The 71,468-nt window shown below is 43.9% G+C and overlaps 1 protein-coding gene across 1 annotated transcript; it reads right to left on the bottom strand.

The window, feature by feature from the left end:
* Positions 1-10,837: 10,837 nt before the first annotated feature.
* On the bottom strand, positions 10,838-45,753 carry LOC121876612. The gene is made up of 6 exons (XM_042381883.1): positions 45,213-45,753; positions 17,486-17,617; positions 17,060-17,205; positions 15,538-15,641; positions 13,047-14,102; positions 10,838-11,590 (listed from the first exon to the last, which is right to left on the bottom strand). Exons 1-5 carry the CDS (start codon positions 45,375-45,377, stop codon positions 13,891-13,893), a joined length of 759 nt encoding a protein of 252 aa, XP_042237817.1. The 5' UTR covers positions 45,378-45,753; the 3' UTR covers positions 10,838-11,590; positions 13,047-13,890.
* Between the last annotated feature and the right edge of the window lie 25,715 nt (positions 45,754-71,468).

Below are 71,468 nucleotides of genomic sequence, written 5' to 3'. Positions count from 1 at the left end.
AGGAGGAAATCCCACAAGCTCTTAAAGATGCCTCCAGCGTTAATATTTATAAGAACAAGGGGAACCGGTCAGACTGCTGTCTGTAGCTGGCAAGATTATCGCCCGAGCCCTCCTTAACAGACTTCTTCCTGAGGCCAACTTCCTCAGGAATCTTAATGTGGCTTTAAACCATCACGTGGCACCACTGACAAGATCTTTGCTGTCCGCCAGATATAGGAAAGGTGCAGAGAACTGCGTCGTGACCTGTACATGGCTTTCATCGACCTAACCAAGGCCGTTTTGGCTGCCCACCAAAATTCATCGCCATTGTAGGCACCTCCACAATGGCATGAACAGTCAGTCTACACAAGGCACAGTTTGAGTTCTTTCACTAGGGGTTAAACAAGGGTGTTTGCTTGCACCAACTCTCTTTTCCATTTTCTTGGCTGCCTTCCGTGCCAGTGCCAATTTAGCCGGCGGGGTTGGACATCGAGTACCGGATGAAGGGTCTTTTCAACATAATACGACTCAAGCAAGAACAAAGGTATCGGCAACTTCCATTACTGAATTTCAGTATGCAAATGACCTCACCCTTGTTGCTCACAATCACCCCCTCACCTGGGAGACGATTACTCCGCATCTTAACGCTTGGAGGAACATCACACAACAAGGTGTTAATACTTTCGAGTTATCCCGACTGCAAACCGAGGCAGACAAATGCCAACGCCAGACGTACCGCCCTTCCCGCACTCGATGTAGCCCTCCACATGTTCAACATCTGTGAACGACTCTGCCGGTGCCGTATCGACCTCTTTAGTCACCTCAAAACTCACCAATGAAGGTGACATCCCTATAACTCATATCATTGTATCATAGCTGGGTGATCTTCATACTCAATTCCGATTGCCAGCAAAATAGTAGTGTGTGTGTGTGTGTGTGTGTGTGTTGTGTGGGTGGAACAGAGAGATAATGGTCGATTTCTGTTTTCAATAAGCTTTACTATCTAAACTAGAGAGAGAGAGCGAGAGATGATTTGGACAAAATTCTCAATTTCTTGTGATTTTCGACCTATTGAACAACATAAATTGAAAGAGAAAGAGATAAGAGTAAAAGGCGAGAGAGAGATAAAGAGAGAGAGAGAGAGAGAGAGAGAGCTCCCATAACATGAATTAATTATCTATCTCTAGTGGACATCGCCCTTCGGACAAGTATAATTTTATTAACCCAGGTCCGTGCAGTGTTATGACCCCAATTCATTTTAATATTGTGATTTTTGTCCATGGTTAACGAGGACCTGTTCATCATGGATTTATTCACTAAAGCGAACAGTTCCAAACTACCAATTGTATGTTATAGAACGAAATGTTGTTCCTATGTATTTTATCCACTTTTACGAATAATTGTTATCTACAAATCGTATCCGCTATAACGAGCACAAACTTACTGCGAATTGTATCCACTATAACGAACAGCTGCTAACTACGAATCTTATCCATTATAACGAACACAAATTTATTACGAATTCCATCCAGTATAACGAACAAGTTTACTAGAAATATTATCCACTAGAAAAAGCAGATATTCACCGTGGATATTATGCTCAGAAAAGCTAAACAAAACTATCTGATTTAACTACACTGGTATTGTTTCGTAGTCTGGGTCGTGTAATGCCTCTAGCGTGAGTCTCAGGCGCTAACTGTGCGACGCTTTAGCAAGATATACTGTGCAAGGAGCAGTAATATCGGCAGCAACAGTAGTAACAGAACTATTACCAGCAGATGTAGTAGTGACAGAGTTAGAATCAGCAGAAGTAACAGTAACAGACTAAAATCGGCAGAAGTAACAGTAACAGACACAATCGGCAGAAGTAGCAGTAACGGAACTTGAATTAACAGAGGTAACAGTAACATCTAGAATCAACAGAAGTAGCAGTAACAACTAGAATCAGCTGAAGTAGCAGCAACAAACTAAGAACCAGTAGAAGTAGCAGGAACAGAATCTAGAACCAGTAGAAGTAGCAGTCGTAGTAACAGAACTAGCAAAAGTAGAGCAAAATTAGCAGTAACAGTGGTAGCAATAGTAGCAGGAAGATGGACAGCACCCCAAAACTGTGTTGAGGGCACCCCAAACTGTGTTGAGGCACACCCCAAAACTGTGTTGAGGCAATTCTCAAAACTGTGTTGAGGCAGCACTCCCAAAACTGTGGAGGCAGCACCTCAAAAACTGTGTAGAGGTGCAGCACTCCAAAACTGTGTTGAGGCAGCACTCCAAACTGCGAGGTGCAGCACTCAAAACAGGAGGGCAGCACCCAAAACTGTGTTGAGGGCAGCACTCCCAAAACTGTGTTGAGGGGCACTCAAACTGTGTTGAGGGGCAGCACCTCAAAACTGTGTTGAGGGCAGCACTCCTAAAAACTGTGTTGAGGGGCAGCACCCTCAAAATGGTGGTGAGGGCAGCACCCCTAAAACTGTGTTGAGGGGCAGCACCCTAAAACTGTGTAGAGGGCACACTCCAAAACAGGAGGTGCAGCACCCCTAAAACTGTGTTGAGGGCAGCACTCAAAACTGTGTTGAGGTGCAGCACTCCCTAAACTGTGTAGAGGGGCAGCACTCCCTAAAACTGTGTTGAGGGCAGCACCTAAAACTGTGTTGAGGGCAGCACTCCCTAAAACTGTGTTGAGGCAGCACTTTAAACTGTGTTGAGGCAGCACCCTCAAGACTGTGTTGAGGGCAGCACTCAAAACTGCAAGGAGGCACCCCCAAACTGTGTAGAGGGCAGCACTCCCAAAACTGTGTAGAGGGCAGCACTCCCTAAAACTGTGTTGAGGGGCAGCACTCAAACTGTGTTGAGGGGCAGCACCCCTAAGACTGTGTAGAGGGCAGCACCCCTAAAACTGTGTTGAGGGCAGCACTCCCTAAAAACTGTGTTGAGGCACTCCCAAACTGTAGAGGTGCAGCACTCCCAAACTGTGTAGAGGGGCAGCACTCCCTGTGTTGAGGGCAGCACCTCAAAACTGTGTTGAGGCAGCACTCCGAAAATCTGTGGAGGGCAGCACTCCCAAAATCTGTGAGGGCAGCACTCCCTAAGACTGTGTAGAGGGCAGCACTTAAACTGTGTTGAGGGCAGCACTCCTAAAATCAAAAGGGGCAGCACTAAAACTGTTAAGAGGGCAGCACTCCAAAAACTGTGTTGAGGGCAGCACTCCCTAAAACTGTGTTGAGGGGCAGCACTCCTGAAAACTGTGTTGAGGGCAGCACCCTAAGACTGTAGGGCAGCACTTCAAAACTGTGTTGAGGGCAGCACTCCCAAAACTGTGTTGAGGGGCAGCACCTTAAGACTGTTAGAGGGCAGCACTCCCTAAAACTGTGTTGAGGGCAGCACCCCTAAAACTGTGTTGAGGGGCACACTCCTAAAACTGTGAGCAGCACCCTAAAACTGTGTGAGGCAGCACTCAAGACTGTTAAGAGGCAGCACCCCTAAAACTGTGTGGAGGCAGCACTCTCAAAACTGTGTTGAGGGCAGCACTCCCAAACTGTGTAGAGGCAGCACTTCTCAAAACTGTTGAGGGCAGCACTCCCTAAGACTGTTAAGAGGGGCAGCACTCTCAAAACTGTGTTGAGGGGCAGCACCTAAAACTGTGTTGAGGGGCAGCACTCCTTAAAACTGTGTAGAGGGCAGCACCCCAAAACCTGGTGTTGAGGCAGCACCCCAAAACTGTTAAGAGGGCAGCACCCCTAAAACTTGTTGAGGGGCAGCACTTCAAAACTGTGTTGAGGGGCAGCACCTAAAACTGTGTAGAGGGCAGCACTCCCAAACTGTGTTGAGGGGCAGCACCCCTAAAACTGTGTTGAGGGCAGCACTCCTAAAACTGTGTGAGGGCAGCACCCCAAGACTGTAGAGGGCAGCACCCCAAAACTGTGTTGAGGGGCAGCACCAAAAACTGTGTGTAGAGGGGGCACCCCCAAAACTGTGTTGAGGCAGCACTTAAGACTGTTAAGAGGCAGCCTCCCCAAACCGTGTTGAGGCAGCACCCCAAAACTGTAGAGGGGCAGCACTCTCAAAACTGTGTTGAGGGCAGCACTTAAAACTGTTAAGAGGTGCAGCACTCCTAAACTGTGTTGAGGGGCAGCACTCCCCTAAAACTGTGTTGAGGGCAGCACTCCTTAAGACTGTTGAAGAGGGCAGCACTCCCCAAACTGTGTTGAGGGCAGCACTCCTTAAAACTGTGTAGAGGGCAGCACCCCTAAAACTGTGTTGAGGGGCAGCACTCCCAAAACTGTTTAGAGGCAGCACCCTAAACTGTGTTGAGGCAGCACTCCTAAAACTGTGTTGAGGGCAGCACCTCAAAACTGTGTTGAGGGGCAGCACTCAAACTGTGTTGAGGCAGCACTCCCAAAACTGTGTTGAGGCACCTAAAACTGTGTTGAGGGGCAGCACCTCAAATCTGTGTTGAGGGCAGCACTCCCAAAACTGTGTTGAGGCACTAAAACTGTGTTGAGGGCAGCACCCTAAGACTGTGTAGAGGCAGCACTCCCAAAACTGTGTTGAGGGCAGCACTCAAACTGTGTAGAGAGGGCAGCACTCCTAAAACTGTGTAGAGGGGAAGGCACTCAAACTGTGTAGAGGGGCAGCACTCCCTAAAACTGTGTTGAGGGGCAGCACTCCCTAAAACTGTGTAGAGGGGCAGCCTCCCTAAAACTGTGTTGAGGGCAGCCCCTAAAACTGTGCAGAGGGGCAGCACTCCCTAAAATCAAAGTTGAGGGGCAGCACTCCTAAAACTGTGCAGAGGCACTCAAAAACTGTGTAGAGGCACCCTAAACTGTGCAGAGGGCAGCACCCCAAACTGTGTAGAGGGGCAGCACTCCCTAAACTGTGTTGAGGGGCAGCACTCCCTAAACTGTGTTGAGGGGCAGCACTCCCAAAACTGTGCAGAGGGGCAGCACTCCCTCAAAACTGCACTTAAAACTGTGTTGAGGGGCAGCACCCCTAAACTGTAGAGGCAGCACTTCAAACTGTGTTGAGGCAGCACCTCAAAACTGTGCAGAGGGCAGCACTCAAACTGTGTTGAGGGCACTCCCAAAGGAGGGCAGCACTATCAGAGGGCAGCACTCCCAAAACTGTGCAGAGGGCAGCACTCCCTAAAACTGTGTTGAGGGGCAGCACTCAAAACTGTGTTGAGGGGCAGCACTCCAAACTGTGTAGAGGGCAGCACTTAAAACTGTGTGTAGAGGGGCAGCACTCCCTAAAACTGTGTTGAGGCAGCACTCTAAAACTGTGTTGGAGGGCAGCACTCCCTAAAAACTGTGTAGAGGGCAGCACTCTAAAAACTGTAGGAGGGGCAGCACTCCCCAAACTGTGCAGAGGGCAGCACTCTAAAACTGTGTTGAGGGGCAGCACTCCCAAAACTGTGAGGGCAGCACTTCAAACTGTGTTGAGGGGCACCCCAAAACTGTAGAGGGCAGCACTCTAAAACTGTGTTGAGGGGCAGCACCCCAAACTGTGTAGGGCAGCACCCCTAAAATGTGTAGAGGGGCAGCACTCCTAAACTGTGAGAGGCAGCACTCCCTAAAACTGTGCAGGGGCAGCACTCCCTAAAACTGTGTTGAGGGGCAGCACTCAAACTGTAGAGGGGCAGCACTCAAAACTGTGTAGAGGCAGCACTCCCTAAAACTGCAGAGGGGCAGCACTCTAAACTGTGTTGAGGGCAGCACTCCCAAACTGTGTTGAGGGGCAGCACTCCCTAAACTGTGTTGAGGGGCAGCACTCCTAAAACTGTGCAGAGGGCAGCACTCCCAAACTGTGTTGAGGGCAGCACTCCTAAAACTGTGTTGAGGGCAGCACCTTCAAACTGTGTAGAGGCAGCACTCCCTAAAACTGTGTTGAGGGGCAGCATCTAAAACTGTGTTGAGGGGCAGCACTTAAAACTGTGTTGAGGGCAGCACCCCTAAACTGTGTTGAGGGGCAGCACTCCAACCTGTGCTGAGGGCACTCAACTGTGCAGAGGGCAGCACTCCCTAAAATCTGTGTTGAGGCAGCACTCCCTAAAACCGTGTTGAGGGGCAGCACTCCCAAAACTGTGTAGAGGGGCAGCACTCCCTAAAACTGTGAGAGGGCAGCACTCCTAAAACTGTGCAGAGGGCAGCACTCCTTAAAACTGTGTTGAGGGGCAGCACTCCCTAAAACTGTGTTGAGGGCAGCACTCCCTAAACTGTGTTGAGGGGCAGCACTCCCTAAAACTGTGCAGAGGGGCAGCACTCTAAAACTGTGTTGGAGGGGCAGCACCCCTCAAAATGCATAGAGGGCAGCACCCCTAAAAGTGTGTTGAGGGGCAGCACTCCCAAAACTGTGCAGAGGGCAGCACTCAAACTGGTTGAGGCACCCTTAAAATCTGTGTTGAGGGCAGCACTCCTAAAACTGTGTTGGAGGGCAGCACTCTCAAAACTGTGTTGAGGGCAGCACTCCCTAAAACTGTGTAGAGGCAGCACTCCTCAAAATCTGGAGGGCAGCCCCCTAAAACTGTGTTGAGGGGCAGCACCCCTAAAACTGTGTTGAGGGCAGCACTCTCTAAAACTGTGTTGAGGGCAGCACTCCCCTAAAACTGTGTTGAGGGCAGCACTCAAAAACTGTGTAGAGGGCAGCACTCCCTAAAACTGAGTTGAGGGGCAGCACTCCCCAAACTGTGTTGAGGGCAGCACTCTCAAAAACTGTGCAGAGGGCAGCACTCCCTAAAATCAAGTGAGGCAGCACCCCTAAACTGTAGAGGCAGCACTCCCTAAACTGTGTTGAGGGGCAGCACTCCCCAAACTGTGCAGAGGGCACCCTAAAAGCTGAGGGGGCACTCCTTAAAACTGAAGTGAGGGCAGCACTCCCCAAACTGTGTTGAGGCAGCACCCCTAAACTGCAGAGGGGCAGCACTTAAAACTGTGGTGAGGGGCAGCACTCTCAAACCAAGCTGTGTGCACTCCCAAACTGTGTAGAGGGGCAGCACTCCCTAAACTGTGTAGAGGCAGCACTTCAAACTGTGTTGAGGGCAGCACCCTCACAAAGGAGGGGCAGCACTCCCTAAAACTGTGAGAGAGGGCAGCACTCTCAAAATCAGGTTGCTGAGGGGCAGCACTCTCAAACTGTGTTGAGGGCAGCACCCCTAAACAAAGTTGAGGGCAGCACCCCAAAACTGTGTAGAGGGCAGCACTTAAGACTGTGTAGAGGGCAGCACTCCCCTAAAACTGTGTTGAGGGCAGCACTCCCAAAACTGTAGAGGTGCAGCACTCCCTAAAACTGTGTAGAGGGGCAGCACTCAAACTGTGTAGATGGGCAGCCTCAAACTGTAGGCAGCACTCCCTAAAACTCGGTAGAGGCAGCACCCTAAAACTGTGTTGAGGGGCAGCACTTAAACTGTAGAGGCAGCACTCCTAAACTGTGTAGAGGTGCAGCACTCCCTAAACTGTAGAGGTGCAGCACTCTAAAACTGTGTAGAGGTGCAGCACTCCCAAAACTGTGTAGAGGGCAGCACTCTAAAACTGTGTTGAGGGGCAGCATGAGACAGCAGGACACCACAAAACACTGACACGTGCGAGAGCAACAATTATTAGTGGGTGTTGGGCGTCATCTGCCCACTCCTCGACACCACCCCGAGGCGGCTCATCAATCATCCTCCCTCCTCCCCAGTCTCAGGTGGGGGACGTGGATAGGCTGGCAGAAGAAGAGAGAGAGAGAGAGAGAGAGAGAGAGAGAGAGAGAGTATGTTGAAAGGCTAAGAGAGAGAGTGAGAAGGAAAGGTAGAGAGAGAGAGAGATGTGAAGACAGAAACAGAGCGAGAAAGAGATAAAAGAGAGGAATCGATGTGAGAGTAGAGACAGAGAAAAAGAGAAATTGGAGAAAATGGAGGTGAGACAGAAGAGTAAAGTTGGAGATGGTAGGAAGGGGAATGAAGACGAGAAAAGGAATAATAGACTAAGAAAAAAAACAAGGTGGAGTAGCATAAAGAATAATGAAACAAGAGATGAAGAAAGAAGAAATTTAGAACAAGACAGGGGGGGAGGGAGAGAGGACAGGGAAGACGGGGGAGATAACAGAGAGGGAGAGGAGACGACAGGAGAGAGGGGAAATGAGAAGAGAGAACACGGGGATGAGAGTGAACAGGAAGAGGGAGGGGAGAAGGATAGGGGATGACAGGGCAGAGACACATAAAAATTAATTGAATGAAATCAGACAGAGTAATGCAGTTAGAGGAGACTGAAGAGATGAAAGGGAAAGGGGGCAGAGGAACAGAGACAGATAGGGAAGAGAGTGAGAGGGGGGTAAAGAGAGGGAAGAAAGTGAGAGAGAGAATACGAGAGAGGGAGAGGAGAGAGTAAAAGAGAGAAGGAATTTAGAGAGAGTGGAGAGTATGAGAGAAAAGGAAATGGAGAGCTGAAGAAGTCAGAGGAGAGAGAGAGAAGAGGAATAGACTGGAAATATAAATGGAAATACTAATAAAGGAGATAAGGAGACATGAGAAAATGAAGGGATGACGGTAATAATGTAAGGAGGAATTACAAAGAAGGAATAGAAGGACAGAGGCTGATAAAGAGCGAAGACGTAAAAAAGAGAAGGAGTGAATCTTGGTGCGTGTTGAGGTGTTTTGTGGTGACAGGACAGAGTAAAAGGTGAGATATTGTTCCTACACTCTTGAGGTGACGTCCATCTTGCTATTTGAGTCGTGTTTATACATAGTGAACAAGGAAAATTATTTTAGGCCATGTGATTTTACTCTTTGTGCATGGGAGTTATCCTGAGGAAAAAGTAAAGAAAATTGATTTACTCTTTTATCGTTCATTTGTCTTTGGGAAAAATAAAGAATTTTTTTTTGAAGATGAGAGTTCATTTGTGATTAATTTTAGTATTTAAAGGAGAATTTAAAGTAAGAGCATTGATTTTACTCAAGCTGGTGGAAGTCATTCTCGTGCACTAAGTTTCATGCTGGGAGTCATCTTGTGATTAAAGTAACTCCTGTACTTAAAGTCGAAAAAACTGGGGAATTTTACTCATTGTGGTGTGATCCATCTTATATAAGTAATTCTGCTACTTAAAGCTGAAGAAAAATAGAATTAGTTTTTACTCTCTAAGTTCACATCTATCAACTTAATTAAGTTATAGCATCGGAACAGTGATACGTGTATAGGCCTTGGGGGACCACAGGGAAGGTGTCGATAGTGTTGAAAAGGAGATTATTCTGGCGGCTTTATCATCCTTAACGCTGACACACACACACTCTCTCTCTCTCTCTCTCTCTCTCTCTCTCTTTTTTTCTCTCTCTCTCTCTCTCACTCTCAAAAACTTTATCATGACACATCGACGGACCTATGATTCTTGGATAGTTGGACCTGGCTGAAACACACACACACACACACACACACACACACACACACACACACAGACACACACAGACACACACACACACACACACACACACACACATACACACTGTCTATATATATCTCTATCTATCTTTTAATCCACACTCTTTCGTCAGTTACACTAAATGGAGGGGGGGGTGGAGGCTGATAAAAGTATTGGAGGAGAGGTGGGGGGTGGGGGGGGTTGTAAGAAGATGGGGGAGGTCGTTATGAGATCACTTGGGTAGTCTTAAACACACCTTGGACTCTACCTCTTCTTTCTGCTTGTTGACGAAATTAGAATTCTTTGTTCTTGGAAACATAAGCAAGACATCAAGACTTAAGATACTCGTATGTTATTTGGTAACTTTCTTAGACATTTGTTTTATCCTGAAGCTAAAGTTGGTCTCATAAATTTCCAGTCTTGGTTTAACCTCTTCACTACAGGGACGTCACTTTATTTGGCTAACGGCAGACGATTTTATTTAGTACAGAGAGCCTCCGTACACAAGGGGTTAACAATATGAAAAAGCCTTTAATTCCCCTTAACTATTGCTGCTAAGTAACGTCGTTCTAAGAGTTATTAAGTTAAAATACGTCATATTAGAGTTATCAGACTTACCCAGGAATGCTAGTTCCTTCAAACAGCAGCCTTTAACGGCCTTATTCACTCTTGACACTTGACCCACAAACGTTATTACAAGCTGCTAATTCACCCAAAAAGAAATTACCCTGAAATATCACTTCCCTGAAAAGTTAGACTGACAGTACCCAGATGACCCACCGGCCAGCAGGGACCACCACATTCCCTCCACAACAGTACAAACTCTCGCCAATCAACCAAAAATTAACTTACCTCAACCGCAACATAACCTCTCCAGATATGTGGCCTCGAACTAACCAATTGACTTGATACTCGTCCTGAACTATATCACCTCCCTGAAACGTTAGGCTGAAACTACCTACCTGGCACACACACACACACACACACACACACCACACCTACAATCCCTCCCAAAACGTGACCAAGAACTGCCCAATCCAGGTAAAAATCGGCCCCGGGAACAACCCACTTGAAGAGCAGGAGGAAGACGGTGGACGGTAATGAAGAGGAGGGCGGTGAGGGTCTGTGGTGCACCGAGTCTTGTTATTGCTGCTGCTGGTGTTGGTTGGGGGCTCTCATGGCCTCCCAGGACCTCTAACTCCTACGCTCACACACAGTCTCTTTTCTTTCTTTCTTTTACCTTTTCTTTCTTCCTCCTTTTTTATTTTATTTCTGTGCTTCCATATTTTGTTGTTGTTGTTGGCTTGTTGTGGTATTGGTGTTGTGATAGTTATTGTTATTTTTGTTGTAGTTGTTCTTATCACTGACGTCGATGTTTTTAATCAGTGTTCTTCAGTGTACAACACACAACAGTATTTAGTAACAATGGGGAACTTGCAAAATGAAAATACATCCATAAGTAATTAAAAAATGGCCATTTAACATATACAAATCAGACCTTAACTCAGGACTAAAGGTAAATGCTTACATCATCTCAAGAGAGAATCTGACTTAACTAACAGCTACAACAACAGTGTTAGTAGTCACAGTAACAACAAACACCTCATTCCGATTCTACATTCTACAGTTCTTTTGTATTTACAGTCGTTGGATCCTTAACCTATATAACAAGGGCAGATTATTGTGTACAACAAAGCAATTTATAAAATAGTTTTTCCTTTATAACTTACGTTTTTTATGGTACTATTGATGACGTCACTCTTAGAGAATATTATTTCATTTATAGATAAGTGTGACGGTGCTGAGATTATTATGGCGTCACTTGTAAATTAGATTGACGTCATTGTCAGGCCTATATGACATTAATAGTATATTTATATGATGTCATTGTTGACCAGTATAACGTCATTTGCAGACCACATGACTTCAATTGAAAACAAGTATTAGGTTAATTGGAAAACAATTTGACATCACTCGGAGTTGAATATGAAGTCGACTACGGATTTAGGATTGAGAAAACATGTAAATAAACAAGAAATAACATAAAATAACCAAGATGAAGACGATGGGGCCTCTATCCTGGAGGAGGCGGAGGATAACGTCACTCCTAGACCAAGATTAGGACGAAGGGAGACGGCTTATTCGAGGAGGAGGAGGCGAGGGTGAGGGCCCGTTGAAGGAGGAGCAAACGCTCGATGGACTCATGACTGTTGAGGCTGGACAGCGGCACCTGCAAAGTCCTCACCATTAGTAAATAAGTCTGGTACTGTTAACAATGATCAACAGATGCAAAAGATATATGAACAATGGACATTGGGGATACAGTGTTATGTTAACCAAAAGGTAAATAGTGGTAACATATGAGTGTGGTAACGCCAAGCAAAATACAGAACAACACTTGGAATATGATGAAAGTGGGTCCCACAGGTCCCAAGGGCAGTAGAGTACAGCACGGTGTACACTAAGCCGCTCTAGAAACAAGGAATCAGTGTAGGCACTACACACGACCACTTACACCTCCCCAAATGTTTAGTTATGTACCCATTCACAGCTGGGTGGACTGTGGTTCTTTATGTGCGAAACAGCGACCTTTAGGGCAGGAGGTCATGCTGTATCCACTTGACTGACTCAGTCCTCGGTACGGTAACATTAAGCAAATTAAAATGTTCAAATATCATCCTAAATAAATAGACATTGAAGGAAATAATATATTAGAGGCAGTCGTTGGTACTGTTCCAGAAGCAGTTGACTGAGTGTCGGCCAGTGTGGTCAGCAAATATAAAGCTGGAATATAGAACAAACTTGTAAAAGATCTGTAATACAGACGCCAAGGACATAATAGGAGTAACACTTAGTACCTGAACCTGAAGTGTCGTACTGTCGGGTGGTACGAACTATGGTCATCAACTATTTTAATTGGAATTGGTCATGCGAGATAAAATCTAGTGTGACTCAATAACAAGACAGAGGCAGCATTTAATCCAAAGTACAATTACGATACTATGGTAGACAGCAACGTGAAGCATTATGTAAATATGCAGAACTGAAATAGGGAGACTGTATGATGTAAAGTTCATGAGCTTAAAGTGAATGTATATGAATTTTATGACAACATTCAGGATACGGTTAACAGTGTAATTTACGGCAGTGACTAGTTGTATTAGAAGCGGTGGTCGTACATCACACTGAAACATATTGCTGGTGAATTTTAAGTATAGAATCTTAAAATAAAGTAAGAAGTACGAAGGCAACATTTCCTGCAATATAACTTGGAATAAGATACAGAAAGACTCTCCTGAAAGGATGATTTAAGCATTACATGTTAATTGCAGCACTCAATAAAATACAAAATTCATAAACGGATTACAGACTTACATAAAACACTAATCAATGCATATTTTGGTTACCAGTTCTCTATAATCCTCTTTATACAGGATTGGGTGAACTATGAAGGTCATTAAGAATTAATTGTGTAAAACACAGAAACAACAGTGATAGAATTGGAAGCTTTTGTTGACTGTATAATGACTACCATTATATATGTTGTAAGTAGTGTTAGGGGGAGGTTATGAAGCTTGGTGATCATTTTACACACCATGTTTAGGAATGGATTATGGTTGATAGGAAATCAGAATACAGAGGAGTGCACTAGGGAGGAGGTGTAATAAAAAGGTATATCAACAGACCTGCAAGGCTAAAGGTGGACTTCCAGAAGACTCGTCGCCTTGCAATAGTGCTGGAAGGTTCTGCAACACTTGCATCGTCACAGGAGCAATGCCTTGTAGTGGTACCGGTTGACCCCGTTGTGACGAGAGCGCCGCCTTCTCGCACCCCATTACTGTCTCCTGAATCTGTTCTCTCTGCCGTTTTCGCTAGAGGTCTGTAACTTGGCGGCTGGTCTGAGTGGACTGAGTGGATTCTCCCCGGCGTAATAATTGACCGTTGACTGGGGGACTGAGGGTGAGGAAGTACCAAGGGAGGACCCAAGGGGCTTGGTGTGACCCTGTCGTATGAGTTGATGACCACAGGCTGGTTGTTGTCATCATTAATAAGAGACAGGAAGGGAGTAGGGGCAGATAGCTGACTACTTCGGTCGTCTCTTTCAAACTGTATAGCTCTCCTGAAGTCATCAGATGACACATATTTCTTTTGTGATGAGCTTGGGAGGGCGTTTTGTCTCTCGTTGAAGTACTGGGGATCCCTGAAGGTGGGACCGTCGAGAGAGAAGGTTTCTTTAGGTAGAGGGACGCCCGAGGACAGTTGTTGGTCGTTGTTGTCGTGAATCTTTGACTTGATGTCGTCGACGAAGGTGATAGAAGGTTTAGATGTTGGGTCGGTGTCTCTGTGGAAGGTCAAGAACTGGTTTACGACTGGTCCACTCACTGAGAGGGGGGCGTCACTTCGTTCCTTCCATTGAAATCACGATTGAAATTATCCTCGAAGTTAGTGAGGTGATCCGGCTCGCCCTGGACAAGACCTTCCTCATCGTCAGTAGTGTCGAAGGGGTCAACAAATCCACTATTGTCAAGATTAAACTGATCGTCGTAAGGATTCCCGTCGTGTTCCTCGGTGTCTTGAGCTGCAGGAACTTGGAGAGGTCTGACTCTTTGGTGAGGTTGGCGAACTGGAAGTAGGTGGGGTCGTTGTGATCGTAGACGGCGATGTCGGAGCACCCGCGGAACACTTTCTGGGGCCACACCCGGGCTTGTTGCTGCCGTCCTTACAGAACCCCCAGTTATTGCCTGAAACACGTGGATATAATCAGCTTCAGAAGTGACCTGAGGAAGTGCATTTTGCCACTCCTTTTTCTTTTCCTTATTCCCTATAGTACAGTGTCACACATTCTTGAATTATTTTAGTAATCCATTGTCTCTTAGTCATACAGCTTAGTCACACAGCTTTTTTATGCAGACATGTACGCATGCACAAACACTCATGTAACATACAATTACATAGAAGCACACACACACATACAGACAATAACATTAGCATCAGTATGTACTAAACTAATGTACCTACATTTGGCTCACGTACTTATCTGACGTATAGTGCCACATGTGTCGTGTAGTGCCACTGGATGACACACTCATCTGTCGTGTAGTGTTACTGGACGACACACTCATCTGTCGTGTAGTGTTACTGGACGACACACTCATCTGTCGTGTAGTGTTACTGGACGACACACTCATCTGTCGTGTAGTGTCTGACGACATACTCATCTGTCGGTACTTGACGACACACTCATCTGTCGTAGTGTTACTGGACGACACACTCATCTGTCGTAGTGCCACTGGACGACACACTCATCTGTCGTGGTGCCACTGGACGACATACTCATCTGTCGTGTAGGTTACTGGACGACACACTCATCTGTCGTGAGTTACTGACGACACACTCATCTGTCGTGTAGTGCCACTGATGACACACCTCATCTGTCGTGTAGTGTTCCTGGACGACACACTCATCTGTCGTAGTGTTCCTGGACGACATACTCATCTGTCGTGTAGTGTTACTGACACACTCATCTGTCGTGTAGTGTTCCTGGACGACACACTCATCTGTCGTGTAGTGTTCTGACGACACACTCATCTGTCGTGTAGTGTTCTGGACGACACACTCATCTGTCGTGGTGTTCCTGGACGACACACTCATCTGTCGTTCCTGGACGACATACATCTGTCGTGTGGACGACACCATCTGTCGTGAGTGTCGGACGAACCATCTGTCGTGTAGTTCTGGACCACATCTGTCGTGTGTTCCTGGACACACTCATCGGTCGTGTAGTGTTACTGGACGACACACTCATCTGTCGTGTAGTGTTCCTGGACGACATACTCATCTGTCGTGTAGTGTTACTGGACGACACACTCATCTGTCGTGTAGTGTTCCTGGACGACACACTCATCTGTCGTGTAGTGTTCCTGGACGACACACTCATCTGTCGTGTAGTGTTCCTGGACGACACACTCATGTGTCGTGTAGTGCCCAACTGCCATAAAGACGTTCTGTCATGTGTCGTATTATGTCACTACCACACTTACCTGTCTTGTAGAGGAATGGACTCATCTGTCGTGTCGTGACACATACTCTCCTATTGTGTAGTGCCTCTGGACGCCATCAGCCAACTGTCGTGTAGTAGCACGCACTAGCTTGTCGTACAGTGCCACAGCCACTCACCTGTCGTGTAGTGCCACTGGACGACACACTGGGTGCAGGTGAGGCCGGGTGGCAGCTGGAGACGGATACGGAAGAGCCCGGTCTGGGAGTGCTTCAGGTGGTACCTGTCGACGAGACGATGTGAGTGGCACTCCAGACGCAGAGTTAATGGTCCAAGTGGCACTCAAGATGCCGGTTAGGAAGATAAGGAGATACTCGAGCCGGCGTTTAGAGCAGCCAGACGCAATACTGGATTCTGATTTTTACGAGAGAATTAAGCTGGAAATGGTTCACGATTTAAAAATGTGTGATCTTGTGATGTTGATGGTGTAGATAATGAGGACTTGTGTGTCTAGGGTTGAGATAATGACAACTTCACATGCTAACAGTTTATATAATCAGTACTTCAGATTTTAAAGTTTTACATAATTAGAGGCTTCAGAAGCTGAGGGAGGTACTGTTAAAAAGAATTATTATATGTTTAGAAACCCATAGCTATTTCTTTTAGACACAATGATAACTTTATCATGTTAGGTGAGCCACATCCTGCCAACCTGACTTCTTCATCATTACTTCTTACTTATCCTTTCCTTATTCCTGTATATTTTGTATCTTGCATCAATCCTCAAACTCTATTGTTATTCTCTGTCGATCTTTCTCATTCTAATATTTATCTCCAACCTATTAATCCTTACCATCTGTTTCCCTTATTTGGGTTTTTCTCTTCTCCTCCCACACACTTACCTCCCCCTCTCCCCCCTACTCGGTGTCTTCCTCTCCCTTTTATCTAATTTCTTTCCCCTCTAATGAAATAATTTATTCTTGTCTATGTCTGACTTCATCTTCTTCTCCCCTCTCCACATGTCTCCCTCGTCTCGCTCTAAGTGTCATCTCTTCATCTCTTCCCCATGTCCACTGTGTTTTATCCATTCTCTATTGGTTCTCTTCTCATTCTCCCCTTTCATGTTCATTCATTTCCTCTCCCTTCTCTCTAGTTCCTTTGTCTCCCCCCCTCCTCGACACGCACCCCTCCCCACCTCCTCCTGTATGTATATTCCTCCTTCCTCTCTTCCTTCCCCCATATGTATCCCCTCCTTCCTCTCCTTCCTCTCCTTCCTCCTCCTTTCTCTGTATGCATCTCTCCCATTCTCCTTTATATTCATCCCTTAATTCCTCTTCTCCCCCCCTCTCTCTCCCTCCCAACTCCCCACGTGCCCTCTCTCCCCTAATCCATGGGGTACAGTCACTCCTCCTTCCTCCTAACGCCTTCCAACACTGACCTGATGTCCGGGTAGTGCCAGTCGGAGCTACGTCTTGTGTTGTTGGACTTGTACCTCTTTCCTCCCTCCTCACCTCCTCACACTGCCCCGCCGCTCACCCTCCTTACACTTCTTCTCTCACACTCCTCACTCTCACACTCCTCCTGTTTCGCCTCACCATCTTTACACTTCTCCCCTCCCTCCTCACACTTCGCCCCTCCCTACTCACCCTCCTCACACTTCTTCCCTACATCCTCACACTTCGCCCTCCTCACCCCACTCACCTGGTGCCGGGGTAGTCCAGTAAGCGGAGGACGTGTTTATTAAGGCAGCTCTGCTTCACGTACTGGGTCGGGTCATTGTTGGGACACAGACGGAACTCGAACCAGCCCATGTGATTCGCCGTCAGGTGAACCGTCACCGTCAGTACCTGCCGAGAAACACTGTCTTGATCAGGTGGTAAGGCAGGTTTGAGAGTTGAGGCTTCAGGTCTCATAGTTATACCGCCATTGTTTCAGACTCATGACCTAACTCGTCTTCTGACCTTACTTACGATTCACAAAACTGTTTCAAACATCATAACTTCAGTCTTGGCTTCATCACCTCACGATTTCAGTGTAGTGGATTCTGCTCTTTTATTTTTGAAGTTTATGAGTTTCCGGGTATACGTAATACACTCACCTGGCTCTCCTAGTAACCAGTATACTCACCTCGCCCTCCCGGTACACCCTGGAGATGATCCCGGTGCTCCACATGCCCCCAGCTTCGTTTGGTCGGGGTCGAGGCAGGTCCCAGGGGTCCCCACACTCCCCACATCGTCCGCGGTTTTGCACCCACTGACGCTGTTCACAAAGAGGAGCGTTAATTTTTTTTTTTATTTATTTTTTTTACGGGAATTAGCCCACCCAGGCACAGGTCACTGACCCACATCGGGGCCTGGGGGACGAAATAATAATAATAATAATAATAATAATAATAAAGAACCACAAAAAAATACAAAATGAAAAACAAATTCAAAAGTGAGGAACAATATATGTATGTTGTGTTGTCAATAGTAAGAGAAACAATTGAGACCCTGCAATTGTGTGTAAATGAGGCAGAAAGCCAGATGAGCAACCTGGGACTTGGTCACAATAGTCGTGATGCCATATGGCAGCAGGGTCTACCATTAGACAACACATTATGCTTCCAATATCTTCCCAGGCGGTAGTACCTCCATGTTTGGTAGCTGCCTAATACCTACTACCTACAAGGTGTTACAGGTGTTAACATTTATATCAGGGGTGTATAGGTATATATTACAGGTGTGTATATGCATTGTAAGTGTGTTCGTGTTACAGATGTATGTGTGCGTATTAAAGTATTGTATATATTAGAGATATACACATGTATATTGTAGATACAAGTTTCGGGATACATTTAAGTAGTAGATGTACAGTATGTGTATTCCAGGAGCCATTTGTGTACTACAGGTGTATAAATGAGTTTTACAGGTATACTGTACACGTTTGTATTACGGGTATACACGAATACAGTATATCAAGAAGCAGTGTTCAATAAGCAATACATGTCCAGAGTTAATTGCCCGAAACATAATCAACATGACCATCAAGCAGTATCATTAGGCCCCGTTTATGCCTGACCCACATTTAGTGCTAATTATTGTACCTGGTATTTACAATGGTTTGGTTAGTTCCTGTTTACTGCCATCACTCTCGGGACGCCAGAGGAGGGACAGTAATCGTGGCCTATTTTTGGATTACTCTTCATACTCGATGTGTGTCTGTCATAGGGTGTTTTTCTTGTTTGTCTGTCCGTACGTCCCTCTGAACTAACTCCTATAAGTAAATTTAAACCTTACTATTGTACTTCAAGCACTATTGGTTTTCCTTTCAAGAGATGAAAGTTGTAGATGGATGGAGAAACACGTAAAGCAGGAAATTGTAAATATATGAAATTGAAGGAGTGAAGGAGGTATAAATTGATGAAGTTCAGCTAAGTGTCTTAGTGTAATGATGGCTTAAAGAATAAAATGTGTTGTGACTCAAACTGAATTTACTATAGCGGAAGTATGTAACTGATTATTGATGAGACATTTAGCTTTCATACTATTTTTGTCTTGTGGTGATAAGTTTGACCATGGAGCAAACACAGCACCGATTGTTTTGCCCATGTTCCCTCTCACTCAAGGGGAGTGATGGAGGCTTATCACTGTCCACACACACGACAACAGCCCAATGTTCCACCCTGCCTTTGTCTGTGGTGGTAATACATGAGTGTTGTCTTGTTCCCTGTATTGTGAGGCGATATCTTAGGAATTACACTAACGGACGACCTGCACCGTTAGGATCCTTTAACGGGGTAATAACAGAGATCCTTCTTTTAGTAGGATAATAAAAAGAAAATACCGGGATATTCTATGAAATCTTCTCTATGATTATTTCTGCTCAGACCATCCTTGTAACTCAACACGTGTCTGTCTGTCTCTCTGTCTGTCTGTCTCTCTGTCTGTCTGTCTGTCCGTCTGTCTATTTTGGTTAAGGTGCTTCATATGTCACCATTATTTATATCCTGTTATAATATCACAATCCTCAATATGATACATAAAAACTCACCTCTTAGCTTATAATAACAAAAGAATATCACGAAAAGAACACACACAAAATATAAACGCCAAGTAAAAAATTTTGAACCCTTATTTTTTTTATTCTGGATGATAATAGCATCAACGTTTTCCAGAGTCTAATGCTAAAACGTTGACATAACTCCCCAGCATGAGCAGTCTGAGGCCAGAACGTTTTAAGCGAGACTTGAAGAAAGCAACATTTGCACTGAAACGAGATTGTCTTGACTTTGTCTCTCAGAAAACACAATTTTATTTTTTGGGCTTCAACTAAAGGAACCAAATTTTTTTTATTCTTTCTTTTTTTTGTTGATTTTTTTGCTGTGTAAAGTCAAAGTAATAATCTAATACAGTGGTAAATATTCATGTGGATTTACAGTAGATGTGTTGTCTATCCACATGTGGAGTTTATCCACACGTTGTCTATCCACATTTGTAGTTTATCCACATTTGTAGTTTATCCACATTTGTAGTTTATCCACGCGTGTTGTCTATCCTCATGTGTAGTTTATCCACACGTGTTGTCTATCCACATTTGTAGTTTATCCACACGTGTTGTCTATCCACATTTGTAGTTTATCCACGCGTGTTGTCTATCCTCATGTGTAATATATCCACGTGTGTAGTTTATTCACACGTGTTGTCTATGCACATGTGTAGTTTATCCACATCCGTAGTTTATCCACATTGTAGTTTATCCACATGAAGGTAAAAGGTGAGGGGAGGAGGGGGGACGGTGTGGCTGTAACAACACGGTGTACAGTAAGTGTTCCGGCCTGACCTTTGTCCAGTCAACACGGAAAACTCTTCTGTAGCTGGACGATAAAACCTGCAATAACCTCCTCCCCTTCCTTTCCTTTCCTTTCCATTCCCTTCTTATTACTCTTCCTACTTTTCCTTCCCTTCCCTTCCTTTTTTTATTATCCTTCACTTTCTTCTTCCCTTTTTCATTTCTCTCCCCTTTTCCATTCTCTTTGTTTCTTTTTACCCTTCTTCCCTTCCTTCCTACCTATTACACTTCCTTCCTTATCTTTCAATTTCCTTTCCATTTTCTCTTCCCATTTTTCCTCTCCTTTCTCTCTCACTCTTCCCTTTCGTCTCTTCTTCTGCTCAGTTCCTATACTCCCCACATGCACCTTCTTCAATCCTTCCATTTTCCTTCGTTTACTTCTATCACTTTCTAATTCTTCGTGTCTTCCTACCTTTCCTTCTCCCTTCCTCCTTCCTCCCGTTCCCCTCTTTTTCTCATCCCCTTTCTGTTTTATTTCCTCCCCTTTCTCCCTCCCCTATCTTTCCTTCCCTCCCTCTCCCTCCTTTCTTCTCTTTCCCTTTATTTCGTCTCACGTCTCCTAACCTTTTCTTCTTCTTTCCCTGTTCACCATCCATAATCCTTCCCCCTTCCACCTCCCCTTCACCTCCCTCCCTCCCTCTTATTCCTCCGCTTTCCTGCTGCTCTCTCTTTCTTATTGCCCCTCCCTTCCTCCCTGTCTTCCCTCCCCTCCACTTCCCCCTCCCCTCTCCTCCCTCTTCCACCCTCTCTATTTCCTCTCCTCTGTATTCTTTCTCTCTCTTTTCCTCATCTCTCCCCCTTTCTCCCCCATATTTCTTCACACTCTCTCTTTCCTTCTCCCTCCACCTTTCTCCCACCCTCCCCATCTTTCTCCCACCCTTCCCTCCCTCCCTCTCTCTCATAATCTAACCTTACCCTCTCTTTCCCCACCCTCCTACCCCCCTCCTTTCCCCTATTCACCCCTACTGAGAGAGACCAAGCTCTAACATGTTGAAGTAATCTACGAGTTAAAAGGCCGGATCCTCCACAACCCTTCACATCCTCCAGCCTACGAGGAAGAGTGATGTTATCTCACTCTCTCTCTCTCTAAAATGCCAGGACGATTTATTTTATCCTTTCTCGTAAGATCAAGTCTATAATTTCTCTGTTTTTTTTGTTGTTGCTTGTTTTTTTTTACTTTTTTATGGAAGTGTTTTTTGTGTGGTACAATTTATGTGTTTTGTTCCGAGTGGCTTCGTCTGTGTGACATTTCTGGCTGAGTATACACACTGTGTGTGTGTGTGTGTGTGTCCCTAATCCCTACCACACATCACTCCCCTAAGCCCAGGCACCACCGTTACACTACACTCCCTTGAATTCAACCATTTTAACGCGCCAGCTTAACCAGCTACCCCCTGCCACTTCTCGTAACGCTTGGCCTCCTGTTACTATGTCTAGCGTCACTACGTCTGGCGTCACGGCGGCTAGCGTCACAGTCTGCGTAGTCTAAACTTCGCATATTTTATATTTAGACATTTGCAACAACAAAAATCGGGGAGCGATGACACCGTCAGACAGACTGGAATGGGATGGATTTTGTTTGCGTTCTTGGAAGACATTGTCAGAAAACGCGGATGGAGACGAATTCTGTTTACGTTCGTAGAAGGGAAAAGGATTTGTATTACAAGAAATGTTTAGTTTTGCCCGAGAAGACATTTGTAAATTGCAGGCTTTTAGGGATGTTGATCTCTCTCTCTCTCTCTCTCTCTCTCTCTTCGTGAATATATATTTTAGTGAAATTACCTTTTCTTATGGATGGTGTGATACACTGAAGCAAAAACCCTCTTACTACAGCTTAACCCCGTGTGTGTTTCCTCTCCACGTTAAACAAAATCTTCTCATGTAAAGTGAAAAATCATAATTATAATTACAACATATCACTGAATAACGGACCAGGAGAGCACAGGACACGGCAAGTGGAATGAGCATCAATTATTTACCATGGAATTAAGGACTATTTACTGTTGATAACGGCGAGGGATGTGTAACGGTGTGTGATAGAGAGAAGGGACTTTGATACCATTGCTGAAGGAAACATTAGGGTGATATTCCCTTACCGTGTATTTGGAGTTCGTCACCAGCCGATGGGTGTTTGAGTCACGGTATTCTGGTCACTATGACAAAGAAGACAGAAGGTCAATATTCCCTAATCATCCTATTGTAATTCATGACTAGTAGAGGGTGTGATAGTCGTGTAGGATTTTGGTGTCTATGGCATCAGGTTCAGAAGGATTGTATTCCCTTTTTTGCATTAAGTTGGAAAGGTCGTGTTTACTAGTGTTTATAGGACAGGTGTGACCCTATTATTATGGGTCATTATTAAGTGTAATCCGTTTCGTTTTCCCTCTCTATTGACTCGTTGTGGGATAAGTCTTCTTGTTTCTGTCAGCTTTATCTTGATCTGTTGTTTTTCGTCTCCCATTTAGTGTCTACATTCATTCATCTCTACTTCACTGCATGTCTCTCTGTCTTCAATCAATAAAGTCATCCTTCAACTTGGCTCTCTCCTCCCTCCCTCCCTCCCCTCACCACCCCACTGCCATCCTTCACCACCCTCATCCCTCACCACCCTCATCCCTCACCACCCCTACCGCTATCCTTCACCACCCTCATCCTTCACCACCCTCCCTCCCTCACCACCCCTACCGCCATCCTTCACCACCCTCATCCCTCACCAACGTTAAACACCCCATCTCACCTCCTCCATTCTTTCCCCTGTCATTCACCCCCCCACAAACCCTCCTCACCACACCACTCTCCTCATGACCACTCTCCTCACCACCACTCTCCTCACCACTCTCCCTCACCACCACTCTCACCCCACCACCTCCTCACCACCACCTCTCCTCATGACCACCTCACCACCACCTCCCCACCACCACCTCACCACCACCTCACCACCACCTCCTCACCACCACCTCCTCACCACCACCTCCTTCACCACCACTCTCCCCACCACCACTCTCCTCACCACCACTCTCCTTCACCACCACCTCACCCCACCACTCTCCTTCACCACCTCTCCTCACCACCACTCTCCTTCACCACCCCACACTCTCCCTCACCACCACCTCCTCTCCTTCACCACCACTCTCCCTCACCACCCCTCTCCCTCACCACCCTTCATCCCTTTCCTCCCTCCGCCCCTCACTTCCCTCCACCTCCATGTCTCAACGTTGTGACAGTTTTCACTAAGTGTCGGGAGAGAGCGTGGGCTGGGGGCCATACATCTAGTGAGAGAGTTAGTGTCAGTAGTAACTCAGGTATTAAAGGTGTACCTGCCTGAGTCACCACTAGGATGTTACCTCTGTCCTCCTCCACTCTGCTACTATATCACTGTGTGTGTGTGTGTGTGTGTGTGTGTGTGTGTGTGTGTGTGTGTGTGTGTGTGTGTGTGTGTGTGCATACGTTGTGAATATATAAGAGGTATATATATATATATATATATTTATATATATATGTATATATCCATTCAGTAGTAATAAAGTACAATTGGATTTCCCAGTCAGACATTTAGGCTGCCAAGCACGCTCCCAGTGCTTGTTACCCATGATGAATTACAGTCATTTCCACGCACCCAACGCCCTCACTTTGCGCCTCATCTGTTCTCGGCGCTGCTGTCAACGCTCTGATTACCCATTAACTGCACGCCGCCAACCTCCGCAATATATTAGTGGTAAATTATGGCAAACAAGGCGGCCATTGACGTAAGCCCTCGCACCCTGGCGGCAGATTTGAACATGTGATTACATCTGGGTGTTGATGACGTATGTATGTTATATATCGCTCAGGAGATAATTGGTGCTGTCTGTATCTTGAATATAATTTGATTATCATTATAGGCATTAAAAGGATGACATTAAAAGTAAAAAAAGAAACACGAAGAGAGACAAAAACAGTGAGAATAGGTAAAGTAGAAGAAGAAGGAATAAGACATGGACATTGCACTAGAAACACGAGAGGTTAAAATAGTGAGACTAGGTAAGACTGGCAAAAGAACATTAACATGACATTAATTATATCCGATACTGAACAATTTAGAGTTGGTAATAACACTAACTACCATTAAAGGTCGATTACATTTTGTATTTATTTTTTCAATGCAACAGATTTTATATTCCTTATTTTCAAATATTGTTACAGAGGACAGACTATATTGTGCTGCCTATTATCTTACGTTTTAGTATTTAGTGTGTGTGTGTGTGTTTGTGTGTGTGTGTGATCATAGACCCTATCCTCACTCATACATACACACGTACACACAGAGATATACACGCAGTTAATCACACACACATACACATAACTCAAAGCTGCCCCTCGCCTCCCTCCTCCCCTGCACCTTCCTCCTACACTGTTGTAATACACTGTACACATTTTTCCCTTATACTGTAAGCTATATACTGTAGCCGTGTGATATTCAGTGTTCTAATGGTAGTTCATAACAGAGATGCTGAAACACACACAGATACACGCTTCCAATATAGGACGGAGGATGCCAATCGTTTTTGTTGTGTCGTAACTTCACAACACAAGAAAAAGATGGATTTAGTCATGTGTCATCGTTGTGGCTCTTGTGTTGTGGTGTGCTGTAAGGTTATCACAACGGGGAGGAGAATGATTAACCATTTGTCTTCATTATAGCTGTCGTGTCATAACCTCACAGTACTAGACAAATTCCTTATAGGGAGAACGTTTCGGACATGACCAATAGTGAAAGGTCCCACCACCTACACTGGCCATTACCTGCTATGTCGTAAGGTCACATCACCCGAGAGTTTGGTAATACGTTTTGAATGCACTGAGTGACCACAGACAGTGATGACCTTCAGGGGTGTGTGAAGGTCCGCCCTCACGTGTCCTGCCGTAACTCTCCCGTCACACTCACCTCACAACACGGTCACTCTAAAGACAGTCATACAGTCTCTCTCTCTCTCTCTCTCTCTCTCTCTCTCAGCACCTTGAATGATCTATCCAACACCAACACGCCACCTCGATCCCTCTACCATGACGTCCGCTAAGTTTGGTTTGTTGATGTATGATCCGTGTTCCTTATATCACTGCCAGAGTTCACTTGTGTTTACTGTCGCCTTCTTCTTCTTCTTCTTCTTCTTCTTCTTATTTCTTTCCCTTTTCGACAATTTTATTTTTATTATTATTATTATTATTATTATTATTACTATTATTATTATTATCTTCTTCTATCTTTTCTTCTTCTTCTTCTTCTTCTTCTTCTTCTTCTTCTTCTTCTTCTTCTTCTTCTTCTTCTTCCAACAGCTAATATCATGCAAATGTGACACAATGTACTTTCAACACTCGGCCTTGTCCACACACTGAGGGAGGGAGTCACGCTGGCCAAGGTGTCCATGACGTGATCAAGCACAAATGAATAAGTAATTGAGGAGTGGAGGAGGGAGATAGAGGTAGGATGGGAGCAGAAGGAGAGAATGGGAGTAAGGGGCAATATGGGGAATTGGAGAAGAAAGAGAAGATGGGGGGTGTAGGGTGGGGAGAGGGGAGGGAGGTGAAAGGTGGAGTGGGGGAGAAGGGGAGGGGAACTATAGAGGTGGGGGAGAGGGGAGGAAAGGGAGGGAGAACTGTGGGTGGAAAGAGGGGAGGAGGCGGGAAATATGGGGTGGAAAGAGGTGACGAGGGATAAAGATAGGTTGGGGAGGGGGGGAGAGGGAAGAACTGTGAGGTGGGGGGAAGGAAGGAGGGGAGAATTGTGAGGTGGGGGAAGGAAGAAGGGGGAAACCGTGGGGTGGGGAGAAGGGAGGAGGGGAGAACCATGGGGTGAGGAGAAGGGAGGGGAAATTATGATCTTCCGTGACAGATTAACTGTAGGGAATTCTCACGCAGGTTTTCTTATCACTTGACAGTCAAATTGTGTAATGTTATATTAGGTGTGTCTGTTTGTGGAGTCGATGGGGTGAGAGAGAAATATATAGGTCTCTCTCTCTCTCTCTCTCTCTCTCTCTCTCTCTCTCTCTCTCTCTCTCTCTTCTACCACCTCCTTTTCCTTCACCTTCGCCTTTTCTTCATTTTTTTCTTTCTCTTCTTGCCCTCCTTGCTCCTTTTTGTCCTCCTTCTCCTCCTCCTTATCCTCTTTTTTCCTCCATTTTCATCTCCTTTACTTCACCCCACTTATAAAACTTCTGCTCCTGTCACATATACAACTTGTCTGTCTGTCTGTCTGTCTGTCTGTCTGTCACTTGCCTCTCCAGATACTTTGTAAACACGTAACCTCATAAAGGGTCAACCATACAGACATGTTACCTTTGCCTTAATTATCCTTAAAAATCAACCTAAAATGTTACGTAAAATTATGTATCTTTAATGACAATATTGTGACTTTTACTATTTGTATTGGTCCTTAAAATCAACTTAAAAATACTTAACTTTTACCTTAGTCATTCTTAAAATCACCCTACAGATATATAGCTTTTAAAGTCAACCTTAAAATATGTAATCTTCGTCTTAATCACCCCTTAAAATCACCCTCATAACACGTAAACTTTGTCTTAAGCACCCCTTAAAATCACCCTAATAACATGTAAACTTTGTCTTAATCACCCCTTAAAATCACCCTAATAACACGTAATCTTCGTCTTAATCACCCCTTAAAATCACCCTCATAACACGTAATCTTTGTCTTAATCACCCCTTAAAATCACCCTAATAACACGTAAACTTTGTCTTAATCACCCCTTAAAATCACCCTAATAACACGTAAACTTTGTCTTAATCACCCCTTAAAATCAACCAAGATGATTTTACCCTTTGGTTTACCCTTAAAATTAAGCTAAAAAAAATACTTAACTTTAAAATCAACCTACAAACACCTATATGTACTTTTTTGTCTTATATGACCTGAAAAAAAAATAAAATCTACTAAAATTGACTTAAATCAACTTCCAAATAGGTAATCAACGGCTTTAGTCACATCTAGAATCTTGTAAGTTTTCATAATCAGGTTTTAAGGATTGTCGCTGTCATGTGTGTGTGTCTCAGTAACAAAACAGAGAGACGCTAGAGATTTAATGGGAAATAAGACTGTAATCTAATAAATGAGAGAGAGAGGGAAAGGGAGAGAGAAGGAAAGAGGGAGAGAGGAATAGAGATAGAGAAGGAAAGAGAGAGAGTATAGGTGATAGTCAGTAAGAGAGAGAGCTGAGGGAGAAAGAGAAGGAGAGGGGAAGATAGAGAGCGGGATAGGGAGAGAGAAGACGAGTGAGAAAATAATACACGTTGAGTTAGAGAGTGAGATAAGGAGAGAGATAGAGAAGGAGAGAGGGAGAGATAGAGAAGGAGAGATAGATAGAGAAGGAGAGAGGGAGAGATAGAGAAGGAGAGAGGGAGAGATAGAGAAGGAGAGATAGATAGAGAAGGAGAGAGGGAGAGATAGAGAAGGAGAGAGAGATAGAGAAGGAGAGAGGGATAGATAGAGAAGGAGAGAGAGATAGAGAAGGAGAGAGGGAGAGATAGAGAAGGAGAGAGATAGAGAGGGAGAGATAGAGAAGGAGAGAGAGATAGAGAAGGAGAGAGGGAGAGATAGAGGAGGAGGGAAAGCTAACACTTCCCCGAGCCTCTACCTTGACTGAAGAGAACAGTGTTACTAGACAAGACATCAGAAACACTGTACACCAAAAGGTAGTTTAGAAGATATGAAGTCAATCTTGGATGCTGAAGGTATTTTACGATGCCATTAACATCGTGAAAAGATTCCCAGAAGTTATCGACGGAGTAAAGTTGTGAATAATATTAGTTTTCCATGATGGCGTAATTTTGTTTTTGTTTACATGGATTAAGAGTTATAGTATAGTAAGAGTGTATGGTGTATGAACTTTTTATAAAACTGTATAACAACCTGAAGATTCGTTTCTGTAGTGACTGTGTTCCCTCACCTCACCTGTTAGTGCCTCACCTGTCCTCCCCTGGGTAAAGTATTTCTCTGGTGTTTGAAGAGGAACGTCCCAGTCACCCCTGAGGCTTCCTAAGTGAGGCCAATCTCAACCTTTACTCTTACCAACAACACTGTCCTCACTTGTGTCTCTCCCTTCACCCTCCTCCCCCCCCCACTTCTTTCCCTCCCTCCCCCCCATTCATTCCCCCTTTTCCCTCTCTTTCTTTCCCCTTTTCCCCTCCATTCTTCCCCTTTCCTCTCCCCTGTGCCGTTTTCATCTGTCACTATCCTTCCCCTTCGTATGATTCACTTTCCCTTTCTCAAGTCTTTCTTCCACTTCCTTTCCCTTCCCATTCATCTCTCTCTCTCTCTCTCTCTCCTTCTTTCACCAAATATGTTAACAAATAATGAACGCTGACAATACTTATTCATAAGACTTAAGTGACATAAATCAACAAATTAATATACAAGGAAACACCAATATTCCACAGATACATAGTAAAACACTCTTGCATTGTTAACATCTTGAACAACAAACTCTAATTGGTGAGGTAATGGTTAACTACACCTTAACAAGAACCTTTCAACAAGTGCATTGGGAAGTTGAATATATTATTTTTTTTTAAGCTTTATTGATATTAATACTTGTTGCTGCTGCTGTTGTTGTTGTTGTTGATGTTGATCTTGTTGTTGGTTGTTGTTGTCAGTTGTTGGTTATTATTATTGTTGCAGTTGGTTGTTGTTGTAGTTGTAATTGGTCGTTGGTGGTGTCGTTGTCGTTGTTGTTGTTGCTTATGATGTTATTGTTGTAAGCTAATAAATATATATTTTTTTTATATTTGTCATACTAATATTGAACATGTCCGTGCTAGAGTAGACGAGTGGTGTTGGCCGTCACCAAACACAGTTAAGTTTAATGCCTCCTGACTGGGCGACAACGGTGCTGGAGCTCGGGATTTTAACCAATCAACAAATACCATCCAATGCATTTTCCTCCAGCTGCGTCACCCAGCAGTTTCAGATCTTCTTGATTGGCTGAGAGCTACACTAAAGCTCAGGATATTGACCAATCAGCAGTTACTAACTTATGTGTTTCCGCTTGATGATATTGTCATGTGAACCAGTAATTTCTGAAGCTTTGCTGATTGGCTGAAACATTACCACCAATAAAAATATTGACCAATCAGCAAGTATCAACCAATAATGCATTTGCATAAAAGATTATCACCTCTGAAATAGTATATTTTGATGTTATCTGATTGGCTAAACGAAAAATTACGAAGTTTCTTGATTGGCTAGGAGCGTCAGCAAATCAAGCAACACTTCTTGATTAAAAAACTTGTGCGTCCGAGTTAAGAATATTCTGATGATTCCCGACTGTTAAAGACAAGATCTCAATAAAAGAAATTCATCTAATCAGAATTCAGGTTTTTTAACCAATCATATCTCAGGATTTTAGCCATATAGAGCTCAAAATTTTAACCATTCAGAGTTTACAATAATTTCTGACCAATCAAAGCTTAGGATTTCAACCAATCAGATCCAAATTCTTAAAAAATCAGAGTGCATTATTAGAGTGAATTAGAGAGCATGATTTTAGCCAAGCAGATAGCAGGAACTTAGCCAAGCAGATAGCAGTAACTTAGCCAATCAGAGAGCAGGATTTTAGACCAATTAACAAGCACCAGACAGCCCATTCTCCCTATTAAAGAACATTTCTGGGCCAAACAATAATCGTGATGCCTCCTTTATGGTGAAGCTGCTAAAACGTGTCGTAACATGTTCTCGCCTGTCGTAACTTGTCGCAAACTGCCCCGACCTGTCGTAACACGTAGTGACATGAATTGGGCTGTTATAGAATCTCCCGCACGCGGCTATAAACTGGATTGTTATTCTCTGACCTGCCTATAAAGTTCTATAACATGCCATAACCAGATGTAACCTCTTGTAGCCTGTTGTATCCTGTTGCTACACCCTACAGCCAGTTATATCCTGCTATAAGTTGCTGTAACCTGCAGTAACCTGCTATAACCTACAGTAACCTTCTATAACATACAGTAACCTCCAACAACCATCTATAACCTACAGTAACTTCCTACAAACTGCTATGACCTACAGTAACCTCCTACAACCTGTTATAACCTACAGTAACCTACAAACTGCTATAACCTACAGTAACCTACAGCCTGTTATAACCTACTATAACCTACAGTAACCTACAACCTGTTATAACCTACAGTAACCTCCTACAAACTGCTATAACCTACAGTAACCTACAGCCTGTTATAACCTACTATAACCTACAGTAACCTCCTACAACCTGTTGTAACCCACAGTAACCCACAAACTGCTATAACCTAACAGCCTGTTATAACCTACTATAACCTACAGTAACCTACAGCCTGTTATAACCTACTATAACCTACAGTAACCTACAACCTGTTATAACCTACAGTAACCTCCTACAAACTGCTATAACCTACAGTAACCTACAGCCTGTTATAACCTACTATAACCTACAGTAACCTCCTACAACCTGTTGTAACCTACAGTAACCTCGAACAACCTTCTATAACCTACAGTAACCTCCTACAAACTGCTATAACCTACAGTAACCTTTTATAACCTACAGTAACCTCATACAACCTTCCATAACCTACAGTAACTTCCTACAACCTGCTATAACCTACAGTAACCTTCTACAACCTGTTATAACCTACTATAACCTACAGTAACCTCCACCAACCTGCTATAACCTACAGTAACCTCCTACAACCTGCTAAAACCTACAGTAACCTCCACCAACCTGCTATAACCTACAGTAACCTCCTACAACCTGCTAAAACCTACAGTAACCTTCTTCAGCCTACTATAACATACAGTAACCTACAACCTGCTATAACCTACAGTAACATCCTACAACCTGCTATAACCTACAATAACCTTCTTCAGCCTACTATAACCTATAGTAACCTCCTACAACTTGCTATAACCTGTCATGACAAGGTTTATTATACTATAATCAACTATAGAACTGCCGTAACATGTTGTAATATATCACAATCTACTGTAACCTAGTACAGATTACTATAACCTAGAGAAAAAGACTATAATCTTATCTAACATGACCTGGACTATTATACTCAATTATAGAGATGACTTAACATGCTAGGACATACTAAAGTATACCATAACTTACTCAACACTGCTGTGATTTTGTTCCAGGGTCTCAACACTTAGGTTAGGTTAGGTCACGTACGGGTACGTTAGGTTAGGTTAGGTTGGGTTAGGTTACGTACGGGTAGGTTACTTCAGTTAGCTTAAGTTACTCTAGGTTAGGATAGTTTTGTTCAGGCTATTTTACGTAAGCTAACTAAACCTAACCTAAGCTGACCCACCCTAAGTTAAGCTGATGTAAACTATCTTAAGCTGGCCTAAGTTAACCTAATCTCTAAAGAAGTTGTGAGAAATAATGACCAAAATAATAGTTTATACTGAGTAATAAAACCAACACAACAGTCACTTGATGGGACAACGAAATCAGGAACAAAAGCTGAGATAAAAATGAGAAAATAGACACAATACATATTTTGTGTTGAGGTATAAAACACCAAACAAAGGCAGAGATGAACGTAAAACTAATTAATAAACATATAGGTTTAAAAACAAAATCGTACTGAGCTATAAAATATAACGAAGGAGTCGTGAAAAACAAATTTAAAAAAGGTGCCACAACCTATCAATATAAAGAGGACAACAGGAAATTCCAAACGTCAACTACACACAACCTAACCAATGAGAATCAGACACAAATCCCTCTAAAATTCGCTTGACTGGGAATCTAGCGGTTTAGCTCTGTTTTACTGCTACGTTTAGCAGTAATGAAACTCCCAACTTACCCCCTCCCTCCAACCAAGCACTGCGTCGCCCATAGGGTTTATTGTCCCATATAATTTACATGGTAGTGAGGGTCTTACTGCAACAAGGGAATGTGTGGGTGGACGGCCGCTACAATTTAGCGGACTTACCCTCATGATGGCAATAGTATGGTAATGTTTACGTTGCCAGGGTTTTGTGTGTGTATGTGTTCTCTTAAACTGTCTTATACCGGGTGTTTATTGTGTGTGTTGTACTCATGTATTTAACGCTTTGTTTATTTCTAACCATTATTTTGGGTGTGGTTGTAGTTGCTGTTGTTGTTTTTTTGTTTTTTTATTATCGTTGTTCTTCGTTTTGCTTTAATTATCAATTCTAAAAATAATATTGTGTGATTTATATTTTTATTAGCTGGGGACAGATCACGAGTGGTAATAACAACACTAAAACTCATTTACCAAATAGATAAAAACTCTCCAATGGTAATAGACAAATTACCGTATATGTCTAGCCATTTACAGTTTGTTTCATTATTGGTAAAAATCTATAGAAAGAAAAACATTTATAATTCAAACAATAATCTAACACCCAGAGCGTTTTTGACCATCAGCGAGATAATCCTTTAAAAGGGTAACATCTACCTGGGATTATAACTACATGATTCGTGCCAGAGTGTCAGTAGAGTGCTCTGGTATATACTGTTTATATGTGATGTCGTTCTAACAAAATATACTGAAATGTTCCTATGTATGACTGTATGAATTTTAGTTCAGGTTAGGTTACACAGAATCACACTTTAATTCATGGTCACGTTATTATTTGTTAAGAATAATTATTAAACTGTATTTGTACATGTATTCTCAGTGGCTACGTTCACTCAACACAGTTTCCATCTTATCTGACTTGAATGAAGTAATGTTATTATGGACGAGAGATTTTTTGCGTCAGTAAATAATTGCTGGTCGCTCTTGTTATATAAATTATTGAAGATGAAACAATGTATTTTTTCCTTATATCTTTTAATGGATTTTTTGGTTCCCGTAAAAATATAAGGGGAAAGGGATATGGGGTTGTAGCAGGGAAGATGAGGGTGGTTGGGGGAGGAGGAGGAGGAAGGGAGGGGGGGCAGGAGGTCACCACCGGGTTTCACAGTAAGTTTACAAAGAATACCCGAAATAATGGCAAAATAGCTAATCCATTTCAAATCGCTAAAAGATTCATAAACCTTTCACATTCTTCACTTACCAGGTCCAGCGGCCATGATGGAGTGCTACTCAACAGTGAGGCCAAGAGGGAGGTGAGTGTTATCCTCCAAGTCTCAGTTATATAATTTTCAAAACATACCTTAAGCTACACATATAATCTATTAGTACTTATTGCTACCTATCATAAATTTAAACTTTGCCTAACGTGTAAAGTAGAATTATAGCAGATTATAGTTTAGTGTTAATAGTAGACATTAGACAAAGAAAAGGTATTAATTCTTTCGTTTGAATATTATACCTGGGAATGTTTGGATGTGTGGCGTAAGTTATGTCATTCTGGTGAGAATATTATATGTAAATTATATACATCTTGTGACCTTCTGAAGTGACGGAGCAGCACCAAGTGTGGGAGTGTAGAGTGTGGTGGGTGAGGGAGTGTAGCGTGTGGTGGGTGAGGGAGTGTAGAGTGTGGTGGGTGAGGGAGTGTAGAGTGTGGTGGGTGAGGGAGTGTAGAGGATGGGTGAGGGAGTGTTGAGTGTGGTGGGTGAGGGAGTGTAGAGTGTGGTGGGTGAGGTATTGATGGGTGGTGTATGAGTGTAGAGTGTGGTGGGTGTGGGAGGGTTGAATGGTGGGTGAGGAGTGTAGAGTGTGGTGGGTGAGGGAGTGTTGAGTGGGGGGTGAGGAGTGTAGGAGTGTGGTGGTGGGAGTGTTGAGGTGGTGGGTGAGGAGGAGAGTGTGGTGGGTGAGGGAGGAGGTGTTAGAGTGTGGTGGGTGAGGGGAGGTAGGAGTGGTGGGTGAGGAATGTTGAGTGTGTGGGTGAGTGTTGAGTGTGGTGGGTGAGTGTTGAGGTGGTGGGTGAGTGTTGAGGTGGTGGGTGAGGGAGTGTTGAGTGTGGTGGGTGAGGGAGTGTTGAGTGTGGTGGGTGAGGAGGTAGAGGTGTGTGGGTGAGGGAGGTGGGTGGAGGAGGTTGAGTGTGGTGGGTGAGGAATGTAGAGGTGGTGGAGGGAGGTAGAGGTGGTGGGTGAGGAGTGTGGAGTGTGGTGGGTGAGGGGGTGTTGAGTGTGGTGGATGAGGGAGGTGGTGGGTGAGGAGTGTAGAGTGGGTGGGTGAGGAGTGTGGGTGAGGGAGTGGGTGAGGGATGTAGAGTGTGGTGGGTGAGGGAGCGTGGTGGATGAGGAGTGTAGAGTGTGGTGGTGGAGTGAGGGAGTTTAGGAGTTTGTTGTGTGAGGGAGGTAGAGTGTGGTGGATGAGTGGTGGGTGAGGGAGTGTAGAGTGTGTGGGTGTGGAGGAGGAAGGTTGAGTGGTGGATGGGGGAGGGAAATGTTGATGGTCGATGAGGGAGTGTTGAGTGGTGGATGAGGAGTGGTGGGTTAGGAGTGGTGGGTGAGGCAGTGTAGAGTGTGGTGGGTGAGGGAGGTAGAGTGTGGTGGATGAGGGAGTGTGGTGGGTGAGGAGGTAGGTGTGGTGGGGGGAGTAAGGTAGTGGTGGGTGAGGGAGTGTAGAGTGTGGTGGATGAGATGGTGGGTGAGGATGTAGAGTGGTGGATGAGGGGAGTGGTGGGAGAGAGTGTAGAGTGTGGTGGGGAGGAGTGTAGAGTGTGGTGGGTGAGGGAGTGTAGAGTGTGGTGGGTGAGGGGTGTTGAGTGTGGTGGGTGAGTGGAGGAGTGGTGGTGAGGAGTGTAAGTGTGGTGAGTGATGAGGAGAGTATGGTGGGTGAGGGAGTGTAGAGGTGGTGGGTGAGGAGTGTAGATTGTGGTGGGTGAGGGAGGTAGTGGTGGGGGAGGGAGGTTGAGGTGGTGGGTGAGGAGGTAGAGTGTGGTGGGTGATGGAGTGTTGAGTGTGGTGGGTGAGGGAGTGTGGTGGTGAGGAGTGTGGTGGGTGAGGGAATGTAGAGTGTGGTGGGTGAGGGAGTGTAGAGTGTGGTGGGTGAGGAGGTGAGAGGGTGGGTGAGGGAGGTTAAGTGTGGTGTGAGTGGAATGGTGGGTGAGGAGGTAGAGTGTGGTGGGTGAGGAGTGTAGAGTGTGGTGGGTGAGGAGGGAGTGAGGAGTGTGAGGTGGGGTGGAGAGTGTGGGTGAGGGAGGTTTGGTGGGTGAGGGAGTGTTGAGGTGGTGGGTGAGGAAAGTGGTGGGTGAGGTGTAGAGTGGGGTGAGTGGGAGTGTGGTGGATGAGGGAGGTAGAGTGGTGGGTGAGGGAGTGGAGGGTGGTGGTTGGAGAGTGTTGAGTGTGGGATGAAGGAGTGTGGGTGAGGGAGGTTGAGTGTGGTGGGGTGAGGGAGGTAGAGTGTGGTGGGTGAGGAGTGTAGAGGTGGTGGGTGAGGGAGTGTAGGAGGTGGTGGGTGAGGGAGTAGGAGTGGTGAGTGGATGAGTGTAGAGTGGTGGGTGAGGAGTGGAGTGGGTGAGGGGAGGTTGTGGAGAGTTGAGTGGTGGTGAGGGAGTGTAGAGTGTGGTGGGAGTGTAGGAGTGTGTGGGTGAGGGAGTGCAGAGTGTGGTGGTGAGGGAGTGTGGTGGGTGAGGGATGTGTAGAGTGGTTGGTGAGGGAGTGTGGTGGATGAGGGAGTGTGGTGAGGTGGATGAGGGAGTGTGGAGTGTGGTGGATGAGGAGTGTGAGAGTGTGGTGGGTGAGGGAGTGGGGGAGTGTAGGTGGTGGGTGAGGGAGTGTAGAGTGTGGTGGGGTATGAGAGTGGGAAGAGAGTGTGGTGGGTGAGGGAGTGTAGAGTGGTGGGTAGGAGGTAGAGGTGGGTGATGAGGGAGGGGTGAGGAGGTGTAGAGTGTGGTGGTGAGGGAGGTAGAGTGGTGGGGAGGAGTGAGAGGTGGTGGTGTGGGGTGGTGGTGAGGAGGTAGAGGTGGGTGAGGAGGTAGAGTGTGGTGGGTGGAGGGAGTGTAGGTGGGTGAGGAGGATTGTGGTGTGTGAGGGAGGAGAGGTGGTGGGTGAGGAGTGTGGTGGGGAGGTGAGAGTGGTGGTGAGGGGGTGGTGGGTGAGGGAGTGAGTGTGGTGGGTGAGGAGGTAGAGTGTGGTGGGTGAGGGAGTGGGGGTGAGAGTGTGGTGGTTATGAGGTAGTGTTGGAGTGGAGTATGAGGGGTGGAGGGGTGTGAGTGGTGGATGAGGAGGTAGAGTGTGGTGGGTGAGGGCGGTTGAGTGGTGGGTGAGGAGGTAGAGTGTGGTGGGTGAGGAGTAGAGTGTGGTGGGTGAGGGAGTGTAGAGTGTGGTGGGTGAGGGAGTGTGGAGTGTTGAGTGGGATGAGGGAGTGTAGAGGTGTGGGGGAGTTGAGTGTGGGGGTGAGGGAGTTGAGTGTGAGGATGTGAGTGGGTGGGTGAGGGAGATGGGTGGAGTGAGGGAGGTAGAGGTGGTGGGTGAGGGAGGTGGTGGGTGAGGAGCAGAGTGTGGTGAGTGAGGTGGTGGTGAGGAGTGTAGAGTGTGGTTGTGAGGAGTGTGGTGGATGAGGAGTGGAATGTTGAGGTGGTGGATGAGGGAGTGTTGAGGTGTGGTGGATGAGGGAGTGTGGTGGTGAGGAGTGTAGAGTGTGGTGGGTGAGGAGTGTAGAGTGTGGTGGGTGAGGATGTAGAGGTGGTGGGTGAGGGAGTGTAGAGGTGGTGGGTGGTGGAGGAGTGGGAGGGGGTGGGTGAGGGAGTGTAGGTGTGTGGGTGAGGGTTGGTGGGGGGGAGGGTGAAGGTGTGGTGGATGAGGGATGGGTGGGTGAGGAGTGTAGGAGTGTGGGTGGAGGAGTTGAGAGTGGTGTGTGAGGGAGTGAAGAGGTGGTGAGGGAGTGGTGGGTGAGGGAGGTAGAGTGGTGGGTGAGGGCGTGTAGAGTGTGGTGGGTGAGGGAGGTAGAGGTGGTGGTGAGGGAGTAGGAGTGTGGTGGGTGAGGGGAGTGTAGAGTGTGGTGGGTGAGGGAGTGAAGAGTGTGGTGGGTGAGGAGTGTAGAGTGTGGTGGGGTGAGGGAGTGTGGTGGTGGAGGAGTGGTGGTGAGGGAGTGTTGGAGTGGTGGGTGAGGAGGGGTGTGGGTGAGGGATGGAGGTTGAGTGTGGTGGTGAGTGTGGTGAGGAGTGTGGTGGGTGAGGGAGGTAGAGGTGGTGGGTGAGGGAGGAGAGTGGTGGGTGAGGGAGGTAGAGTGTGGTGGGTAGGAGTGTAGAGGTGGTGGGTGAGGGAGGTAGAGTGTGGTGGGTGAGGAGTGTAGAGTGTGGTGGGTGAGGGAGTGTAGAGGTGAGTGTGGTGGGTGAGGGTGTAGAGGTGGTGGGTGAGGGGGAGTGTTGAGGTGGTGTGTGAGGTGTGGTGAGGAGTGTGTTGTGTGTGGTGTGTGAGGGAGGTGGTGAGGGAGTGAAGAGTGTGGTGGGTGAGGAGGTAGAGGGTGGTGGGTGAGGGAGGTAGGTGTGGTGGCGGAGGGAGGTGGTGGGGTGAGGGAGTGTTGAGTGTGGTGGGTGAGGAGTGTAGAGGTGGTGGGTGATGGAGGTTGAGTGTGGTGGGTGAGGGAGTGTGGTGGGTGAGGAGGTGTGGTGGGTGAGGGGAGTGGGGTAGGGAGTGGTGGGTGAGGGGGTGTAGAGTGTGGGTGGGTGAGGGAGTGTAGAGTGTGGTGGGTGAGGGAGTGTAGAGGGTGTGGGTGAGGGAGAGAGTGTTGTGGGTGAGGGAGTGTAGAGTGTTGAGTGTGGTGGATGAGGGAGGTAGAGGTGGTGGGTGAGGGAGTGAGTGGAGTGAGGAGGTTGGAGGTTGTGTGGAGTGTTGAGGGTGAGGTGGTAGAGTGTGGTGGGTGAGGGAGTGTGGTGGGTGAGGAGTGTAAAGTGTGGTTCTGAGGGAGTGTAGAGTGTGGTGATGAGGGAGTGTGGTGGGTGAGGAGGTGATTGGTGGGTGGGAGTGGTGGGTGAGGAGGTGAGTGTGGTGGTGAGGGAGTGTAGAGTGTGGTGGGTGAGGGAGGTGTGGGAAATGTTGAGTGTGGTTCGTGAGGGAGTGTAGAGTGTGGTGGATGAGGAGTGTGGTGGGTGAGGAGTGTAGAGGTGGTGGGTGAGGGAGGTAGAGTGTGGTGGGTGAGGGAGAGAGTGTGGTGGATGAGGGATTGTAGAGGTGGTGGTGAGGAGTGTAGAGTGTGGTGGGTGAGGTAGTATAGAGTGTGGTGGGTGAGGGAGTGGGGTGAGGGAGGAGGAGTGTGTGTGAGGGAGGTAGGGTGTGGTGGATGAGGGAGTGTAGATGTGGTGGGTGAGTGTGTGGTGGGTGAGGGAGTGTAGAGTGTTGAGTGTGGTGGATGAGGGAGTGTGGGAATGTTGAGTGTGGTGGATGAGGGAGTGTTGAGTGTGGTGGATGATGGTGTGTAGAGTGTGTTCTCTGTTGTTACACCACCTGTCAACCATCACCACCACCAACACTTACCTCATCCACCACCATCCATCACCACGCAGGCCGCGTCCATCACCCAAACACCTGAACAACTTCCCACACCCTCCACTTAAATTATTTTTCCTTAATTCCAATCTCATTTTACCAAATTGACATTCCAGTGATGACAGTGGTACAGATATGTCGTTAACTTCACCGAGTAATATGTTTACTTGAAGTGAATGTATTACCCAGTATTGTAAGTTTGTACTGGTGCCTTTAACCCGCCTCTCTTATACTCACCAAAAATATCTATGTTTGATAAAACTCGTTGTGTTTACAACAATTTCACGAACAAATGGCCGTTATAATTCCATATTCTATCGGAACTTAATTTTTGTGATCATCATACTTTTTGCTGTAGGAGGTAACAATGATATACATCCCGACGAAAGCTGACATATAACGTCGTGGAGGTGCACTATTAAAACACAGCCCTCAATTATCACCACTCAAGTACCATGATTTCAACTTTTGTGTGTGTGTGTGTGTGTGTGTGTTGTGTGTGTGTGTGTGTGTGTGTGTTGTGTGTGTGTGTGGAAAATAAATGGATGATGATGCTGGTGGGTGACCATTATATGTACTCACACACACACACACACACACACACCTAACCCAAACATCAACACAAATAAACAGACAAACTAACGAAGCGTGGCTGTGGTGATAGTACTGTACAATAACACTACGCTCTAATGACCCCCAAAACCACGTGGGGGTGCAATTTGGTGGTTAGAGGAGCGCAATTACCCTAATTCATCAACATGTTTTTCTACTAATTATCGCTAGTACCTCACACCTCAACGGTCGCCTCATGATACGGACACTTGATACCGATTGTGTAACTGGAAACTGAAAAATTGGGAAAGAGGAGAAAATGTGAGATAATTGGTGGGAAGTACAGGCAGGTGGTGATGATGGGCGTAGTGGGTTTTTTATTATTATTATTAAAAATAATTGAAAACATAAGCCACTGGAAAATGCCGTGTGTGTGTGTGTGTGTGTGTGTGTGTGTGTTCATATTTACGTAGTCTTGTGTAGTATACGTATAAAACATATCAAAATATATGCACGAGTGTGAGTGCACTTCCCGTCTCGTTAATTTTTTGCATGAATCTTTATACATATTCATACGTATGTTTCACAAACACAGATAAACCATCGTATCTGATCCTTTACGTAAAACTACTACCTGTTCTCTTGAATATATACATAATGGTACACCAGAAGTTTCCTCTCCTCACAAGGTGCTCCTGGCCTCCAACCCTACGTGGAATATTCCTCACCAATAACATCTTAGTAGTATTATAGTCTTCATTAATAGTACACAGACGGGTAAAAACAATGAGAAAAATAATTGCAGTAATTTGTCAATAACATTTTACTTTCGGCTTTAAGGCTCTTGTCTCATGAGAGTGAAATTAGTGTTGAAAATTAACGGTATGCGACCAGAATATTAACTACTGTTCTTCTTGTGTAAAGCGATTAAATATGAATAGTATTAACAAGTGATGAGTAGTTCCTGTGTCTCATGTGTAAGAACAGTTGTAGCTTAAATTAAACAGTTTATGGTATTTATGTTTGTTCTTTTAACTTAATGATAATAATAAGAAGAAAGAAAACAGAGAGAAGAAAAAAAAAGGAAGTGGATCCCAGTGAAAGTAGGATTACGTCAGGAAAGTGAAAGCTGGAGTACTGGTCAAGTGACATAAGAGGCAAAGATAGGGATGTACTGTACAAGGAAATAACCGAGAGGACGTTATTGTGCGGCTGCGATGCATGAATTCTGAAGCAAGGGAACGAAACACGTTAGATGTGACACAGATGTCTTATGCTTGAGAGTAAAACGTGGAGTGAAAAGAATGCAAATATGAAACACGCGGATATAAGCTGTAGAAATAAATGTTGTACGGGACAAAGAGCGGACCAAAGTATTGATTGGTCCTACTGTGAGAATGGGGAATGAAAGGTCAGTAAAAGGATGTGAAGGAGAGTGACATCCAGGAAACAGCAGTGTGTGTGTGATAAGCCCACATGATGTTCAGTGTTTACATTATTATTACATATTATTATTATTATTATTATTATTATTATTATTATTGTATATGTAGTAGTAGTGTATTTATTACTATGATTATTATTATTAGTAGTAGTAGTAGTAGTAGTAGTAGTAGGTGTCTATTATTATTATGATTATTATTATTATTATTATTATTATTACATATTATTATTATTGATTATTGATATGCTGTTGTGTGACGTTGGGTGATGTATCAACAACAGGGGTGATGTATGATGTATTAAGCGCAGGTGTGATGTATCAACAGGGTGATAAGCGACAGGTGATGTATCAACAGGGTGATGTATTGCGACAGGGTGTGATGTATCAACAGGGTGATGTATTAAGCGACAGGGTGATGTATCAACAGGGTGATGTATTAAGCGACAGGGTGATGTATCAACAGGGGTGATGTATTAAGCGACAGGGGTGATGTATCAACAGGGTGCTATATTAAGCGACAGGGGATGTATGATGTATTAAGCGACAGGGGTGATGTATTAAGCGGCAGGTGATGTATCAACAGGGTGATGTATTAAGCGACAGGGGTGATGTATCAACAGGGTGATATATTAAGCGACAGGGTGATGTATCAACAGGGTGATGCGATAGGGGTGATGTATTAAGCGACAGGTGATGTATCAACAGGGGTGTATATTAAGCGTGATGTATCAACAGGGGTGATGTATTATGTATGCGATCATACAGGTGATGGCGACAGGGGTGATGTATCAACAGGGGTGATGTATTAAGCGACAGGGTGATGTATCAACAGGGTGATGTATTAAGCGACATATTGAGGATGATGTATCAACAGGGTGATATATTAAGCGATAGGGGTGATGTATTAAGCGACAGGTGATGTATCAACAGGGGGTGATGTATTAAGCGACAGGGGTGATGTATCAACAGGGGTGATGCTATGATACAGGGTGATATATTAAGCGATAGGGGTGATGTATTAAGCGACAGGTGATGTATCAACAGGATGTATTAAGCGACAGGGGTGATGTATTGATGTAGCGACAGGGTGATGTATCAACAGGAGGACAGGGTGATGTATTAAGCGACAGGGGTCATGTATCAACAGGGGATGATGTATTAAGCGACAGGGGTCTGTATCAACAGGGGTGATGTATTAAGCGACAGGGGTCATGTATCAACAGGGGTGATGTATTAAGCGACAGGGGTGATTTATTAAGCGACTGGGTGATGTATCAACAGGGGTGATGTATTAAGGACAGGGTGATGTATCAACAGGGTGATGTATTAAGCGATAGGGGTGATGTATTAAGCGACAGGGTGATGTATAAAAGCGACGGGTGATGTATTAAGCGATGTATCAACAGGGGTGATGTAAGTGACAGGGGTGATGTATCAACAGGGTGATATATTAAGCGACAGGGGTGATGTATTAAGCGATTGTATCAACAGGGTAATGTATTAAGCGACAGGGTGATGTATCAACAGGGGTGATGTGAGGGGTGATGTATTAAGCGACAGGGGTGATGTATCAACAGGGTGATATATTAAGCGATAGGGTGATGTATCAACAGGGTGATGTATCAACAGGGGTGATGTATTAAGCGGGTGATGTATCAACAGGGGTGATATATTAAGGACAGGTGTGATGTATCAACAGGGGTAATGTATTAAGGACAGGGGTGATGTATCAACAGGGTGATGTATGACAGGTGATGTATCAAGGATAGGTATCAACAGGTGATATATTAAGCGATAGGGTGATGTATTAAGCGACAGGGGTGATGTATCAACAGGGTGATGTATTAAGCGACAGGGTGATGTATCAACAGGGGTGATGTATCAACGGGTGATGCACAGGGGTGATGTATTAAGCGACAGGGGTGATGTATCAACAGGGTTGATGTATTAAGCGACAGGGTGATGTGATGTATTGGCGACAGGGTGATGTATTAAGCACACAGGGTGATGTATCAACAGGGTGATGTATCAACAGGTGATGTATTGCGACAGGTTATGTATGATGTATTAAGCGACAGGGTGATGTGATGCAGCGACATGTAGTGATGAATTGATGTATTAAGCGACAGGGTGATGGTATGTATCAACAGGGTGATATATTAAGCGACAGGGGTGATGTATCAACTGGGTGATGTATCAAGCGACAGGGGTGATGTATCAACAGGGTGATGTATTAAGCGACAGGGGGGTGAATCAGAAAGAGATCTTGGAACCTTGTTGTAGAAGAGACACAAACAAAGCACATCTCTCAAGGCTGCCAGAATGAATGGAGGAGAAAGAGTGAGGGAGGAAGGGTTTATAGTGCATTTGATTCTGGTTTCTGTGAGGTAATAAATATCCTTGACGTGACATTTAAGTATGTGAACATTTGTGAGAGAGAGAGAGAGAGAGAGAGAGAGAGAGAGAGAGAGACTGAAGGCGAAGAGATAGAGACAGAGAGGGAAGAGAGAGAAAAGAAGGGGAAAAGAGAGAAAGAGACAGAGGGAAGAGAGAAAAAGGCGAGGGAAGAGAAAAAGAGACAGATAAGGAAGAGAGATAATGAGCTTAACGTTATACAAAGTATCCTCACTGTAACATCGTGACTGCCAGGGAGAGGTTACAGCGTCTCATATATGCTGTACCTCCAAAATTATGATAAGTCCTATAAAAACAACTCATTTACTTACGCTTGCCAGATCTCAGCACCAAGTCAAGTGATGTTTGGTATCTATACAGTGTCGGGGCTGAGCGGTATAGTGAGCATTTATTTTCCTCCATGACAAAATGTTCTTAAATTGTTCCAAATATGAGATTTTTTGGGGGATTTTTTTTTATCATTATATCCAATGCCTTTATTTATTTATCTATCAGTTAGTACCATTCAAATAAATCCTGACTCACTTATTCATTCACTTAATGATAGGAATGTGAGTAGCCGCACTGACGCCGCTTCATCGTGACAACTTGTACTTAATGTTGTCCTGTGTCTGTCATAACTCTTTTACACCGATGAATTTCAAACCAAGAAAATCTTCAACAAAAGCCTTTATCATTAGAAAGGCCATTTAGTATTATATAAAGGTAATTATATACATTTTCAGTCGTCTTATATTACATAACCACAGCCACACTCTTATGTAGCAACACTCACAGCCACACTCATAGCCACACTTACAGCCACACTCTTATACAACACTCACAGCCACACTCTTATGCAATACTCACAGCCACACTCACAGCCATACTCATAGCCACACTTACAGCCACACTCTTATACAACACTCACAGCCACAGGCTTATACAACACTCACAGCCACACTCACAGCCATACTATTATACAACACTCACAGCCATACTCATAGCCACTTACAGCACTCTTATACAACACTCAGCCATACTCATAGCCACACTCTTATACAACACTCACAGCCACACTCACACAGCCACTATTATACAACACTCACAGCCATACTGATAGCCACACTGACAGCCGCACTCTTATACAATACTCACAGCCACACTCACAGCCATACTCATACACTCACAGCACTCGTATACAACACTCACAGCCACACTCACAGCCATACTCATAGCCACACTCACAGCCGCACTCTTATACAACACCACAGAAACAAAACAAAACTTCTTCCAAAATTCTTCTCGTTTTCTGTCTGAAGTTTGTAGAATTTGCATAATTTTTATTAATGAATAACTTGAAATTGAAAGAAGTCAGGGGGTGACAATACTCATTTCTAGCCAGAGAGAAAAATACAAAAAAATTCTGTTCTGTGTGTGTGTGTGTGTGTGTGTGTGTGTGTGTGTGTGTGTGTGTGTGTGTGTGTGTGACCCGACATTATAACCAGATGTGCTGTTCTCTGTATCACGTATACATTTAACTTTTTTTACCTTATTTTTTCCTCTTGTCAACTATATATTTTGTTTGAGAAAACTCTGAGGTGTTTTATCCTCTCTCGCTTTCATCAAACAGGGTCTCGTTATTATTTTATGGTCTCTTGTCAGATTATAATTTTTACTTTATTAAATCATGAACGTCTGTCTGTTTATACGCCCGACACCTCCAACTGCTGGAACGAATCTCTCAACTGATCGTGTGCTCCTATATGACGCTGTATCGTATGTTGCTTAAATACAGTTGTGAACAAGAGTGTAAATTATAAAAAACTATCCTAGAGTCATTACGTTAGGATTGGTTGTTATGTTAAGTTTAGTTATCTTAAGTTTGGTTGTTATTGTGTGTGTGTGTGTGTGTGTGTGTATGTGTGTGTGTGTGTGTGTGTGTGTGATAATTCAACAGGTATTACTGTGAAGGTTCTATTTAAATACGTAACATAACTATGATAATATTGTAGTTTCATTTTCACGGGTATAAATTTATTATGATCACAATTATGTACTTTTTTTTTTTAGCTGGACGTGTTAAATAGTTGATGAATTGGTTATAATGATGATATTATAACCTGTAGCTCATAGTCGTGATGATAGAGGAGGGACAGTGAAGAGAGAGAGATAGACTGAGTATAAACAGGAACAGAATGGAAAAGAAATGAGGGTGAGAGACAGATCACTAGCCCCAGACACTTACCGAGAACCCGCCACAGAAGAGCTGGTGGTCGTTGTAGTGGGCGGGGGTGTCAAACCCTAGTCTCCACATGGTGCCGCGGGCGGGGGGATCCACTAGCCGCCCGTGTCCCTCCACCCAGGCCCCCAACACTCCCACCAACACCACAACCACCCGTGCCCACACCATCCCCCCTCCCCCTGCTTGCTGACACTGGATAGTCGGCGGACAATGGTCGTGTATGTCAGAACAGTTGATTAGTTCATCGTGATCAAAGTTTTACTGTATCTATAAAACATTTTCTTTGCTACCTAAATCTCAATTGTAGTTTATACTGGTGTTATATAAAGCCCCTAAGATTGTATTTAGTGATGCAGTTAGTGAATCAAGTTTTTTTGTTCCCTTAGTCTGGTTATAATACACCTGTTTATCTTATAGATTTTTCCTCTCTACGATAAAGCGAAGTTTTGCCTCGAGTCAAATAAATCAGTTCCCGGGCTCCGTTTTCTTCCGTCTATCACTTTGCTTGCCTTAGTGGCGATGAGGACCGTGCGAGGCGGCGTTCACGTGCCGACTGGTGCCACGTGCCTCATCTACACGGGCTTTATACAGCAATTACCTCCTAGAGCCGCTCAACACCATCACTGACCCCGGTGTGTGTGTGTACCAACCAGCCTCCCCACCACACCACCTCCCCACCACATTACCTTCCCACCACACTACCTCCCCACCACATTACATCCCCACCTCACTACCTCCCCACCACACTACCTCCACCACTCTACCTTCCCACCACACTACCTCCCCACCACATTACCTCCCCACCTCACTACCTCCCCACCACACTTCCTCCCCCACCACACTACCTCCCACCACACTACCTCCCCACCACACACTACCTCCCACCCACCACCTCCCCACCCACATTACCTCCCTACCCACAACCCCACCTCCCCCCACCACATTCTCCTCCCACCCACCACCTCCCACCACATGCCTTCCCACCCTATTTCCCCACCACTCCTACCTCCCACCACACCACCTCCCACCATTACCTCCCACCACTTTCTCCCCACCATTGCCTCCCCACCACACTATTTCCCCCACACTATTTCCCCACCACACCACCTCCCCACCACACTATCTCCCCACCACACACTACCTCCCACCACATTACCTCCCCCACCACACTACTTCCCCACCACACCACCTCCCCACCACACTATCCTCCCCCACCACACACTATCTCCCACCCCTCCTCCCTCCCCACCCCTACCTCCCACCACCACCTCCCCACCCACACTACCTCCCCACCCACCTCCCACCTCCCCACCCCTACCTCCCCATCCACTCTACCTCCCCCACCACCTACCTCCCCCACCCACCTGCCTCCCCACCCCTGCTTTACCACTCTACCTCCCCACCTCCCACCTCCCCACCTCCCCCACCACTACCTCCCCACCCCACACCTCCCCACCTCCCCACCCACACCACCTCCCCACCACACTACCACACTAACCTCCCCCCATCTAATACCTCCTCACACCTTCCCGTTATATCACAACTTCCCACTATACCACACGATCACCACACCGTCACATTACTTCCCTTCTTACGCTACCACCATACCAGCAATCCATTACTAAAAACACCACCATTACGCCACTCCACTATCCCCTCCCACCTCTCCACCATAGTTTCTAACCTTCCTCATTATCCCCTCCCATACCTCTCCACTATCCCACTCCACACCTCTCCACCATAGTTTTCTAACACTTCCTCATTATCCCACTCCCATACCTCTCCACTATCCCACTCCACACCTCTCCACCATAGTTTTCTAACACTTCCTCATTATCCCACTCCTATACCTCTCCACTATCCCACTCCACACCTCTCCACCATAGTTTTCTAACATTTCCTCATTATCCCACTCCCATACCTCTCCACTATCCCACTCCACACCTCTCCACCTTTGTTTTCTAACACTTCCTCATTATCCCACTCCCATATTTCTCCACTACCCCACTCCACACCTCTCCACCTTTGTTTTCTAACACTTCCTCGTTATCCCACTCCCATACCTCTCCACTATCCCACTCCACACCTCTCCACCATAGTTTTCTAACATTTCCTCATTATCCCACTCCCATACCTCTCCACTATCCCACTCCACACCTCTCCACCATTGTTTACTAGCACTTCCCCACTACCCACTTCACACCAACCCTCCCCTCGTCAGCATTGTTGGTGTTGCATATAATACCCTGTAAAAGTGTGCAATTGTGCAATAAATTGTTGATGGAAGGGAGCGGGGCGGAAAGGGCTCGTGCCTGGATCTGGCGGTAGTGAATGAGAGTTCATCGTAAATATTTTGTTTTGTTATGGGCCGCGTGAGAGCTGGCGTCATGTACACCGTGTTCAAGCATCCATCAGTAGGAACCATCCGAGTCCATTGTATCACAAACTTGGTTTCTGCTTCATAATAATGCTCGCCCTCACATGGCCCATAACACTACAGAGTCTGTGGCGGACGGGTCTTCCTCCCCTCCCTTCAGTTCAGACTTGTGTTTCCTGCAGATGATTCCCATCTGTCCAGACCACCAAAAGAGCGCCTAATGTGCAGTGTGTACAGTCTGATGATGTCCAGACCCTTGTCCTGAAATAGTTTACGCAGAGGGACAAGTCCTTTCTCTGCACTACAGGTATACAAGTTCTAGTGCAGGTATGGGAGACTTGTTGGGTTGTACAGAGGTCATTTGGAGACTTAAGATAAGTCTGATGTTGCTGTCTTTGTAACAGATTGCTATCGACAAAATTCAGAGTGACCTGGAAGTTATCCTTATTACTATGAATTGACAAATAATTATCTTTTTTATAGAATCTACCTTAAAAGTTTAATATATATATATATATATATATATATATATATATATATATATATATATATATATATATATATATATATATATATATATATATATATATATATATATATATATATGTAAACTGTATATTATTTGCGGATCGACGGACAAACACTCAAAGAAAAGGTAATATGGGTCCACCACAGCAGCTGGATATGACAGACCACGTCATTCACACTAAACTCTCCCGCCAGGACCCACACACCCTGGCCTCGCTCATGGCTCGGGGATATGAGAACACATCTGACTGTCACATTTTAGCTCCGTCACAAACTTTCCGGTTAAATTGGCGGTAGAATTCCACTGACACTCTAATGTATCTGTTTATGTTTTTTTTATCCCTAGTTTAAGGAGAATATTAATAGTGTGAATCTTACGGAATCCAGATACATGACTTAAACGTACGTGTGCTATTAAGATTTAATATACTGTATGCTGTATATTCCTGTAGGTAATTTCCTCTTCTGGTTCAACGGATATGTTATTATTCCATGTAAATGTTCAGGGATAAAAAATCAACAATGGTTCAGCTTTTTGGAACCAGACGAACCCGGGACTTATCAAAGGAAAGCCTTGAACTGTGAGCTGTACTGTACTGTACTGTACTGTACTACTTCTCCTCTTTGGGTGAGAGAGCGTATCAGCGAGCGCCTCTGTGGTCATCCATCGGGCAGTGGTGACTGGTCATATGACAAAATTCTTGTTTACATAACACGACCTTGGACTCTCTCTCTCTCTCTCTCTCTCTCTCTCTCTCTCTCTCTCTCTCTCTCTCTGTGAAAAGTGAGTTACAGGTCATCGTGGTTGATTTTTTTAAACACTCTACTCTAAACAGTCTAAAGTGATATGAATGAACATTTACTCACCACACGCTCGCCACACACTCACAATACACACACTCACCCCACACACTCACAATACACACTCACCCCACACACTCACCCCACACACTCACCACACATTCACTAGACACTCATCCGACACACTCACCACACTCACCAAACACACTCACTAAACACTCACTAAACACCGCACACACTCAACACACACACTCACCGCACACACTCACTACACAATCACTAAACACTTACTACACACTCACCACACACTCACCACACACTCAACACACATATCACACACACACTCACCACACACTCACTAGACACTCAACACACATACCACACACACACACTCACCACACACACTCACTAGACACTTAACACACATACCACACACACTCACCACATCACAGACACTCACCACACATGCACTCACACAACACACACACTCACCACACACTCACCACACACTCAACACACATATCACACACACACTCACCACACACTCACTAGACACTCAACACACATACCACACACACACACTCACCACACACACTCACTAGACACTTAACACACATACCACACACACTCACCACATACTCACTAGACACTCACCAAACACATTCACCACACACTCACCACACACTCACTAGACACACTCACCACACACTCCTCCAAGTAACAGATTAAGACCATCCACGAACTAGTATGTGGCATAAGCTTTGTCAGAATCATCAACATTTTTTTTTCATTAGTGTAAAAAAAAAAATAAAAAATTATCACCTGAATTTTATATTATTGAGGCCAAAGTTTTTTTTATACAGTCAAATGTCACATTGTTTTTTTTAATTTTACTTACTATACATAATGTGTCACCAGAAGATTATCCCCCAGCTTATCTTTCACCTGATATAGTAAATCACTCTACAGCTGCTGTACCTGGAGGGGGCGAGGAAAAGTAACGTTACGATTCGCTATATAGCATAAGTTAGGTTGAGTTAGGATAGGTTAGGTTAGATTAGGTTGTGTTAGGTTAGATTAGGTTGTGTTAGGTTAGATTTGGTTAGACTAGGTTATGTTAGGTTAGATTTGGTTAGACTAGGTTGTGTTAGGTTAGATTTGGTTGTGTTAGGTTAGATTTGATTAGACTAGGTTGTGTTAGGTTAGATTTGGTTAGACTAGGTTATGTTAGGTTAGATTTGGTTAGACTAGGTTGTATTAGGTTAAATTAGGTTAGATTAGGTTGTATTAGGTTAAATTAGGTTAGATTAGGTTAGATTAGGTTAGATTTGGTTTGACTAAGTTGTGTTAGGTTAGATTAGGTCAGCGTTAGAGGGGTTAATCATAAGGTGAGATAAACTGGTGGCTAATCTTCAGGTGGCCCTCACATGATACAAATATTTTTTAGATTCTAGAGATCCTTTATGAATGTGTTGAGGTTCCTTATAAACATTTGAGGATCCTTTATGAATGTGTTGAGGTTCCTTATAAACATTTGAGGATCCTTTATGTCCTGAGAGTTGTATTGGTGATGGTCAGTGTTATTGCCATCCTTGTTACGCGCTTAAAGACCTTAGTAGTTGAGGAGGAGCAGTAATAGTATTATAACGTCAAAGAATTGTTTTAAAATATTGGGATTACATTTAAATAAACGCTTGAATGAGTAATGGTTATGTGTCAGGCCGGTGGAGTCATCATTTTGAGGAAATTGTTCTTTTATTCTGCATAACTTAATACTTGCAAAAGTTAAGCAACTTTTTACAAACATGTAAGAAAAACAATGATAACTTGTCGTCAAAAATATAACTGAGGTACATAATGAAATAACATTGCACAGAAAGCACAAGTCCACCATTACACAACACTTAACGACCATAACTGTAATACAGTCAAGCATACACCTGGAGAGTGACCCCTAGGTGTGAGCAGCAGCACGCAAGACAACATGACGACACACCAACATGGGATCACCAGGTAGAACCTCATCCAGGGTGAAGCAATTTACACAACACACAGTACGAGTCGCACGTTACCCTATCATGACAAAAATCTAACGCACGTACAATTTCCACCACAGTATGTTATATTCATACACCCACATGATTTATTGTTATTAACTCAGCATGAATTCTTCTAACATGCACCAGGGAGATATATATATATATATATATAATATATATATATATATATATATATATATCGAATAATTCAATCATATTAGAAGGTGTTCTCGTCTCCACCACTAATACTTGCTGTCTTATCACTAATCCCTGTGTTTCATTTCTTACTTTTTGTTTATAATTATAATTTTAATGTAAATAATAGTAGTACTAAAACCCAAACAAGAAGAACGACAATTATGATTAAGATATAAAGACCACATCATAAATACTGTATATCCATACAAACACATAAACACAGAGAACATCGTAATGTTTGTAAATTCAGAAGGGTATCAACGCCCTCATAACCACCCACACAGTATTAATATCGAGACACTACCACCACATTATATTATATGTTTACATATTATCATTGTTTGTAATATCTTATATTATATTCGTATGTGATAATTAATTATCTATGAGCTACTTATTTCGAGAAATATCTTAACAGTAATTCAAGACTTTTCGTGTTTTAAGAATATCGCAGCTCAGTCAAACTTTCCTTCCTCCCTCCCTCCCTCCCTCTCATTCCTTCCACCTCCTTCCTCCCTCCCGCTGGTGGCCCCGTCCACGCTTGGCTTGGCGCTGTTCGCGTGAGCTAAGCATCGCCAGATCTCATCATAGATTCTCGCAGTTTCGGGTGATGGTGGAGGCGGTGTGGTGGTGGATCCAGAGTGGAGCCTTGGGGGACACTTTTTCTCTTGATGTTGAAGGACGATGTCCAATAGTGAACTACAGAGTGATGGTGGTGTGAAGTAACGTGATGATAGTGGCAATGATATGTGCTACAGAGAGAGAGAGAAGAGGAAAAGGATAAAAAGAAAAGAGAGAAGTGTATGGATAGGTAGCAAGACACACAGAAAGAAGAGAGAGAGAGAGAGAGAGAGAGAGAGAGAGAGAGAGAGAGAGAGAGAGACTCCTAACAAAATTATCTATTAATACAATTGTGTCAATTAATAATTTAAACAACATAGAGTTTATAAAATGTCTCGTTCATTACGTATACAATAAATTAAGCAAAATAGAATTAAAATTAATTAATTCACAGTGACAAATAGAATTAATGATTTCATGACTAGTGCCATATAGGAATAATACTCTATACATATTACCATACTGTATGTGAATGGAATTATTTGTGAATTGTACGATATATTAACGTTGTTACTGATGACTAGCATAACATATGAGGATTATTATGCTTGAATAGTACTTCATAAGATAAGTATTATAAATAAGTAGTACTGTATCGTATAGGAATAGTCCCATATACAAACAGTATCATATTTAAGTAGAACTATATAGGCTACAAATAGTACTATATATAATGAGTACAATTATAAGAACTGTACCTTGCATGAATAGTACAAGTATACAAATAGTACCACCTAAAAATAGTACCATAATAGTACCATAACCTCTCCTGACATGGAACATTTCAGACGACATCATCACTACAGCTGTCAATATTACTTCGGTGAGACTTTTTTCCCCTCTCGGTGAGGTAGGAAAAACCCTCCGATTATTACTTCATGGTGTGACGCTGGCGTGACGCGACCTCCCGGCGTCACCATGACATGTCACCGTCACAAGGCAATGGAGTGAGAGAGAGACAGACATAATCAAGGAGAGGCAGAGATGGATAAAATTTAAGGAAATGACAAAGAGAAGTAGAGAGAAAGATGAAATCAAAGAATAAGGAGAAATATAGGTAGACAGAGATAGACAAAGAGAGAAAACGAAAGTAAAGACAGAGAGAGAGAGAGAGAGAGAGAGAGAGAGAGAGAACTAGGGAATGAGAGAGAGGGATATCATAAAAAAAGAGAAAAAGTGTAAAGGCCAAATTTCTCTTACTAACGACTACAGGATTATTGAGGCGAACTGACCTGTCATAAAGCTCACGTAGCTACCTAATGTACTTGAAAATTTATGAGAGTCCATTGTTCCAGCAACGGTTTCATATTGAATTATTACTGAGATGCAATGGAGGATAAGCACAGGTACAAATGGAAGTCTAAAGGACATAAACACTGACTCAGGATTCAGTTATACTATGACTTCAATATGTTTACATTTTTGTGTGCTTATAGTGCTAATAGGATTGAGGGTTTGCTCACGAACGCCTCAGTTCAGAACCATTACAGACAGTCCCACCCAAAATCTCTCTCTTTTTTTCTATTTATTACTAATAAGTATTTTTACACCGTCAAATATCCATGGATATAATAAAAAAAAATCATATATCTTTACGAATGACACAGGAGTTGTGGTCAGGGTGTTCATGCTCTGAGCGTCCTGGTCTCACATTATCAAATGTTTCCCCTAACTAGTAATGTGAGGTGTGAGGAATAAGGTGAGGTAAGAAACCTCCAGATCTAGACTCTTCTTATTTCTAGTTAGGGAAAAAATTCACGTACAAATCTTTGAAAATCCGGACCATGAGATACATCAACGACGGCGTGAGTGGGTCGTTCGTGTAGTGGCGTGTGCAGATCGTCTCGCTGGCTGGGCACAGCTGCTGCAAGACTTACGCGAACGAGTGGATGTAAACACGATTACTGGGCTCGCGCGTCAAGCTATCGGGAGATGATTGCGGCGTGCTGGGAATTTCTTAAGAGTCACTGTTAAACTTCCCGATTTATAGGGAAATATGGAGATTAAACTTGTTTATGGATGTATATGTTACTTTGTTTACCGACGTGTGAGTACGTCAGTATATGTGTGTGTGTCTGGAATAATTATTGTTGTCAGACAGAACTTCTTTCACGTAATTAAAACTTAAGAGAAAAACATTATCCACTTTAGTATTCTGGCGGCAGGGCGGCATGTTATCCATTGAGAATCCTCTGGTGGGATTTTGTTCAGTGGAAATCTTATCTGAAGGGTTTATTGTTGTTGGTAAATGAATAGAGAGATTTTGCTCAGTGGGAAAAATTTAGTGGATTATTGTTTTGATCTTGAAAGTTAACTTGAAACAATAGTAAACAAAAGTGATCAAGACGCTGCCATTGGCTCCCTCGCGTGCAAAAACTCCATCAGTCAGGTCAGGGTGGCGCTCAGTGCTATGCTGAACACATTCAAACAGTCTAGTAGTGAGCACATACACCGGGGTGCGGATATAGCACTCTTGAGAGGAGGTCAAGGTGGAACTATATCTGGAATTATAACATTTATTCACAGGCCAAATGTACACAAAAACTGACACTTACTTTATGGACAAATTTCCCCGTTGAATTATGCTCGCCCGTGTTTTTTTTTTAAGTCTTTCGTGTTACAAAACTTTTTCTGCAGTTGCCGTAGCACAGGTCCCCCCCCCCCTCCCCCCTCAGAAAACACTCTCATCGGTCGATAATAATTAATCCCGTATTTTCTCAGTAAGTATCGTAAACTGTGGAAAAAATAACGTATACTGTACTCAGAGATTTGTTCCAGTAACCCACAAGTTATAGCTCACCCTTACCATTATATGTTCCGGCTATATCTCGTGATGTCCTCAGTAGCCAGTTAGTCATTTCTACAGTCATCCCGAGTTGTGGTCAGCAGCCGACGAAGACATTATATACTGTCAGTGAATGACATATTGAGGTCGTGATCATCTTACCGCACTCCGGTAATAGGCTGTGTGTACCGGACGAGTGTGTGGCCCACCAAGTGAATCAAATGGGTTTGTTGCGACAACTGTATGTTGCGTAGTATGACAGACAACACTTTCAGGTCTGATTCTATAATCAATATGAAGGATAACACTCTGGACCAGGTTGTTGATCTATATGTGTTACAGATCACGAGGACAAGTTAGGGAAAATTAACTTGCTCCTCAAGTGATAATATTCAGATTGAAAATACTAAATTATAATAATTCTTTGCAGAGCAGAAGTTTGTCATATGTGATTTTTTTACATGAAAATTTCACTTGTTTTCCTATATATATATATATATATATATATATATATATATATATATATATATATATATATATATATATATATATATATATATATATATATATATATATATATATGTTTTTTTTTTCCAACCTTGGAATATTTTTTTTAACCAATTTGTAATAATGAAAAATAAATACTGTTGGAGAAATTATAACCAAAGTGTGTAATATTATTTACAAAAGGTCTGACTGAGGCATGAAGGAAAGTGTTAGACTCCCCCTGATGACCTTCCCACTACACTTTCGCTACTTCATAGAGAGTAGTAGTAGTCGTAGTACAGCGTGATTGTGAGGCTCTACTCCTGGTTGACGCTTCCAGTGTATTCAACAAAATCAACCGCAAGGCTACACTGTACACCATCAAGATCAAGTGTCAAAGCTTTGAAATGTATGTTGAAAACACCTATAGGAACCCGACAGTCCTCCATATAACAAGCTTCAAGGCCTAAAGAGAAGACACCACCATACAGTTAACTGAAGGAACAACACAGGGGAGACTTTGTCGCCATGGCAATGTACGCACTAGGCCTATCCGTGCTCCGTGCTCCAACATAAAATATACTATGAAACAACCAAGGTCAAGCAAGTGGCTTATGCTGATGACCTTACAGGAACAGGAAAATTTGAGGACATCTAAAAGTGGCAGGACCTGGTAACATAACGTGGTTAAGAAATATAATAATGCCAGCAAGTCCTTCCTCATTGTGAAGCCAGAATACCATCACCGGGCAATAGAGGTGTTCGGTGGCAGTGAAATCAAAATAATAAAGGACGGCCAAAGACCTCTAGGTACAGTAATCGGCACGAATACGTAACAGGAAAGGTAAATGAGAGAGTGAAGGAAATCGAAGCTCTGTCTGATATTGCTAATATGGAGCCACACGTGGCTTTTACGGCATTCACCCATGGAATCAAGCATCGCTTGAATTATTTGATGCGCACTATCCCTGATGTCGGACCCCTCCTCCACCCTCGAGAAGAAGCCATCAGCGTTGTCTTTATTCTAACACTAGTGAAACACTTTCTCTTAACCCTAGCAGGAAGGTCACTCTTTGTACAGTACTAACACCGAGACTGGGAGGAATGGGAATGACCAATCCAGTGGAGCTTCCTGCCACCGAACATCAGAACTCAGTCAAGTTCACGGCAGCCCTCACTGAGTACATAATAACTCAGAATGCAGCAAGTGAGGTGGATACCAACGAATTAAACAAGATTCGTTGGTCCATTACGACAAGAACGACAGCACACCCAAAGTGATAAACTGAAGCAACTGATGCTACATTTGCCAGAGAACTTGCAAAAAAGTAGCTCTAGCTCAGGAGGTGGGCGCCTCTAAGTGGCTAACAACATAACTGATAATGGCAAATGACTTCAGCCTTAATAAACAAGACTTTACAGAAGCCATTGCTCTAAGGTATGGTTGGCCAGTCGAAGGTTTGCCCTCCCAATGGGTGTGTGGCTCATCCTACGACACTAACCACGTCATGGTGTGCAAGAAGGGGGGCTCTGTATGCATGAGGGACGACGAATGAAATCTGCCACGACGTCACGGTTGAACGACCCTCCTTCCATTGGACGGTGAGAACCCATCTGGGCAAAGGTCACTGACCCACATTGGGGCCTTGGGGGCGAAAATGTAATAATAATAACAATAATAATTAATTCAAAGTAAATAAAATTAAAAAAAAATAAATAAAAAAATAAAAACATAATAATAATAATAACACTGATGATAATAATAATAATAAAAATAATACTAATAAGAATAAAGAACCATAGAAAACATTAAATAATAGTGAGAAACGATATATATGTATGTTGTGTTGTCAAAGTAAGAAAAACAATTGAGACCCTGCAATTGTGTGTAAATGAAGCAGAAAGTCAAATCAGTAACCTGGGACTTTGTCACAATTTTCGTGATGCCATATGCCAGCAGGGTCTACCATTGGACAATACATTATGCTTCCAATATCTTCCCAGGCTGTAGTTCCTCCCTGTTTGATAGCTGCCTACTACCTACTGCCTGGCAGAGAGGTGACATCGATGGCCTACTGGTACTCTTTAGCCAGTCTCAACACAATTGTCTTGAGTTAGGAAGTATACCCTCTCCCTGGTGTTTTGGGAGTTGGCATTTGACTATTGAGATTTGTTGTTGTTCGATATTGATTTTATATGATCTTGTTGGACCTTCAGTCCTTACTCGGCCACTTCTAAACATCATATCTTGTTATTATTGTTATTTATTTTATTTTGTGTACATACAGTATGTGGTGGTGGGAACAAGTTAATAAATGTTCATATTTTTTTTGACTTGTTAAGATTAACTTGACTTTTGTTTGGGGAACTTGGGATTAATTAAATAATAAATACTGATATATTTTAAGACTTGAGTGATTTGTGTTTATGTAATGATCTACCCTAGGGTCATAACATAAATAATGGGGGCCTGTCCGGGAGCCTAAGGGTAATTTGTCAAGTTACAGGTTGGAAACAAACACCATATTTATATGGCAGTGCTGTATAATGTGTTATGACTGTGACTGATATTAATCTAGTGTTCTGTTGTTTTGTTAATGTGATTTTGTCTGTGTAACCTAGTGACGTGTCATTTGATTTGGTCAGTCATCATGTTTTCCCTGGAACAATTCGTTAATGATCCCTCACTAGAGACTCTTTACCCCGTTCAGTTACATAAGACAGACTGGATTAGCATTGCTAGACAATATGGAATTAACGTCCAAAAGGGTAGGCGTAAGTCAGCAATACAAAATGCTGTGCTTACAGAGCTGGTGTGGGAAGAAATTATTTCGGAAGAAGCCCCTCAGTTACGTGTATTTGACACTGGAACTAGTGTGGACACTGGGAATAGTTTAGAATTATATAAGCTGGAGATGCAACATGAGTTTAGGTTATATAAGGAAAGAGAAAAGGAGAGAGCACATGAGTTAGCCATGGAGGAGGAAAAGCGGAAAACCTTTGAGGTGCAAGGTAGAGTAGGAGTAGCAAAGGCCTAGCAACAATGACAGTGTTCAGGACCGTGACCAGTCAGTGTTTGACATCACTAAACATATGCGACTCGTACCTCAGTTTGACGAAGATGAACCAGAAGAATATTTCAAGCAAATCGAGAAAGTAGCTCAATCATTCAAGTGGTCTGGAACATCCTGGGTGGCAATGATTCAGACGGTGTTTAAAGGTGCAGCTAGGTCAGTTGTTTTGTTTTTATCTGCTGAGAAATGTGAAAGATGTGAAGAGGTTAAAGAGGCTATTTTGAAGGTTTATGAGTTGATTCCAGAACACTACAGAGTGAAATTTAGGAATGAGAGAAAACTAGTCACAGTCATATATTGAATTTATGTCCAGTCTTTGTAAGATGTTTGCAAGATGGATAAGAAATTGTGGAGTAAGTTCCTATGAAGAGTTGATTGAGTTGATCATTTTAGATCAATTTAAGAGAGACATTCTGTTATATTTGGAAGAGAGAGAGGTCACAGATGTGCAACGAGCAGCAGCTCTGGCAGACAGTTATGTGTTGACTCATAAGAATGTTAAGTTTCATGGTCATGTAACTAGGGACAAGGGTGGTAAGCAGGATAAGTTTGAAGATGCAAAGGCATCTGTCTCAAGTAAGGTAAATGTCCGGAGGGGCTCAGAACAAAAATATCCGAGGTTTGAGCGTATGAGTCAAATGATCTGCTTCTACTGTAAACAGATAGGTCACGTTTTTGCTAATTGCCCTAAGCTCAAGAAGAAAAGGGAAGAATGTTCTTTCATTCGTGCATCTGGAGGAGTTAGACCCTAAGTCAGTTAGTTCTGGCTCAAAGGAATATTTGCTTGAGGCCTTTATGTTTGATGGGACTGTTTCAAGTGATGGGTCCAGTGATGTTCGGTACCCTGTTCGGATTTTGCGAGACACCGCTGCAAACCATAGTATTGTGGTGAAAGGTGCTTTTCCCTGTGTGAAAAATGCCTATACTGGTGAACATGTGTTATTGAAGGGTGTCGGAGGTGTAGTCACTGTTCCTTTATGTAGGATGTTCTTGAGGAGAGAGATGGTTTCTCAGTGGGTGACTGTTGGCGTCCAAGACTCTCTCCCTGTATCTGGTGTTACCTTCTTGCTGGCTAATGACATTGCCGGTACTCGTGTTGTCCCGGATCCTGTAGTGACCACGACTCCTACGGTGGACAATAACAGTAAATAGCTTGAAGATCAGTATCCTGGTTTATTCTCTGCCTGTGTTGTTACCAGAAGTATATCGCTTAGAGAAGAGCAGAATACTCGTGTTGACCCTGTTCCTAATGTAGCTGACACAAGTGGTGCAGTTTGTGATGTAAATGACTTTGGTACTAGGGACCTATATGTGTCTCAAGATAATTCTGTTAATGATAGTGAGTCGTATTTGACGGACGCCAGTGGGGCCAACGGCTGTAATCCCCTGAAGTCACTGGTGACGTATTTCACAACTCACTCTCATCTAGGGTTGATTCAACTCTGAATACTGATGTAATCCCTAAAGGACAAGTACCCATAAATAGGAAAAGATTAATTTCTGACCAAGAAAGTGATCCAGAGTTGTTAGAGCTCAGTAACAGTGCTGTAAGCAAGGAGGAAGCTGATGACTTGCCTGTTTGTTACTATTCGGACTCTGGCCTTCTGAGAGGAAATTTAGACCACCCTCGATGCCTGCTGGGGACGACTGGCATGTGGTTAGGCAAATTGTTGTCCCAAAATGTCATAGGGGAAAGAGATCTTGAGACTGGCACACGATTTTCTGGGAAGATACTTGGGGGTTAGGAAAACCTACCAGAAGACATTACCTCATTTTTATTGCCCTGGTTTGAAGAGAGACGTGGCAAAATACTGCAAGACTTGTCACGAATGCCAGATGACAGGTAAACCTAATCAGCCGATCAAACCAGCCTCTTTACAGCCTATTCCAGCAATAGAAGAACCCTTCAGTAAAGTAATAATAGACTGTATTGGTCCTCTTCCAAAAAGTCGTTGTGGCAACCAGTTCCTGTTAACTATCATGTGTGTAACGACTAGATACCCAGAGGCTATACCACTGAGACGAATCATTACTAAAAATGTGGTAAAGGCTCTGATTCATTTTTTAACCCAATATGGTATTCCAAAGATCGTACAGTCCGACAGGGGAAGTAATTCCACGTCTTTTATTTTCCAGTAAGTCATGAATGAGTTGGGCATTCAGCAAAACCTGTCTACTGCTTATCACCCACAGTCTCAGGGAGCCATTGAACGGTTCCATCAGACATTCAAATCCATGTTAAACAAATACTGTAGGGAGAAGGAGTGGGATGAAGGAGTGCCACTCATGTTATTCGTCATTAGGGATAGTTGTCAGGATGCTCTTGGTTTTAGTCCTTTTCAGTTGGTTTTCGGACATGATGTAGGGGATCCGTTGACAGTTTTGAAGGAGAGTTGGGTGAATAACAAGATATAAATTCCGCTTTCAGTGTATGTTGACAAATTCAAGGCTAAACTGACGAAAATTGGGGAGATTGCTCGAGAGAACTTGTCCCAGGCTCAGCTGAAAATGAAGGGTCAGTATGATCAGAAGTGCAAATGTGTAGAGTTTAGCCCTGGTGCCCAAGCACTAGCATTAATACCAACCCACAGAAATCCCTTGCAAGCAAAGTTTGAAGGCCCATATACAATAGTTAAGAAACAAATCCCCCTCAACTATGCCATAGCAACCCAAATAAAGCGGAAGTCAGAGCAATTGGTCCATGGGAATAGGCTGAAGCTCTACTACTCCAGGGAAGCGATTGTGTGTGTTATGGAGACCCAGGAGCCACAGGAACAAGAGCAAGATTACCTAGTGGAGGTTCCAGTTAAGCTATGCAATTCACAGATTTTAGCTGATCCCTCTTCTAAAGTTTTACATCTTTCACAGCTATAGGTTGAAGATGTCACGGGGATGTTACAGGAATACAAGGGGATGCCGCGGGCCTGTAACCTTACAGGTGAAACCCGCAAACACTCGTTAAGACCAGCCCTGCCTTCCGCCTGTGTGCAGACTACAGACGGGTAAATGATGTGACCAGGGCTGACTCCTACCCTCTCCCGCGTATAGACGACATCCTTGACAGCATCGGGCAGGCAAGGTTCGTCACGAAGCTCGACCTGATGAAGGGGTTTTATCAAGTGAAGGTGACGGAGGAATCCAAGAGAATTACTGTCTTCGTCACTCCTGATGGGCTTTGGCAGTACAAAGTCCTCCCATTTGGGCTCGCAGTTCCCCTGGGACATTCCAGAGGGCTATGAATGTGGAGAAGTCTGGGCTTCCTGGTGTCTTGGATGACCTGCTAGTGACAGGAGTTACCTGGGAGGAACAGACAGAGCGACTTTGTCCCCTTTTCACCCGCCTTTCAGATTACAACTTTGCTGTCAACTTGGCTGAAAGTGAGTTTGGCCATGCATCACTCACCTACCTTAGCCATTTGGTGGGCCAAGGGAGGGTGGCTCCAGTCAATGCAAAGATAGAGGCTCTACAGCGACTCCCACCTCCTGCAGATCGAAAATCTCTGCGTAAGTTCCTCGGTATGGCAGCATTCTACCGAAGGTTTTGTAAGAACTTTGCGCAAGAGGAGAAAACGGGAGGAAGAGAGGGTAGGACGGAAGTGGAGGGGGAAGTAAGGAGAGAGTGAAAGGGGAGAGAAGGTAGGACGGGAGGAAAGAGAAGAAGAAAGTGAGGACGGAAGGGGAGATAAGAAGAGAGGGTAGGACGGAAGGAGAGATAAAAGAAAAGGAGAACGGAAGTGGAGAGAGGAACAGAGGGTAGGACGGAAGGAGAGAGGAGAAGTAAAGGAGGACGGAAGGTGTGGAAATATGACATAACGAGTGAAAACCGTGGGAAGATCCGTAACTATAAAGTTCAACAAGTTATTATGATCCAGAGGTTCGTGTCGTTTTCTGTGGAGACTCGTTGTTAGGGATATTTATGGGGGTGACTACTGCATTGTGCTCGCTGGTGCTGGGTCACGGGGTAACTCAGAAAGTAGTTCTATTTGCATATTATTAAGCAAAGTTGAAAGTCTTGTGTGATGGAAATATTCCTCGTTATAAGTGTAAGGCATAATTGTTTAAGACAAGAAAGGGAGAGTGAGAGACAGACAGACAGACAGACAGACAGACAGACAGATAGATAGATAGATAGATAGATAGACAAAGGGAGCGTGTCTTTATCAGTTGTATTTCATTTGTTGATTTAGCGAAGTAAGAATTTCAGGTATGAACATATGATATGACTTTATAATATTATGTCCACATGGCAACTTATTAGTCTGGTGACAGGAAGCCAGGTCGTTATATAATCTAAATATAGCCCACCTTTATATATTATACACGCTCTATTGTTAGAGAGATAAACTACACTGTCCACATCACTTTACCACCAATTTGGGAATGTCAGAGACCAGAATATCTCCACAAATTGTTTACATTACGCACAGGAAACCCGGAACAACTGAATCTCGTTGTAAGAATCAAGAAATAACACTCATGTTGTAACAAAATGACTTCATCTTCTGCTTAAATTCCCCAGAGTTTGTAAAGAGTGTTTGAGCAAAAGTTTATGAGTTTAAATAGACCGTAAATGTGGCTCAGTGTACAGGTTTTGTCGCTTAATTGGAACTGGATGTCGTAGAGATAAAACTTTGGCCGCTACAACACGTTATTCTTGATAGTGGCTATTGTGGTAGGGTTGAAGGTGGCCATCACGAGCACTACTTCCTACAGGTGAGGCAGCGGGTGTATGGTAGCTGGGTGGGGATTAAACCATTATAAGACCTATACATTACTGACGTTACGCTGGATGTCGGGAATGAGTGGCAGGGCGTAGATGGATCATTAACATCTCTCCGTCTGTGTTTCCGGAAAGTGACTCACAGAACAGCAAAGAAGGATTGATGGTATGAATTATGTATTTTGAAACATCACGACGAAACTGAACAACAAAACAATACTATGATCTAGTCTGTGTTACAGCACAGTATGTAATCATCTATAATTAACCGAGATTTTTTTTTTTTTTAGTAAGCCTCAAACGTAAGGAAATTGAAATTCATAGAACGACTGTGTTAAAACTCGGAGTTAATCTCCATTATAATACTTAATTTATCACGTAAAGACGAACGAGACATTTTACCCAAACTTTTTGAAAATATCAGATCATCGTCATCATCATCTTCATTGTAAACATTAACGTAACCAACATTCAGCTGAGAATTACTGTAAATAACACAACATAAACACATTGCTTAGATTAAATAAAAAACATTACAATAAAATAAATGTCACGACGAGTTTAAATCTAATGTGACACCAGAAGAATATGATGATATATCAACTGATGAATGAAAGTAGACATATATTTTATGTATTTAAATTATAATAAGTTATTTTTGCATGTTTAAATACTCATATAAACAATAATACTGTAAAAAAAAAAAAGTAGAATTATATGACGGAAGGATAACTACTTACAAAAGGATAATATAAATATGAATAAATACAAACATGAAAATTATATATATTTTTCTTATATGGGAAACATAAGGAAACAACCAAGGTGATTGTTGTGGTGTGTCGGGAGGCAGTGGGGGTGTGTCTTGTGTTGTTCAGCCAGTGTCACCATGTCCAAGTGCAGGCGGTCCTCCACCAGTGAACCACAGGAATGAGTCCCCGAACTGGTTCACCCTGACTATCGTGTGGGTGTGTTGTTTTATCTCATTTTGGGTCGATACTGCTTCAGTTTGGGAAGCTCAGGGAGAGAGTGAACGTTTGTTAGCGACTGTACAGTATACGGATCGGCCTGAACATATACTCGTAGATCTTGTGTTGTCAGAGGCTTGAGGTGCTCTACACTCTCCACCAACACAGTACAGCCCTCGACCTTAGTTACAAGAGACATCTACCGTATATTTGGGAATCATATCGACAGTAAATAACTACGAAATATTACCTGAAATTTTGTAAACATTTGAAGCTGCTGACGAGTACTAAAATTCAGCTGTCGTAGGTAAGACAACTTTAAATATTTTATATAAATAATATCCTTGGGAACAATTAGTATCATATGTCTATTGAAAAAATATTCAAAATTTTATTGTAAGTTCGAAGAAAAAATAATCGCTGTGTGTTTTACAAGAGGTATTTATGCAAGTTGTTAATTTCCTCACGAAATTTATGAAAAACCGAAAGCCTTTGTCTCAACAATTTGCGCGTCCATAACTTTTCAAATGTCTGTTGTAAGAAAGGGAGAGTTTTTGTTGGTGCTTAATAACCCAAGCAGTTGGATAAACTTGACGGGAAATTATACCCTAAAATATTCCTTATCACTAGCAATTGTTATCCTCAGACGAAGGGAGTAACCCTAAACCTCCTCTCATAATGATCAATTCCAACCCGATCTCAATGTTGTTGGGTAATGGGAGAGGACTGGCAGTACTTAGGGGGTCTCTCAGTCGTGTTCATCCCTTGCCTAGTGTAACAGGTGATCAGTACTGTCAGGTCTGTGAGTTACGGTAGAGAAGTCCTTAAGTGGGAACCTTTCTTTAGTATCTCCACTTCTTCATATTATATTCTCTTTCCCTTCACCACCCTCGCCCCTTCACCCTCCTCGCCCCTCACCCTCCTCGCCCTTCACCCTCCTCGCCCTTGCCCTCCTCACCCTCCTCGCCCCTCACCCTCCACCCCTTCACCCTCCTCGCTCTTACCTCTCCTCTCACCCTCACCCTCCTCGCCTTCCTCCTCACCCTCCTCCACCCTTCACCCTCCCTCACCCCTCACCCTCCTCGCCCTTCACCTTCCTCCACCTCCCTCCCCCTCCCACTCCTTCATCTACGTCCACACCTCTCCTTACCTCCTCCATCTATATCCTTTTATCTATCTTCTTTCACCCCCTTTACCCTTCCATCATTCCTCACCCTTCCATTACTCATCACCCTCAACACCCTCCCCACCCCTCACCCTTCATCCTGTCCTTTACTCTTCAACCCTCACCCTTTTCATCACCCCTTACCACTGTCCCCTTAAACCTCCTCCTCCTCCTCCTCCTCATCTCTCACCCTGCCACTCCACCCCTCCTCTCCTCACCTTGCCCATCCACCCTCCTCCTCCCCCTCCTCATTCCTCATCCTCCCCACCCCTCCCCTATCCCCTCACCCATCACCCTGCCCATCACCCCCCCAACCTGCCCATCACCCCTCACCCCGCCCCTCACACCTCACGGACCTCATAAAGCAAGTCACCATCAGAGTTTTTCCCGGCCTTTACGATCCCGACTGCCGGTTCTTTATGACGTAAGCCGGCGTTGTTTTCCTGATAGTTATAGTGCCGGCAGAGGCTCGTCCCGACCCAGTCACTCGTGAAAGAGAATCTCTCGCGCATATTACGATCGTTATTGCCAATTACAGGTCTTCGTATCTCTCGTTCTGGAGCTGTTGGCAATGTTGAAATATCTGTGTGTGTGTGTGTGTGTGTGTGTGTGTGTGTGTGTGTGTGTGTGTGTGTGTGTGTGTGTGTGTGTGTGTGTGTGTGTGTGTGTGATAGATATAAATACCTGTGATTTTGATTTTTAGCGCAATGTAAATATCTCTCTCTCTCTCTCTCTCTCTCTCTCTCTCTCTCTCTCTCTCTCTCTCTCTCTCTCTCTCTCTCTCTCTCTCTCTCTCTCTCTCTCTCTCTCTCTCTCTCTCTCTCTCTCTCTCTCTCTCTCTCTCTCTCTCTCTCTCTCTCTCTCTCTCTCTCTCTCTCTCTCTCTCTCTCTCTCTCTCTCTGGCTTATTAACATTTTATCCAACCTATAATTTATCAGCATTTATATATCCTATTTATTCATGAACGTTTCTCTACCTGTTCTTTCATCACCGTTTCTCTACCTGTTCATTCATCACCGTTTCTCTACCTGTTCATTCATCAACGTTTCTCTACCCGTTCATTCACCAACGTTTCTCTACCTGTTCATTCATCACCGTTTCTCTACCTGTTCATTCATCAACGTTTCTCTACCCGTTCATTCACCAACGTTTCTCTACCTGTTCATTCATCACCGTTTCTCTACCTGTTCATTCACCAACGTTTCTCTACCTTATCTATATTAATGTACTGTTATGTCACCTTGCCATCACCCTGAACTAATCGGGTTGGGTCTTAATTTCCCACGCTAAATGACACTCTCAAGAGGCAGTAACTACAACTATAACTAAAATAATTCCTCCACTTAAGGTTAGGTTAGGTTAGATGAAGGCTAGGTTAAGGTATTATGGGTTAGGTTAAATAAAGTAGAAATAAGATAAGTTAGGGTATTTTAGTTTAGGTAAGCTAAATTAGGTTAGGTTAGGTTAGGTTAGGTTAGGTTAGGTTAGGTTAGGTTAGGTTAGGTTATAGGTGTAGGTTTGAATTTAATCAATCCCAGTACAGTATCACCCTCGCCCACTCAGACGCTCGAGCTTGAAATAGTTAACCAGGAAAAGTGAGAATTTCTTAGTTTTTAGTCCTGCGAACAAATCCCTGTCAGCCATTGATACTCAATATGTTTCAATAAACGAAGTGGCTGCACACCCGAGTGCGGACCTCAATTCACTTTTACTAGAGAGTCAGGAGTGCCGTAGCTTGTGGACAAAATAAACGACCTTCGCACACACGAGGCTACAGCGTGGGACTTAAAATACAACCAAACCTCGAATTGTTATGGTTAAGTTGGTCCGGCTGGTTTGTGTCTGCTGTCATGAAAACTTATGTTATACACTATATGTATACTTGACTCTAGCAAAAATTAATTCAATAGCGATTATAATACTAGGGTTATTTATAATTAAAACTGAAATATTCTGCCATACAGCACTTATTATTATTCACTAAAAGTAAAACAAAAAAGAGCCAAACAGTAAAAGGAATTCTTGATAAACAAATACTGACGGTCATATTCTGGACTCTCTGCGAACTTCCCTTCACGTGTTTCAGAGGAAGACCAAGAGGTAGATGCATACACGAGGGTAGTCTTATAAAACAACAGTATTGTCTAACTTGGTCTAACATAAGGGTTTTGAATACTCTGAGTACATTAATGCTGTAACCACTGTCAATAAGATTTACCCTTTTGTAAGTTTGTTATTTCACTTAAGTTTTATGCTTCTCAAAATGAAGAAGCGTTGACTTGAGTTATCCCCATTTATCTACATATTGTTAGTGTTGACCAATTATAATTCATCTCTGCTCTCTCTTGGTATATACTGTCGGCTAAAACGTTGTTATTATGGGTGCAGGCTGTAAGTCATCAACAGACTTACACTACATACGTTCTGTTTGCCCTGCCCTGCACTAAAGAGGAAGGGTTTCAGTGTAATGCCCTGGGGGATACCGCATTACCTCAGCCATCATGCTCTTGTGTAAGAGATGGAATATTGGGATGATGTGGCCAACTCAGTCGAAGGTTTTTCAAAAATCGACACTGAGCACAGCTGTACATTTTCCCGAAAGTTGGTGGTTCTCTATTAGAAGTACTTGACGCGTATGATATATGTCTCCGGGTGTTGCGGCGACAGTGACAAGGACCTCCATGTTCCTAAGTTTTCCAACACCCACAGTGGGACGAAGCTCCCAGACATAAATACAAATACTGAGGCGATGGAGATCAACCGGCAACTGTTGTTAGGTCCAGGTCTTGGGGTAGTGGGAGGGGGAGTGATAATGATGATAGTAATTGAAGATGAGAATTCGTATGTAAATAATTTGATTATTCGAATAGGAGGTTCAACGGTACTTTTAACACAGGATTTTACATTTCGCACTGTTTCTCGATTACTTAATAGTTACGAACGGTACGCGGGTCGAAAATCGTTCACCTGCTGCGGTAGTTTTGGTCCTGTGAATTAGCGGAGCAGTACGAAAAACGGAGAAGTGGTCGTTAAGAGCAGCGGCATCTTGAACATTACCCGCTCCCTGTAGAGACTCGGGGCTACTTTGTTCCTCGTGTCCTCAAAGTTTCCCAATCAGGTTTAGCCAAGCCAAGCTCGGTGGGATGTCATTCCTTGTAAAATAAATCTTTCTTGGGCTGAGTCTGTAGTAACACACTTCGATAATAGTGGTGCTGTCAGTGCTACGGCTACATAATATCTCTATAATAGTGGAAATTATATTCCTACGCTATTTCTTCATGAGAGTGACATTTACAGTGTCACACGATAATGCTACACAGAAATGATATTCACAAAGCTAAGAAATAATGGCTCCTGTGATGCTAGACAACATTGAAGCTAAGGGCGCTGTATAATAAAGACGTTTACTGTGTTACACAATAAACATCAACAATAACGGATTTCATTTTCACATTTGCATAAATATATTCAGTTGCTCCCCAACTCAGCCTGCCCTAAGGCCTGGGATTTTATGTGCTGTATGTACCCACAACCGTGTTCAGAATTCTTCCTGTCACTATACTTAACAGAGAAAGATAGAGAGGAGAGAAAGCGAGAGAGAAGGGGGAGAAAGAGAGAGAAAGGGGAGAAAGAGAGAGAAAGAGGGGAGTGTGAGGGCGAAAGGAGGAGGAAGGAATAAGGGAGGGAGTGAGGAAAGATAAGAGGGAGTGAGGGAAGGAAGGAGAGACAGGAAAAGAGAGAGAAGTGCAGAGAGGGAGAGTGAGAGCCAGGAGAAAGGAAGGAAATGGGGAAGTGAGATTTCGTGAGGAAATGAGAGGTGAGAGGGAAGGGAAGGGGCAGAAAGAAGGGACAGGAGGAACGAGGGAAGAAAGGGGAGGGAGGGGGGGGGAAGGGGAGAACAAGGGAAAGAGAGAAGTGAGGAAGAGACGTAGAATGGAGAGAACAGGAGGGAGAGAGAGAGGGAGGGAACAGGACTTTTATTGTCCTGTCTTTGTATATTTTCCCGAAATTTTCTGCCTTCCTGCTATCCCCTGTTGAAAGAGGGAGAAATAAAGGTAGAGGGAGGGAGGGAGGGGAGCAGAGAGAGAGAGAGAGAGAGAGGCAGTAGAAATTGTTTTTCATATCTGTGTACAAAGTGTTCAAATTTGTTCCCTTTCTCTTACGGACAGACAGAGAGAATAAAATAAAGACAGACACAAACACACGCACAGAGAGAGAGAAAGAGAGAGGGGGGGGGGGTAAAATAGTTCAATGTATATTGATACAAAAGTTTCTTTGCCCACCATTGTATTTGTACGTAGAAACTGTGTGTGTGTGTGTGTGTGTGTGTGTGTGTGTGCGTGTGTGTGTGTGTGTGTGTGTGTGTGTGTGTGTATGTGTGTGTGTGTGTGTGTGTGTGTGGTCCATAAATTTATTACCAATAGCTCACGATTTGAACTCCGAAGTGAACCAGGCCAGCTAACAGAGCCAGACATAAACCAGGCCAGCAAACTGAGCCAGAAGTGAGCCAGGCCCGCTAACAGAGAGTGAGGTCAGGTCAGATAACAGGGAGCCAGCCATCCCGGTTAGAACGATATGAATTGAGGACAAATTCTGATCATCTGTACCAACTAGTTTCTAGAAGTCACTTTGACATGACCTGGGGCGTGTACAGCTGGTCCGGTGCCTCGCGTTGAGCTGGCTAAATACGTGGTCTCTCTCTCTCTCTCTCTCTCTCTCTCTATGACATACCTCGGTCACGTAGGGGCTCCAGTGTGATAATTATAGTGTTACAGTGGTCCTACAGGCACACTCCGCTCATATTGCATTGCTACTTTGGTACAGACATTATACAGATACCTCACTATACACACTATAATCACCGTGGCATAAAGATTATAGTTACTTCAGTAAGATCACGCTCCCTCATCACTATAGGAACACTTTATTTCAATTCAGCGGTCATTTTAAATCACCTCGGGGCTATACAAGGTCACCTGATCACCTGTGTTTACAATTAAGTCATATTAGGGTCGTCTGGGTTCATTCTGGGGTCATCTAGGTTCACTTTAATTTATCTGGATTCACTCTAAGGTCATTTGACGTCATGCAGAGCTATCGTGAGTCATGTAAGGTCATTTGAGGTCAGACGGGGTCACAGGTGCCCAGGAGGACCAGCGCTCATGGTGTGAGACATCCCACTAAACACAATTTGTTGTGTCCAGGTCCCAGAGGAGTGGGTCCAGTACGTGGCCACTGTGTTGGGGGTGGTGAGAGGAAGGCAGAGGCAGGGAGGAGGGAGACAGAGGGAGGGAAGGTGCGACAATGAGAGGGAATGAGAGACAGAGCGAGGCTGAGGTGGAAGGGAGGGAAGGAAGCAGAGACAAAGAGAAGGAGAGGCAGCCAGAGGGAGGGAAGGAGAGACTGAGCGAGGCTGGGGTGGAGGGGAGGAAGAAGAGACAGAGAGAGGGAAAGACAGAGACACAGGGATAAAGAGACAGAGACACAGAGAGGGAAAGACAGAGACAGATGGAGGGAGAGACAGATATAGAGGCAGAGGGGGAAGGAGAGTGAAACAGACAGACAGAGACAATCGTTGGTTTCGAATTGGTTTGTTTAGAGTTGGAATGGAGTGGAATGGCTTGGGTTGCGTTTCAGAGTCGGGATAGGATGGAATGGTTTGGATTAGGTTGGGGCCTGTTAGGACTGGGACCCATATGACCAATCGTCCCTCTAAACCAACCACCCCCCACCCCCCCACCCCCTCCCTCTCCCTACTATTAACACAGAGGAGAGCATTAACACAGAGAACGGTAAAATACTCGGATTACTCACATTAGCTGTTGTTCAGGTCCGGGATAAACTACATCATTATGCTGGAAAAAATGTACATTGATCCTGAGTGGTGGTGTTGGTGTACTGAAGTTCCTGCACTTGTATTTGGAACTGCACTTATGCCGGTACTTGCATATACACTCTACCTGGACTTGTATCTTTATCTGTATTTGCATATGTTCCTATACCTGTACTTGTATGTGTACTGTACTTGTATTTCTATATCTTCTGTATCTTTAGTTGTATCTGTGCCTATACATACACTCAGCTGTATTTCAATCAGTATGTATATATGTATCTTATATGTATCTTACTAATCATTTATAACTGTATATATGTACCTGTATCAATATATCTCTGTACTTATACCTCCGCTGCTGAATTAATTAAAACCACTGAAGTGAAAAACGTAAGTGTGGTGATCAAAATTAATGCCAGGATCGAGTACTGTAATCCAGGTGTTGGTGTCATACTCAGGTGTAATATGCTATGTAGTCTGACTTTCTAAAAAATTCATAGCCGCTGCACTCTGAGCTTAACTCCACACAGTTTGTGCTGGACTGTGCAATAAAATCTGTCGTAAATTTGAAACTGAATCGATTGAATACCAAAGCAGCATCATTACTCTATTTCTATTTTAAAATACGATATATTAAAGTTATTTTTTATTTTCGTCTACAAATT

The sequence above is a fragment of the Homarus americanus genome, unplaced genomic scaffold, assembly GCF_018991925.1.
Source record: "Homarus americanus isolate GMGI-L3 unplaced genomic scaffold, GMGI_Hamer_2.0 scaffold28, whole genome shotgun sequence".
NCBI classification, from domain to species: domain Eukaryota; kingdom Metazoa; phylum Arthropoda; class Malacostraca; order Decapoda; family Nephropidae; genus Homarus; species Homarus americanus.
The sequence above is the reverse complement of the archived record's forward strand: the minus strand, read 5'-3'. Positions and strand labels throughout refer to the sequence as shown.

Coding starts and splice junctions, on each gene's coding strand:
- LOC121876612 (XM_042381883.1), bottom strand. CDS start 45,377: ATGGTGTGGGCACGGGTGGTTGTGGTGTTGGTGGGAGTGTTGGGGGCC. Junction 17,206..17,485: donor GGGTGTACCGGGAGGGCGAG/GTGAGTATACTG, acceptor GTTTCTCGGCAG/GTACTGACGGTGACGGTTCA. Junction 14,103..15,537: donor CCAGTGGCACTACACGACAG/GTGAGTGGCTGT, acceptor CACGTGTTTCAG/GCAATAACTGGGGGTTCTGT.